Genomic DNA, 61,119 nt, shown 5'->3' on the forward strand with positions numbered 1-61,119 from the left:
CATCATCTGCTTCCAGCGTTACTCACCCAGAAACAGGACACGTTCCTCCCACTACAATCTGTCTGTCACCGAGCCGGCGCTGGGGAGGGGCTCCGCTCACTTTGCTCTCCCACTTGTCATTTGGTGCCCAGATGGAGCCGTAGCAGCGAAGGGAGCGCGAGCGGTGACCCGAGGTTTAGCGAAGACGGGGAGAAGAGACCAGCGGGCGCGGTCAGCGGAAAGAGTACGATAAAGTAGAGAACAGATCTGATTCCTAAACACAGCAAAGGGCGTTAAAAGCTCTAAAGCCGTGCATACGTCCATCGCTCATGTGTGATCTGGTCTGAAACTCTCCCTGGACGCAAGGTTGTTGCTGTAAACGCCAGGACTAGGAATGCGCGCTCTCCTTTGAACAAAGGCACCTGGCTTGAAATGGATGGTGCTGTGGAGGAGGTCACACGCAGGGGAGGTGAAATGTGCCTCAGAAATGAAAACAGCACAGGCCGGCGAGGGAATCCCATCAGGGAGGAAGCAGGGAGCCTGGGTTAGATTACAGGTCGCTTTCTAAACAGACCCTCCCTCTCTCTGTGTACAGGCTTCGGCTGCACTTTGGGGGCTTTCGGGGGAAAACTAGAGCTCTATGACTTTTTCCTCTTGACGTGCAGGCTTAGAGCAAGGCCAAACATCTGGCGAGTACAGTTCTATCAACTCCCAGAGTTTCCTCAGGGCTTCCAGACTATTTCATCTGCAATATGTATTTCTTCAAGAGAAGAAATTGTACTATTGGGAAATGTGAGCGCAGTGTAAGAACTATAGAAATCATGGAAATGAAAGTATGAATGTGCTGTTAACAGCTTCAAGTGCATAGTTATACCCAGGAAAACAGATCCATAGGTTTTATCGTCTCAAAACAAACTTACAGCTTCGTATTTCTCACTTCAGGTTGACAGGTAGTTTGCTGAACACGCTCATCCTAATGTTGGAGTCCTCTGGAGGAACGGTCTGTTAAAATAAAGCCTGTTACACTACAGATGTTGACGCAGGCCTAGTCATTGTTAGCACAGGAACCAAGAAGATGAAACCAGCCCAACCAAAGGTTCCACCAGGCAGGAAACGCGGCAGAGCCCCTGTTTTAGCCCAGTCACCGTCAACTTGTCATGAAGATGAAGTGGAAAATACGGACACAATTGGGGAAAATTTCCTGGTAACAACAGTCTCTCCCATGAGTGAGCTCGCTGGCAGGATAATAGAGTGGACGTGTGACCCAGATCTGTAGATAGGGGCCAGCACACTGAGCCGTCTCTATTAGTGAGGAGGCTTGTAGCTTACGAAGAAGAATCGTTTCCAAAGCAATAACAAGGAGCATTGTTCAAGAAAAGCAAACACTTTGGCTGTAGTGGCATGTAAAACGATCAGTTCCTTGCTTGTTTCTCCAAACCAGTGACAGATGGCGTCTTTTTATAGCCACCACGGACCAAACATAAAGCCACGGAGGGTGTCCAAGAGCCTAACTGTCGCACATCTACACAATGAGAGCAGAAAACCTCCCCTGCTCCGCCCCGAAGACGAGGATCCTCATCGTCAGCGCGTTGGTCCTGCAGAGAAACCTACAGCGCCACGCGTTGGGAATTCATCACTTGCTCGTGACAACATGGGCGCCTGCCAATCCGCTCCAGCAAAATTATGAGTTAAACGCTGGATCCAATGGACCCCAAAACCGCTAACTACGGTTCTTAAATAGCGCTCATCGGAAAATATTGCATTAGGAGGCGCTAATTCCAGAGGTTCTATTATTTTTATCACGCCTTGAGGCGAAACGCTTGCGCCGGCGAGCGGAACTGTCGCTGCTGCTTGTGCATCGCTTGATTGGGGAAACTTTTATAATGACACTGCACCTACTGTACAGGAGCAATAATAACAATAAAGCTAATCTTCATACTCAGAGAAGACTTATGAAGCCGCAGTGGAGTGACATGAACGCCCCATTGTTTGCATGGTTTGCCCCAGGCAGACGAGAGGGAAAGCACCTAATCATCATCAGTAAAAACTTTATACCTTCCAGAAACGCTACTTATTAAAGGACATGAGGGTTTTATAGAGTCAGAGGATATTGTGGCATAAAAGTCCTGCTGCTTTGATGGCCCCAGGGGAGTGTTTTTATGTCCAAACCCTGCAAAACCTTGACAAATTGGACACACTGGGGGGTTATGGGTGTTATCAAGCCCAGACGCTCTGCTGGAGATTGTCAGAATAGTCCCATCTTCCTCGGGTCCTCGCAGCCCCGCAGCACTGGGCGATTTCACCGAGGTCACCATGCACTTACAGGAGAAAGTAATTGAGTAGAATGTGATTCAACAAGCGCGGCACTCGACGGGTAGGAAATGCCACTCTGCGTCCCAGAGGGCGGTCGGCCGAGGCGGTTTAGCTCAGTCAACGCGCTGAGCACGGGGTCTATGAGGGATCTGGTTTGAGCGCAGCTGGAAGCGGCCGACTGGTTTCAGAGCCGTGAGGCTCAAGGACGAACCAGCTGTAAACCCGTCGCCAGCACCGGACCCTGATGAGGTTCCCATGGAACATCATCTCCCACTTCCTGTTTGCTGCTCGTCTCGTGGACACGTTAACTCGAGCGAAGCCGTGATTAAGGTCAAAGCCTCTTGATTCAACCTGGTTGCTCCGTCACCACTGATAACTGGTGACTCTTCTCCATGTGAGTGATTGGCCCAGAGCTGTAATTTAGGTCTAGAAATATTCACTTTCTTTGATCTAGGTTTAGAAATAAACCTTCCAAAATCTCGTTGATATACTAATTTATCACTAAAATGCCATAGAGCTCCTCAGTAGACACATTTAACTCAGTGTAGGTGTAAAGAGGAGCGACATGTTCTATTTATCCAGCGGTGGGCTGAAGGATTCTCGTCATCTCCCAAACGTCTCTATTTTGCCTGTAAATGAGGTCCCGCTACCTGTGGGCAAAGCGGATGTTTCCAGTGCACGGCTCAGCCCTGCTCCTCTCTGTCGCAGGAGATGTCCATGCTTCTCTGCAGAAGCATGGAGTTGAAATGAATTGGGGGTTTTGCTCTGGGCAGACGTTTGGCCTCAGACAGAAGACAACTGTGAACACGTCGTGCCTTTAAAGAGGATTCCGGAGCTGCCGGCGAAGAACAGGTCCACATTCCCAAAGCGTGGGATGAGGAGACAGCTGTCGAATAACAGATATTCCCAAATATCCAGAGTCTAATTGAACCTTGTTGGTTCAGATGTTACATTATTACCAGCTACTGACTAGAGCAGCTGCTCGCTGCTGCGTGTGGGCACCGAGGCAGGTCTCACCCTCATAAAGACCATCAGGGCGTTTCCGACTCATCTCACCTCACATGCAGCTTTTAAGACCAGGCTTTCATGATCACACATTAAATCATGCCTTTAAAGTGATTCCCTGCTCTCGTTGTAATTGCTTTATGACTTCCTTCATACATTGCTTAGCACATTATGATCTTCTGAAGTGCTTGGTTATAATTGGTGAGGAGATTTAGTGTCTATTGGTAAAAGGAAGCTAAAAGCGTCCAAACATCCTGCGACTTGGACCAAAGCCGGTCCAAAAGGTTTGGTTTTATCCATCTGGGAGTCGGGGCCCAAATGGTTGCTGACGATGCTGCAGCCAAAGACTCCTACGTGGGAGCTGAAGGCTCGGTGCACATCACCAAAAGCAGAGCGTCCGACCCAAAGCGGAGCTGACACACACCTGCTAGTTATCGGTGATGAGAGACAACATATGTGCTGCGCGGTTTGAGGAACGTGAGTTCTTCCTCCGTTTCTGGCCTGTGTGCAGTCATTCAGTGGGATTTGCCTTTTACCATAGAAATCTGTGCATTGAATCAACACCACATTCCAGACACTGAGCTTCCACACATTCCTTTGACTGATGTGTGTTCGGCTGAATACATTTACACAATATATTCAAGGCTACCGCAGCTTCACTGACGGTGAAGCTGCAGCAACACAACAGAGGAGCGAACCAAGGGTCCACCTCCCCTCTCATCCTGCCCGCTGTGTTCGCAGTCGGACCCTCGCGGCCTCTCTGACTGGACATGTGTATGTGTCTGTACGTGGCTAAAGCTCCTGCCGGGCCAAGCATCCAGCTATCGTTCCTCTTCAGGCTGCGTTGTCAGTCTTGTTTTCTGTCTGAGCTCCAGTAGTAAGGACCTGGCTCAGCAGTTGTGGGTTATGTAAGCTTGTTGTGTGCCCACGTCTCTCTGTTCTGCGAGCGTGGCCTTGAAATAGAGGCTCCCGTTCAGCACAGGCGCGTCGCTGTGAATTTGTCCGGAGGCTTTACTCCGTGGAACATTTGTGCCGGCCGAGCCGGGCCACGTGTCAATGGGCCCCGCGGGGCGACCGGGGCCCTTTTATGACAGGCCCGCGTCCAAATCGCTTTGCATGAAAGACGAAGTTCAGTAATGACCCCGGTCGCCGTGGCTCGACAGCCCGACCGGGCCGCTCCGAGCAGGTGTTTCAACTTAAAGCTCATGAACAATGGCGATGATGTCGAACACAGCCGCGGAGCATCTCGCCTCCAGAATGGCATTTCCTCTTTGCGTATGGATCTGGAAGCAATTTAAGCCAAGTCAGTTTGCCAACTCTGTCTGCATCCCCGTGCTCACGGTCATATCTTATATCACAGGAGAAGCACACGCACGGAACAAGAGCTACAGCACACGCAGCGCAGCGCGGGCTAATGAAACACACCTGGTGCCGAGTGTGTGCACGTGGTCCCACACAGACGCACACACGGCTTTCTGGGAAAGTGTCTGCTTGCTTCCATGGGATTCTTAGTATCGATGCTTGATGTTGCAGTTCCACCAACTCCTCGTGAAAAAAGGATCACAGATATTATGGAGCAGTGTGGGATTTTCATGTTGAATACCGCTGAAGGATGATGCTTGTTTACCAACTGCTCCGTCTGTCTGTCCATCGTCACCGTTTGCTGGAGGAAAGCAAGCAGTTTTAAGCGTATGTTCCATACATTTTTTTCCTGTATTGATATATGCAACATGGCTGATGATCGGTCATCCTCCTTGATCCAGTAGAGTTGTTCCACCCACTCCTGCCTAATTGAAGATGGGCTGTGGGGACCCACTCTGCACCCTCCTCCTAACTAAGTCCACTTCTGCTGCCAGCATGAGGCACGGCCTGCAGGTGGACTCCTCCTCCTCCTCGTTCACCTCCCTGAGAGGTGCTGCAGTAAATGTTGTTTATGACAGTAATAACGCACACTACCGCGGTAAAGAGAAGCCGTATTACAGGTGGTTAACCTTTAGAGGCTCCTGGACGTGGCAACATATCTAATCCACACGACCCACAACAAGCCTGTCTAAGTTCACCTCTTATTTCATCGCAGGCCCCTTTTTCCTGTTTTTTTATTGTGAGTGAAAACATTCTGCTTCTTTCATGCTGCTACTTTCACTTTTTTCGCTGGCAGACAGCACCCAGAGGCTACTGCAGCAATCTGTGCCTCCAAGGGTCAATAATCTCTTAACTATTAAACTATTAGACAACCTCGTGTGAAGGAGACGACGCCAGCAGGTCACATGTCTCCATCAGTCGTCAGGATGAGACTGAAACTGTATATTGTTTTGCTGCTTTTTTATTGATTTTTTTGTGACATACTGTTCAGTTACTGCATGAGTTCAGCCTTGAGACCATATCTAAAATATAGAAGACTTAAAACATGAACACAAGAGCATCTCAAGTACGAGAATATTAACAAAGAAAACAACGACATGGATGCTTAGTGTATAGACTAATGGAAACAAATATGTACTGTACCATGTGGCCCTGGAAGCCTGGAGTGACAGACTGGTCAGTTTGAGAGAAGCCATGTTTGAGCCACTGAGACACGGGGACCACGGGGATCTCCATATTTATTTAAGGTGAAACCATCTCTCCATCCACATTCCTGCCCACGCTGGTCCTGAATGAACAACTAGGACTGATTTATTTTTACAGCCAGAGCTGAGTCGGCTGTAAAACCTTTACGGGGGTAGAGAGTAGATCATCATATCGTCTGCTCTGTTCGGGAAAGAGAACTCACAGTAGGACAGTTCTTAGAGGAGGTGGATGTGTGGTAGTTACTAAGAAGCAGAGTTATTTACGCCCCAGGGTGACTGCAACCTAGAAAATCAACAGCGCTTGATTTAGATCAGCTCCACGGAGTTTTGAGCCTGTTGCAAGGAGGGAGAAAATGTGCATTGTGCAAGTTTGTGTTAAAAAAAAAAAAAAGGTCCGCTGGGCTCCAGAGTAAAGCACCGAGCTCAAGCAGGAAACACACTCGCTGTGCTCCTCAGTTGCCCTCACGCATGTGCAGAATGTGCACACAATGGGTTATATGAAAAGCTAGAAATTGGAGCGAGGACCTTCTGCAGCCTCTGTCCGGCTCCGCTCTCTGTCCCCTCATCAGTCTTTTAATATCTATAACCACATTGTGTGTCGAAGGAAGGAGAGTGTGTGGGTGACACAGTTTGGTCCAGTGCTTCTAGGCCTCTACAGATGACAGACTGGTTGAGTATAGACCGAAGGCTTCTCACGGTGCAGGTCTGCTCAGCGGCTCAGCCCCTGCTTCGAAATGCAAACCTAAACTCAAACCACGATTGTATTGACTCGTTTCCTGTTGGTGAAAACGGAGCTGAGGGCTCCTGCGTGGGCCGACCTTGCCCTGAGCTCAGTGCCTTGCTCCGAGGCACGCTGGACCGCTCACCGTGCTGGGCTCAGTATCACTGCCCCGGGGCTCCTGCCATCTGCAGCCTGGCATCAGAGGCCTCGCTGTGTGATTGTATTACAGAACAGGGTCATGCCTCACTCGTAACGTCTCCTTGTTACTTAGTTGTGGTCTTCATACGTTCTGTTCTCATACAGCAGAGACTCCTTTGCAGGTTCTACAGAATTACCTTACGCATGTTGATTTGCTTTAACACGTCCTTGTCTTATTTTGAGGTTTCAGCTCGGGGGGGGATTGGCCGGAGATCCTCCTTGCTCAGGATGCTGATCCTTGGTACAAAGTGCATTATCCTCCCTAAGATGTATTGAGGGCTTATTTCAGTAAGACACTTGTGCTCTCTAAATCAGAAGCCAGTGCGCTTGCAAGCGTTCTCCACCATCTTTATTCTATAAAGTGCACACTAAAGCCAAGAATGTTTTGGCAGAGCATGCAGGGTTTCTGTTGCATTATTCTAATTGGCGCAGGGAACCCAAAGGGATGGAGGACTAAGCGTTTCTCTCTCTTTTCTCTTGCCTGTGATTTGATTAAGGAGGACCGCAGCCAGAGTTAGAATGTGCTTCCAGGATCTGACTCCAGCCGTGTATTTATCAGACGATCCAGTGTTAATTAATCAAACTAGCTTTTCAAATGTCAGAGAATGCCAGAGGTCTGAGGTTGGTGCAGAGCAGAGCGGTTCACTGTGACTGTGATTCAATCCTCAGTCAACTCAGTTTGTGTCAAGTGAAGTTTTGATTACCTTAAGCTCGTCCTAGCAAAACCAGCTAAGAACAGAGACACGGGGATAAAGGCCAACATGTGGAACTTGAACGCACAGCAAACACTGCAGTCACCTCTCAACTCATAGGTAACTCATGGGATGTCATTAGATCACAGTATCAAACAAGCCATGGCCGGTGGGTAAACGGCACAGTAGGAAGATGTGGTGGTCGGTGCTTCCCCACATGAACGTGGAGCTTAGACTGCACAATTTAAAAGATTAGCCAAGAAGCTGTGGAACTGTCCACACCAGCGGGTGAAAGCATCATCAAAACTCATCACAGCTTATAAACCATACGCTGGTTAAGACCTACATAAAAACTAGAAAACCATTACATTTGGGAGCAGCATGGGAAAAAAGTCATGATGTAGAAAAACTGCCAAGGGTCATTTAAACTGGCAAAGGAATTAAAACTGGACACTCAGGTTCTTCTAGCTCAGTTCCAGAACCCACGTGTGTGTTTGCAGTCTGCACATCATCCACTCAGTTCCAGCCAGAGTCTTGATCTTTTAGGGACTTCACTGCACACTGTATTCATACAACACTGTGGGTTTGTAGTAGTCAGGAAGGTCTGGACTTGAAGAAATGAAAGAAATTTGATTAACCTCAAAATGCAAAACACAACTGAACCTGGGACTGTTATTGTTAGAATTGAGATAATTTGAGACAGAAATGAATGTTTAAACATCCTTTTCCAAAAACTCCATCAACTTATCATCTCAGTTCCAAGACATCTGCAGTCTGTTGTTAAGATGAGAGGGTGCTGCTCAACCACCATGGAAACGTTGGGAGACACGTCAGACTGATTCAATTTAAAAGCACAGAGCAGAATCGAGACCCTTCTTCACTGCATTAATACTTATTCATCTGCTGATCACCTCAAAAAGAGCATGAGCTCGAAGAAGAGGCAATAAAGCTCAATAAACACCACACAAGGGAGACCAGTGGAAAACCAGGTAAAACCACCACCAAGTCAACATGCTGCTCGCTGAGTGACTGGTGAGCAGCCATCGCTTGGTTTGGACCAGGCCTAAACCAGGTGCAGCTGAGCTGTACCCAAACCTGCAGGATGGAATGATTCCAGCCATCTCAAGGTCTATCCATGTCAGACAGCTCAAATCCTGAATGTCCTACCTAACCAATATCTGTATACGAACCCAGCCCAGTGCAGCTCACAGGGCTTTTCACAGTGTCATTCTCCTTTCACCCAAAGGGCATCAATGAGGCCGATATCACACGATGAGGCGCCGATAAACCCCTCACCCTGAACTCCACCAGTTTATAGAGTCAAAGTGGAGAATTTTGAAATTAATTCTTTCAATTGGAGCATTTGCTTTAAATAAAATAAAAACGCATTTTCACAAAACATCAAATCAGTATGTCTGTATCTACATACAGACACTCTGGTGAATGACTTCATTTTGTCATAGGAGCTTCTTCCTGCAAGGCCGGTTATCACAGACCCAGGGTGTGACGACTTTTGATCCAGAAGCTCACGAGTCAAAGGGAACTGTCACAAAATGCTCAGCTCTCTGAGACTCGAGCTGTTTCCTCGGCGCTCCGTCAGTCCTCTGCAAAATGAAAGCGCCTGCAATCAGAGAACATATGAACAGATCAGACAGAGAAGAAGAGAAGTGAAACGGGGGATTGTCAGGGACGGGAGAGGAAAAAGGGTGGATGAAGGACAGGAAGCGGTGGGGAAGCATCTCTCCAGAGTGTGAAAGGCCAGCAGCCCACGCTGAGACTCCATCTGGCCTCCTCCTTCAGCACGTGTGCGTCTGAGCAAGTGGAAACGCGCCAGAGCGACAAGCGACCCCGTGTACGCTTTGTGTACGTACGCATCATATGCGTGTGCGTTGGAGAAACACGCCTGCTCCTTGAAGCCTCGTGAATATTATTCCTGAACGCAACCTCCGCTCGTCTCTTCTTACAACTTTGCCGATAAACCCCCTTTGTGTCTTACGCCGCTGGAAAACACACGACTCTCTGTCGTGCAGCTTCCTGCTGAAGTCACTGTAGAACTCTTTAGCGGCTCCTTGTAGACGGCGCTCACTGATCGCAGCGACTTTAACTCAGCTGCTTCCTTCTCCAGCTCAGTCTGATGATCCGAGGCCCAGAAGGAAAATAAAACTCAGTTTACTGGTACAAACAGGCAAACACAAACTAGGTGTCATCACTATGAGCGGGAGGAAACGGCTTCCACAGGCCGAACAAACTAAGTGGTAAAAACTGTTTTAATATTAAAAAGGTAAGAACATAAACTGTGGGGAACACTGAAAACTCTGGAGGCTGCACATGAAACAAAGAGGAAACTGAGGGTCACTGCACAAGCAGGGGAACAAATACTAACAAACAGCTGAAGCTGAAACGAACAAACCACCATGAACTCACCAACAGACACCAACAATAGCAGCAAACAGACAAAGGACATACACACAACTAAAAACGGGTGAAACTAGTTCCACAGTTCCAGCAGGTCGGAGGGACAAACGGTCACGTTTACAGCTTCTCTCCTCTCTCAAATGTCAAGGACTAACAATTAATATGACTGATAAATAAATACAGTCAGTGGTAATAACTAAGTTTATGGGTTCTTGTCTGACCACCTTCTCTCAGTCCTGAGGCTGAAGAGCTGTCAGGGTTGAGGTTGGGCAATCGACCTGCTTCTGAAATCTGTACAAAGTGTGTACGGAGCTTTTATGCATTAGAAATTCATAGTTATTTTCAACAGTATAAACAAATTTGTTCACAACCAAAAGCTTAGTTTAGTTCAGACTGACTCAATTTCCACATTCTATCACAAACTACACCAAAAGCATTTACTTATGGATTTACAGTGTGTTTGTGCCGGAGCAGCACATTTTTACTCAACACGCCAGAACCAAGCCTGCGAACGCCAACTATCCAGGGAGCTCATTATGTAAATAGCCTACACTAAGTTGACAACCTTAAACAATCTTGTGCCTTTTACAGCGTGTTCCCCTTTCAGCTTAATTTAGCATAATGCTGAAAACAGTGACAAACACAAACCTAGTAACATAATCCGTCTGCTTCAATAGCAAACAGCTCCTCAAATCCCCGCGAATCCTTCTCCGCTCTCCAAACACTTGTGTTGTCCCCAGATGTCCCCTGGACCCATTCTGGCTTTGACTGCAGACGCTGAAATGAAGCTCGGTTAGTCAAGACAACAAGTGAAATGGTGCTGTCAGATGCAAACAATAGACGTCACGTGTGCAGATTTATTTGATGAAAGTAAAAGCAGCTCAAGTCAGACTCAAACTCCTCAACGCAGTCTATCATATTAAATGTGTTTCATGCGGGTCTCATCAAGTTTGATGATCATTGTTATGAGCTATTGTGTTCAGCCATGAGTTCTGTAAACATTCAGACACTATAAAAAGTTGACAGATATTAAAGTGGCTCAGTGTCTCTGATCCTTCCTCTAAGCCCCAGTCGGTCGTCTGCTTATTAACAGCATTGGTTCCTGTGTGTTGTGTAAAGTGACCTTCCTGTCAATGATCGGGGAAATTTACAGGACAGCGAATAAGGATAAATAAAGACAGGCTCTCAGCTGCCATTTTAAAAATGATGAGTACATCTTTAATAAAACGACTGAATTCGGTGAAACCTGAAGTGATTCAACAAGCAGATTTATACAGATGCTGCCGGGGGAGATTTCTGGTGGATCCAGACAGAGCGGCCTTTTTACTGGGCGGCCGTAAAGAACGCCGGCCTCCTCCAGCTATTCATTATCTTAAGTGTGTCTGCAGCAGACTGTGAGCAGGCGCGCTTCCAATGCATGATGGGAAGGACTGCTGAAGCGAGCTTTTCCGAAGCGGAGGATCTTGCAGGACAGTGTTAATCAAGGCGAGGATGTGAGACGGTGGATTAGGACGAGCGAAACGTATGAGCGCGCAAATGCAGAGCAGTGGATGGGACAAATAATATTGGAAGAGTCCCACCAAGCTGAGTGGTTGGACTGGGAAAAGCTCGCTTTTCACCATGTGCCACTGCATCCGGAACCTTTTAGGAACTGACTGGTCAGATTCTCCCCAACATTTTACACACCCGTTGTTTTGTTTATTTGTTTGTGGCCTGAAAATCAGGATGAAGCGGCGACGAAGTAACACACTCCAAATGTCAAGTGCTCGATTCGCAAAATATTTGAATATAACCATTACATCCTTTGCTCTTGTTTGTTGAAGCTAAGGTTAAAAACATCCAGATGAATCAGATCAACACCTCCTGATGTGATCCAGTGAGCTCGAGGCACCGGTCCACGGCCTCCAGGAGCCTGTGATTGTGACTCAGACCGTACATTAGTGTTTCTGTGCGGGGTTCGATTGGCAGCACAGCAGGAGGTGATGCACAGAAAAGCCAGTGAAATACAGTGAACAGCAGAAGGACTAGATTTCTGCTTAATCAGCTTTTACCTCTAGAAGTGAGGTAAACGTGTTCATGTCTTTAAAACTGCTTGTTCGGCGTGTCTCCTGTACCCAGATCAGGTGTGGAGCACAAGATCAGCCCGAGAGCAGAGCCTCTGATGAAGGCTTTCGTTAGCATTAGGAGGTGATGGTAGCAGGCAGAGAGTCTGAGGGGGGGTGTCGGGTAAATCGGAATTGATGACTCACTGAGGCTCAGCAGCTGGAAGGAGGGCAGAAAACTCAACGTGGAGGTGGACGCGAGGAACGAAGAGAAGAGCAAGAAGACGGACGAGGAAGTGGTAACGTGAACAGTGAACACATGCCTGACAGGCGGACGGCTTCATACACCACTGAACAAATACGGTCTGGCCCCGCCCTCTTGACACCTGGCCCCGCCCTCACTAAGCTCCGCCCCCTCTCAGCCTGACCGTTGCTGGGTCAGGTACAGAGGAAACCAGGAAGCACTCGTTGTAGTTTTTGAGCCTAAGGCAAACCATCTGCCGAGGCATTTTACGGGAGGAATACATGATAACTTCTCTGCATAGAACTCATGGCGCAATGATTGAGTGTCCCTTCATTCTTAAATGTTCCCTGAGGTTGTTTTGGTCAACACCCATTGAAAATCGGTGAAGTTTTCCATTAATAACTCTTCTTATCCCCATCCATCTGAACTGAACTTTACCGTAAAACAATTCTAATTTATGTGAACATAAACATGTGGCTTCACCTGTTGACGCACCTCCTGATACAGTGCACCGGGCGTTGGCGTCGGAGCCGTAATGAGGCAGGAAGAGCGGCAGGATGAGGCTGATTAAACCTGCTCCTAACTTCCTTCATCCTCTGCTAATTAAACACTGCAAATGCCAAGTGGGAGAAAAACTCTCCTGTGTTTGTCTCACAGGTAAACTTCAGGACGCGGTGAGTATAAATGTAGAGTTTGATGGAGCTCGTCTTTTCAATCGCACGTTTCGTTTCAGATTCCTGACGCTACGTGTTCAAAGTGAGACGGATGCTGCTGGTCTGGAGGCACCGAGTCTGCACATGGACACGCGTGCTTGTGGTGAACATGCAGTTTGTTCCAGCGACGGAGCAGGACTGAGACTAGCTCACGTAAATGTGTCATTCACATGTTGAACCTGGTTCCGTTATCGCTAATTATCACTGTGACAACAGTCGGCTGGAAGCAGGAGCTGCTCTGCAATTAAAGTCACCATTGTTCCGTTCACATCAGTCATTCCCTCCCAATCCAAGCAAACAAAGAGGCTATTTAGAAATATAATGAAATACGTTGAGATAAACCGTCGCTTTTTGGTTTGAAATAAAACTAGAATTTCCTCTAAAACGCCTGATTTTCAATTTCCATAATGGTTCAAAAGATCAGAGAAATTCAATTACAATCAGGAACGAGGCAACATTTGCCTCCTGTCACATCTTCTTCCCGTTCTTCACATTTAAGAGTCGCATAAAGCCCAGCGTGAAATCCTCTCAAACACAGCTGCTTATCTGCGCCTGTCAGTAATAAAGCACATTCAATACATTTTATTTCTCATATACCGGACGTTCTAATTTGTAAAACGAGGCCACGTCAGTCTCACGCATCTACAGTTGGTGAAGACGGAGATGACAAAACGTAGAATCTCCTTTGTGAGTCAGAGAAGCAGGACTGGAGCTCCGAGCTGCCAGGCTGCTGCTCTGAGAACAGCCTGACGCTGCCTCTTTCTGCTCCGCTTCACTCACTTTGTAGATGAGGCTGGCAGCGACGGCCTGCTCTGTATTTCACACTAATTTATGACCTCTGCAGAGGAGGCTGCATTAGGAAGATCAGCCGCGCTGCAACAACCGGCCGAGGGAAGGCAGAGGAAACGCACTGCCGTGAGCACGTGCGCTGGGCCTCGCTGCGGTCCAGTAACGGCCCGCTTCGCTCTGTCCGTCTGTAAACGGTGTATGACGCTGACTTCAGCCAGAGACGAAGGCTGGGCTCGTTGGACCAGTTTAGAGTTAGGATTAAACACACAGAGTATAATTCACCTAATAAAGTAGAGGTAGAAATGAATTCATTTTGACAGATTTTGTCATGATACTAAAAACTGAATAACGCGAGTAACAAGTGAATGATTATGTTATAGGTTCAGACTTAGATTCTTTTGTTCTTGTTTTAGGGTGGCTCCCAGGTCCATCCAACAGTGTCTTGGACAGTGTTTGCACATAAATCAGGACAGATGATCAGACGGTCAGTGTGACCCCAGGTTTTTTGTTTCATAGGTTGTCCAGATCAGACGGAACCTGAAGCTGCTTGTTAACTGACAAAACTCATTTATGGGATTGGTTTTGCAGTTTGCCTAATGTTAGCATCAACCCATGAGCCAAGTTCAAACATCGATGAATGAATTCTGTCTGGTTCTGACCGTCAGGCGTCAGTTCTGTTGATATCCAACTGTCTACAGAAATCATTTCTTCTGTTGTCGCTGTTCACAGAGGTTCACTCCATCCTAAGTAGAGGGATTCAGGGGCTCCCGTGGTGGATCTACACTGTTTTGAATTCACAGCCTCTCCTCTGACTGGCTCCCTCCCCATGGCAACAGCAGCTCATGGAGAACTTATCCACCAAAGCAGGAGACAAACTAATAACACCAACCCTTCGCCAGTGCATTTAATGCTGCTAGTACTGAACCTATAATAAATATGATATACTTAATAAAGGAATTGAATCAGTTAGCAGTAAGTTGAATTGCACCCAGAGAGCCGTCCTTCGGCTCCTCCTTTCCCACGGCCCTCACGGAGGGGAGGGCAGCTGTGTGATGAACAGGACCCAGCTTCGCCTCTGGCTCTGACCTCCTCCGATGACAACCATATGCTGCTAAATTAAATATGTATGGCTGTGGAAATATCCTACAATCCTAAAGAAGTCAGATGGTGCAGCCTCATGCTCTGTTTGGCTTCATATTAACATGCAGACTGAGTTAAAACCGCTGGTTACAAGCAGTAAGTGGATTTTTGCCTAAATATCCTCACACAGTGTGATGATAATAGGTCTTATTTATCAAGTTATTTATACTTCAGATTAGATTCCTTCCAGGTCAAGGACGGCCACTTATTGTAGTGGTGAGCGAAGCCGCAGACATGTGTGAGACGTTTAAATGCAAGGCTTTAAGATGTGTCATGTGCAAAGCAACAAATGATTTCCTCATGTCGAACCACGAGTGTTTATGTTGCAGATGTGGAACGGCCGACGGCTCCAACCGGCCCCAAACATAACAAACACGCTAAATGACTGTTCGCAGGTCAGCGCAGGGACACGCACTCGCACCCCACACACAGTTCAGCGACGTGCTGATCCCACCTGTGCAGCGCTCGGGTCAAGGTCAGGGCTCAGAGACCAAATGATTCTCCCCCAGACTGGATCCATTAAGTAACCGGCTTTAAAGTGGCTGCGCTGTTATTATAGGTCGTCCTTTTTATTGTTACCTGAAGCACTTTGCATCATTGCTGCGCATTCAGCCGTTAACACGCGCTCATGACTGATGCAACTATGTCTGACCCACTGGGAGTAACTTGAAGCTCCGTGTCTTGCTCAAGGACACGTGGACATATGGACCCGTGTGATCCACCATCATTATACAAGCTCTGCTGCTTTACCCTGCTCCCACTTCAAGGCCACTTCATACACTGACATATACTGTGTATTTACACGGAGATACAGATGTTTCATTATGTTTAACACTTAATCATTGCTCTTATTGGAAGTAACAGAAAATTGAGTGTTTCATTATTCATTTAGAATATTTTTAAAAAGATGCAGGAGGGCATTTGGTTTCTTTGCAGGCTCCGACTGGGATTCGTTGTCTTATTGTTCATCTTTGTGAAAAATAAATTAAAACTAAGCTTTACGAGAATCTGAAGGGGCTGAATGAAATAAAGTAAAACTAAGCTAGAATCTGAAGGGGCTGAATGATTCTTTTCTACTACATAGATGGTTGAAAGTGTCTAGCAGCCTAATGAATTCAGCGTTAGATGGGTATTCACTGGATCAATAAATCATCAGCAGATGTCCTGAAAGCTTCAGTCATGGCCTTTCGCTTTGTGTTTGGAGTCTTTTTAAATAAACATGTTCAACCATTGTGTATAAAATGTATTTTTATAAATGAAATTACTGTACTGTCACAAGTTTTACCTTGAAGAGACGAAAACAAAAAAACAGATGTCTTTGAAAGAAGAAGCCAAAGTACTAAGATATGAAATTAATTTGAGGTTTTAGGACTCAGCGCTAAACACTACTGTCTTTACCATTAAGTGAACTGAAGGGGTTTCAGGGGAGCAGGTAACAGCAGCAGGTGAGGAGAGATGTCCAGGGGAAGCTGTACGGATGCAGAAGGCAGGTGAGGGATGCGTAAAATAACACGGAGAGGAAGAGACTAATCAGCTAATAAAGTCAAAAAACATCCCACAACAGAAGCTGAAGGAGGAGAGAGGCGAGCGTCCACAAACCGAGTGCAGCCGTTGTTCATGTTAGAACTGTGGCTGTGTATCAAGTCTCCACCAGAACAGTGCTGACCAAGCAACTATACAATAATAGGAAACATGTCATGGCGTCGAGTGAGAGTGTCAGCAGTCAAATGCTTATGGTGAAGTAGAGGAACTTTCTGAGTGTGCTGAGGCTCAGCTGGGGCCTGGACGGGGCTGTTTGACTTGCTTTGCAGGAACAGGATGAGTTGTTTGAATCGTTTGATCAGGACGTCGCGCTTTGTTCTCTGAGATAAAAAGCAGCTTCATTTGACAGTAACAGTCTACGAGCCCACCCTGAGTGCTTGGCCTCGTCTGCCTCTCTAATCCCCAAAACCGTCCCATTATTTTCAGTTTTACATCCCGGATTTTCAGACACGATCAAGAACACTTCAGAGAACAGAGCGGTGAAGCCCTGAGCCTTCGCTGCGTGGACGACCGCTTTACTAAAACGTGGGCTCCAACCCATGACCCTGGTGTCATTAGTACCACTCTGTGGCCCCTGGGCCACCCTGCAAAATGAAATGAATGGTACAACAGCTGCTCAAACCACAGGTTGGCTGATGATAAGGATGTCAAATCATGTGCGGCATAAAGAGCTTAACATTTATGACTACAGCTGAGAAAAGCAACCTTTTTCCTTCAGAACAAAATGATTTTGATGTCTTCCGCCGCTCGATTCCTCAAGTGGAGCTGTTGTTGTCTCACTGGACAGGATGTGATATTTGGAGCCATCAATGGTGATTGTCTGCTGACTCACCACAGCAGGAGCGCAGAAAGAGGAGTGTGATTCATCAGCAAAAAAGGTCAGTTCAACTGGACATTTACTGCAGATGTAATGCACTGAGGAGCAGAGGGGAAAGTAAGCCAGACAGACAGCACCACACCAGTCCAGACCAGACCACACCAGACCAGACAACACCAGACCAGTCCAGACCAGACCACACCAGACCAGTCCAGTCCACACCACACCAGACCAGACCACACCAGACCAGACCAGACCACACCAGTCAAGACCACACCAGTCCACACCACACCAGACCAGACCACACCAGACCAGTCCAGTCCACACCACACCAGACCAGACCACACCAGACCAGTCCACACCACACCAGACCACACCACACCAGTCAAGACCACACCAGTCCACACCACACCAGATCACACCACACCAGTCAAGACCACACCAGTCCACACCACACCAGACCACACCACACCAGTCAAGACCACACCAGTCCACACCACACCAGACCAGACCACACCAGACCAGTCCAGTCCACACCACACCACACCAGACCAGTCCACACCACACCACACCAGACCACACCACACCAGTCAAGACCACACCAGTCCACACCAGACCAGACCACACCACACCAGTCAAGACCACACCAGTCCACACCACACCACACCAGTCTAGTCTAGATGAATCGAGTCTAGACTAGACTTGTCTTGGTCTAGGTCTAGACTAGGTCTAATCCGATGGTTCTCGTGCTCCAAAGTACTGACCCGAGTGTATGAGCTGCGGGAGGAACATGTTTCTGACAAATGAGAGGCCCGATTAAAGTGATGAGTGTTGTGCTAGGCTGGCATAAGAGGCAGATAGCTTTTAATATGTGACAAACAAAGCTATTCTGCCATTCCTGCAATTTTCCACGACATATGTGTGTGAGCTGAGCTTCTCAATTCTGACTATTCTATTCTGCTTTTAAAACTAAAAACAGAGAGACAAAGATCTTAGTGGGTTCGTCCAAACAGACCCCGGGTTCATACTAACTACTGTAGGTAGAAATAAAGAAATATCATAAAACACTCATTTCTTTGGGTTTGTTTAATTTTACCATTTTTGGTTGGTGGTGTGCCTTGTGAATTTTTTCAATGAAAAAATGTACAAAAAAGGTGGGACACTGGACTGAACAGCACCACACCACACCAGACTAGTAGTTTAGACCAGACCAAACCACACTAGAACAGACTAGTCTAGACTAGACCAGACCAGTTCATTGAGCAGGATCTTATAGGACCCAATGAAAATGTCTCACAGCTCCGTAATGAAAGGATTGTTGTCATCTGTAATTATTATTGATGGGATTAGCTGCGTATCTGCAGAGGCTAACGTGGCTAAGTTTAAGCCTGAGTCACTTTCTCACACCAAACACCGATCGCTCACACATCTCGCCACTTTTGTGCTCTGTTCATTTGTTTTATGGTGTTGTTTGTTTGGTGTATATGTTGATTTTACGATGCTGTTTACTTCGGTTAAGTGGATGCCCAACAGCTCCCAGCCATCCCCTCCTCGTTCCTTATGGGAAAAGACTTTTCGTTCTTTTAAAATATGTCTAATACCTCCAGGGCCCTAAAAGCGGCTCTGCCTCCTGTGGCCTGTCTGTTACGTTTACCTGCAGCAGCATCTCCGGGTTTTTATAGTCTTTGATCTGTTTATGCCTGACTGGGCCCCACACTTTGGAAATAATGAAGGAGAGCACAGAGTGTTTGTTGAGGCGATCTTTTATTTGTATGATGTTGTTTTTACGGTTATTGTTTCCATTTGTTATCAGCTCGCAGCAGTTGGACAGAGATGTGTGATGAGAATTAGAAGAGCAGTGACAAATTAAGTGGGTCCGACTTGTTTGTTTGCTGACATCATTCTGAATGAACAACCAAAGTGTTCATGAAAGAAGATGAGGTGCAGCTGGAAGAGGAGCCCTGACACGTAGAAAGTATAGATAATAACAGAATGAAACCGTTTGAAGAAAAGGCTTCAAACAGTTAAACTGGAAAAATTATGACTTTCATTTCAGAGACTTTCCAAAAAAGTTGGAAATAAAAATCTGGAAAGGTTGAGTTATGCCTGAAATAAACAAAGCTAGTGGAATATCTCACAACACGCGAGGTCAAGAGACAACAAAATGAATCAGAGGTAAGAAGAAGGTTCACGCAGTGGGAAGAGAAACAAATGACCTGACACTGCATGTAAAAATGAAATCACATCATCTACTGCGTTCTCTTTAAGCGCCTCCTATTGATGAAGACTGAGTATATTTGTGAGACGTGTTTATGGTTGACGTGTGTCTGCAGTCTGCAGGATGTGAGCTTCAGGTTCACCTTGGCTCAGCATTGGGGGACCACAGATGAGCAGATGTCCCACTGTGACAGACGATGGTCTAATCTCAGGTTTAAATGGATTTTAATCCCTGTCTCGTTTTCTCAGATCTATTCATGACGACTCTTTTTCAGCCTTTTTCCCCTTGCTGCTGTTGCTAATATGCTGATGGTAATTTGAAGAGTGAGGACTTAGGTTTCATCGAACCTTCTGGGGGAGATTAAGAATAACACTTTGGGGGTTACCAGCTGACCCCTGAACAGCCTGTGGAAGCCTGCATCCCTGCAATCTGTGTCATTAGGACAACCACTCTCCTGGAGAAGCTCAGATTTCAGATGAAAGGCAGTACAGATGCGATTAGGGTCATCCTTTCTCAGTGTGATGGTCGAAAAATGATTCCATGCATTTGTTCCTTCTGTAACAACTTGCTTTAAGCTTGAACGGTTGTTCTCAGAGACTTGTGTTGTGAATTGATGCTACATAAATAAACCATGAACCAAAATACAGTACAGTATGTACAGTTTGTAGAGCTCATGGCAGCTTCTACTGAAGCTTTGTGTTGAGCCCTGTATTGTCTTGGTCTCTGCACAATCAAGGACTGTGAAGTGTTGCTACTGCCAACCCTGGAACATAAAATGTACCGTAATCTAATCTATAATGAAGTTACCTTCCTCAAACAAAAGATTTCTAAGCCGATACAAGCACAAGCAAACACCTGAACAGGATCTTTGTTGTGTTTATTGAACAAACCTGTGATGATACAGGGTAACTACTGAACGTCACTAAACAGACTGTCAGGTGTCTGCAAACTGGCATAAAGCAGCATATTGCTTCAAATCATTTAGAGGTGCTGGTGCCAGAATGACATCACTGTGGGTCCATAGAGGCACTGATATTTAGAGATGACATCACACGTCCTGCTGTGAAAAACACATGTCCCTCACGTGCTGTTAAACAGTCAGATCCTTGTGTACTGACCAGATGAAAACAACTTGAAACCGCTGTCACATCACAGCAGGAGTCCAGGCTGTTGGTGACCAGACGACTCACTTCATGTTCTTCATCTTCCTCATCTTCATCTAAAGCAGACTAACCTGCAGCTTCGTCCGCACGTTGGTTCCTTCCGCTTAAACAAACTTCTTCTTCAGGCAGAAAACACAGAAATGGTGAACGGAAACGTAACAAGCCCAGATAGAGCTTGAGGAAGACTGACATCCGTTTGCAGCGTGGGGACAAGTGATGTGTCCTGTAATTGAATTCCTGTCAGAGTTGCTTAATGTGCTGGCTGTCAACTTGTCAAGACATTTTCCAAAACCTTCATTATGCGTGTTAGCGCACCCACACAGCTGTGCCCACACGCACACACACACACACACACACACACACACACACACACACACACACACACACACACGCACGCCCCTTTGTCTCAGCTGTGGTTCCAGCCCCAGACATACATCTCCTACCACGGTGGTCTTCATTCAGAGCCGGCTTGATGTTTGTTCACAGAGTGAAGCGGCCCGGGCTTTTTCTAGTTGCCTTCACAATTTGCCTATTCAATACCATCAAGACGTTTAAATAAGATCCCGCCTTAAGAGGACGAGGGAAATGCTCTAAGAAGTACCACCAGGTTTGATTTTTGCTGTCGGCAGCACTGGGGCCAAGGAGACTGACTGAGTTTGCATCTGCAGGGGCTGTGATGTCTGCCAAGCGGAAAACACAAGTCGTTAGAGGATCCAGGGAAAAAGCATCAACGCAACCAAGCTGACGTTTTAGGAACGAAGAACAACATCCTGTCGCCTCTTTCCTTGATGTGTGGTGCGTCTCGTCTCTCCACATGAATTATTACCACGTATAACGCAACAACGTGCTACGTTGCTTCAAGAGACAAATACTGAACTTTGTGTGAGGCTGTTTGTCAAACACACTCATGTTGCTGGAGGTTCCTCTGGCTGATGGAGCTGCAGGAGGAGAGAAACACAACACGCTACCTGCCACAGCGTCACATCTAAGGGAAAGGTTAAAGAGACACAAAAGGGTCATTAGACTTAGTGTAGCAGACGCCAGTCGTACTGTAGGAGTCAAGCTGGACTTCCAATGTAAAACTCTAAAGCAGGGATCAGCGACTCCTCAGTACACGATATGTCTAGTTTACAGACTATTAACGCATTCATTACACCCCCCCACAAAGAAAGAATGGATCCATCCAGCAGCTGATGGCCCAGTACCAATACAAGCACCTATGAACGGTTACACACTCCTACTCTCAATCCTACACAAAAGGGGGAAACTACAAATCCTTAGACCAAACTAGACAGGAGGGAGGACCCAAATGCACGACTCAGGACAGACCTGAACTTAAGGAGCAATTTAAATCAACACAAGACAATACAAAAACACCGGTGACAAGATACGAACAAACTCAAAACCACTACGCAGGACATCATACTGAAACCTATAGATTAATTTTTTAGATTAGTATTCTAGCAAAACATGGTGACACTAAAAACGGATTCACAGCACAAGACACCAAAACCAACAAATCTTGACCAAAACCAGACAGAAGCACGGGGCAGCGGTGTACAGTAACATGCATAACATCCAGGATGAACCAAGTCAGACTTAAATCAACTAATTAACTAATTAATTAAAGGTGTAACAGGTTACACTAATTACAGGAAGTTAAACAGGAAGTCACATCATTTCAGAGCAAGACACGACCCAGAACAAAAGGCTCCTCCAGCCGGCCGAAGGGCTGAATCACAACATGAACGAGCTCTGGACATGAGGAGATGTGTTTCTGGCTCACAGCAGAACCAGAATGAACAGAGACCCTCCTTCCTGTCGCCCAGCTTCCCTGTTCTGCAAAGCTCCCTGCCAGGATCAGGTCCAGGCACCAGCAGCAACGCCTGAGTCTCCTCCAAAGCATGATTATTACAGTATGTTGGTCTCATATTCTTGTTGTTTCTTCTAGTTGACCTGAAATAATGATTTGGAAAACACTGCAGCTGTGTCTTCTGCGACAGAATATCAATTTCTTGTGAAAGATCTCATCTTTAATTAAAGCAGGATTATTAGCTACAGATGTAGTCACGGTTCAAAGCTGTGAATCTAATATTCCACCATGTTAAATTCTGACTTTTCTGAGGATGATGGATTTCTGACTAAGACTTGATGTAATCACATCAAACCTGTGCTTACGACCATGATGGCATTTCTAGTGCTGGCTCATCTCTGTCCCCTTTGCATTGAGCTGCTTTATTTCCAGCTCAGCCAAATTACACCTTCTGATACACTCACTCAGAATGTTGCTACTGACGTCTTTGATGAGTTAATTACACGTTTCCGTGAAGGTCAAGGCAGCAGCGGATGTGAATCACAAGCGCACAGTGGGGGGTCTGTGCCCCCCTCCCTCCCATGCACACACCTCTCCTCCTCAGGCAGCAGGCGACACCTTGTTTCCATAGGTCACATCATCAGAAACAGCTAATTCTTCGCCTCAGTGGCTGTTGATGTTGATGTTGATAAAGCGTTGGTGACATTAAAACTAGTGAATTGAAGTCAGTGTGTTTTGTTTGCTGCCTGTGTTCACCTCTAGCTTCTTTAAGCTTAACAGGAGCTTGATGATGATGACTTTTTCGGACACCTTTCACCTCTCTACTGTGCTATTGTGTTATTCTGACATTTTGCATACTCACCCTGGGTGGCACTGACCAGTTAATCATACTGTGACCCCACTGCTGCTAGGTTTCAATGGTCCTGCTATAACCCAAAGGGGAAACACTAAGCCTGACTGAGAGGAGCTGCAATGCCAGGGTGGAGTTTTATCACTCTCTAGTGGACAAACTACACACTAACAACACTGGAAGAATGGCATGTGGCCCTTCAGACTGTGACTGTACGGCTGCATGTGTGTTACTGTGAGTGCCTCTTTGAGTCCCACTGAAAGTACAGAGGAGCAACAGGAAGACATGATGTGAGGCCCTGGGATCACAGAGCAATGCATTGTTTGTAAATGGTGATGGAGGGGCTGTTCCCAGTCCCAGTTATGTGCAAATGATGATGAAGGAGCTAATGAAGGGAAATATCAGATCTGTCCGCGGTCTGCTGCAGTAAAGGTGCAGCTGACATCATGTGGGGAAGACTTATATCCAATAAAGAATAATAATAAACATTCAGTGTCCCTGCAGTGTGTTCAGCTGGTGTGCACATTGCTTTGCATGGTCTCTTCTAGTATCATGTATGAGTATGTCTTTTTCCACACTCCCTGATTTCATCACCTCCATCTCTCAGGTGGAGAGATCACCTAAAGCGAAGTGAACTCGCTTTCCCATCTCATTTAAAAGGCAGCATATGATGGGGACCGGAACACCCAGTGCCAGAGATACACGACGGGTGATTAATTTCCTATATTAGACTAAAAAAAAAGATGAGCCACAGTTTTGGTGAATTCAATTTGGTCATTAAGGTCATAAGATTTCTAACACATGGCTTAACCACCACACTGCTTGTTTGGATGGAAAAAGAGGCTTCATCCATATTGACTTTGGCTTTTGGATCTATCTAACATGCAAAAACTGGTAAATATGACAAATGTCAATATTTATTCTTGAAACATATTTTGTTAGAATAATCCATGTACATTCCTGAAAACTGATATCAGACACAAATTGTTACATAAACAAATAATTATAGAGGATTTATTCAAATACAAGTTATTTATTCTATTCTGTTTTATGTTTGGCAGCTTTACGGCTGCAGGAAAGTTTAGCAAGTGTAGATCGCCGCGTCTTGTCTTCTGCTGCAGATAAGGTTCATCTCAAACAAACAAGCCTATAGCAACCGGCTGGACAAACGAGAGTTTGACAACCAGTTTGTGGCGTGTTACAGTTTTTCTCGGTCGTTTTAGTACAATTCCCAGATCAATTATGATCTGGGAAATTGCAAATATTTGCAAATATGTGTGTGCATTTCTCAAAACAACTTGTGCAAACAGCAAAACACAATGGATTTCTTGCAAAAGCCTGTAACTTGCTCAAAATCTTTAGTTCATCTCTCAAATCTAAGTTTTTATGTCATTGAACATGTCAGTGCCATCAGAATGTCAAGTCCTTGTGTCATTGTCTACGAACAAGACAGTCAAATTACTTAGTCTTGTTGTCAATAAAACTGTGTACTTTAGATGGAGGTTCTGATACAAACTATGGCTAAAGTTTTAATGACAATTACTGTAAAGAACGTCAGCAGTGCCCCCTGCAGGATAAGGCCGAGAATTGTCCTAACTCCCGTCATGACATTTATCTGCCGGATTTTCACAATCAGTAAAATTATGCCACACACACACATCGAATAAATAACTATTATCCACAGCCACTATTATCAGGGGTATTGAGAATTTACTTACACTGATAACTATTCAAATTTTATTTATGGAGAGAGCGAAAGAAAAAATAAATAAATAACAGCCCAGGCAGCATGGTTGGACCAGGGACTGGACCCAGGCAGCATGGTTGGACCAGGGACTGGACCCAGGCAGCATGGTTGGACCAGGGACTGGACCCAGGCAGCATGGTTGGACCAGGGACTGGACCCAGGCAGCATGGTTGGACCAGGGACTGGACCCAGGCAGGATGGTTGGAGCCGCAGCTGCCCATCACAGACATATAGCTGAGTCCGATAATACCTGTATGTTACCCAACAATTCACATAATACAGACTCACTTACATCCATTTGTAATCAATGGAGCCATAAGGCCTTAACCACCGACAGTGTGCAAGAATTTTATTCTGTGCAGGCTGGACAGAAATAATCATCTTGTGTGTTGGGCCTTCCAACACAGAGCCAATGAAACCATTTGGAGCAGGTCGTGCATTCAATCTAAAGATGGAAAAGAAATAGATAATACAATTTTCAAAAGCAAGCACATTCCACAGGAACAGCATTTTGATAGCTTTTTCTTTTTTTACCCAATTGTCCACAACAGCGTCAGAGGTGTGTCTTTCCCCACAGGCATGGCAGAGATCCATGAGGTCGTCGAAGCACAAGTAATTAAAAGTAAAGTAAGAGTAGCTCAAGTTAAACCAACAAGTTTAGTAAGTATTACATACAGCACTCATACGGAATTCCTACCTGAGCTCTCACATTTCCAGTTGCAGCTGATCGACAGCATATTTATTGACTTCAAAGTCAATCTGCTGACCCAACAGCAATTGCTCTGCAATCTTAAAGTCAAACGTCACTGCAATCACGTTTCAGTTTACAATAGAGCATATAGAAAAGCTTACTATCTTACTTTGCACACAAACACTCCACACGATGATTCTTGCTGACGTGGATGGGAGACGGTGTCACATGTCCATCTTGATATGTCGAGGGGTTTTTTTTTTTGTAAAAAGGCCCTAAAACATTGTTTTACAGTGTTTATTTATTTTACAATGTCAGAAGTTATTAACAGATAAAAGAAATTAGTCCTACCTTGTTTTGTCTTTGCAGTTTTTTATTTATGTTTCTGTGGCTCCAAAGGGATCAACAAACACAGCTTGGCTTTGACTTGGATACATGGCCTTTTATAGATTACATGCTTAAAATGAACATGCTTAATAGCAAATATATATGACTGAACTGCATTAAAATACATTACTTACCATGAGTCCAGTGTCTGTCCTTGCAGACAGCCCCAATCAGATACGTCAAGCTGCAGATGAATATTTAATTGTAGCAAAGTGTAACTTCTGTACAAACAACCTTTGACAAAAATCCGTACCTTCCCCATTTCTGTTGAGGTGTCATTCCAAATGTGTCAATGACCTTTACTTTCTTGTGGACCACCAACCAAAAGGTAAGCATTGACAATCTAGAAAACAAACTCACATTAATAAAAGCTATTAAAACGTACATTGTAATTTAAAAAAAAAAAAAAAAAAAAGTCAAGGTCCAACCAAACTTACCTCACTCTCCAATTCATTATGTGGTGCCAGGCTATGGAGATTTTATAGGGTCCCAGCTTAGCCCACATAATCTCCTATGCTATATTCGTTAGCATGTTCGCTGTAAGCTAGCATACCAAACCACAATAGTCATGTGACAAGCCGACATGGTTTATAAAACCCTTTGGACCAAGTGAGGTCTACATCCACCGTGCTTTAAGCATTACGGACCTGTAAAACAGTTTGTACAAAAGGTGAGACGGGCAACGATGCTGCTTCATCTGTGCTCGCGTTTATCAGTCTGACAAAAACGAGCTCCGACAGCACCGTAACGTCTCACCTGAGGGGAGCTGCCCCCTTGTGGTCGTAACTAGGAACGTTCCTCTATGCACCCCATCTGTCTCTTACAAAACAGAAAATACGCTCAATGACCTCCATGTGGCCACATTGGTGCGTCACAACTACGTATGCAATCCAGCAGTATTACTTACCCTGCAGGACAAAATTGGTGGATCTTCTTCTGATGCTATAACGCTGATGCTTCGTCAAGCCCTCAGGAAGCCGGTTGTTTATCTTGAAATCCAAGATTTCCTTTACACGTTCAGGATCCATTTTGACTTTCTGTTTTTGATCTAAATCTAAATCTATTTATCTATCTCTAGGTCGGCCGGTCAATTGCAAATACTCTCCTTATCTCTACCACAATGTAAGCTGCTTCTGGTGAATTTTATATAGTCTTGGGGCCCTAATGGGCAAACGATCCACAGATGGTGATTCTCCAGCATTGAGCCGCAAGTGGTGGACATAATTTTGTAAAGGAGTTTCACCTGTGTTAAAGGTGGTTCATTTGTGTCCTGCATGCGAGCATTTCAGTTGATTAGCCACCAGTACACCTAAACTCACCTAAAAGGGGGCTGTATAAATAACATTCCTTATTGAAAACTTGACCTTCTTGCACACTGTCGGTGGTTAAGGCCTTATGGCTCCATTGATTACAAATGGATGTGAATAGAACAAATGGAATTGTTGGGCAACATACAGGTATCATCGGACTCTGCTATGTGTTTGTGATGGGCAGCTGCGGATCCAACCATCCTGCCTGGGTCCAGTCCCTGGTCCAACCATGCTGCCTGGGTCCAGTCCCTGGTCCAACCATGCTGCCTGACCTATGGTCACTTATGGAAACAAGGTGTCGCCTGCTGCTTGAGGAGGAGAGGTTGTCGTGTCTTGTGTTTTCTTTTGCATGTTTTTAAAATCCTTTTTGTTTCAGGTGCCCCAACCAACCTTTTCATCAAGCCTCTCTTCCACCGCTACCACCTCTTAGCAAGCCTCTGGTGGGACAGGTTCATCCTCTGGCTCTGTCTGTGCTGAGACTTAATTATGATACACCGCAGCTCCAAGTATTGGCTGAGGTGGAGTCAACTTTAGCAGCAGTGATGCAGCATCATAATGCACCCTACGTAAGTCTTGTTTGTATGTACTTATGTATGACTTTAAAGGTAGTGGTGGTGGATGTTTAGCTGCCCTGTCATGTTGATTTCTGTCATAAAGGCCTTCACAAGATTTACCTCTGGCTTTAAAAAATGAAGAATTCATCCCCTGATGCTTAAACAGAGCGGGTTAACTGGAGTTACTCCAAAACTTAGTCATTCTTATGTGTGTTTGTATATTTTACACAAATGTTTGGTTGGTAAAAAGTTCTAATTCATTTCCTCTTTACTTTTTTTGTCACACTCTGATCTCTTAAGTGTTTTCCTTTTTTAATAGTATTTTCTCTGAGGAGCTACAAATTCTTTTCGAAAATTAGATCACTAGGTTCACCAGGCATCTCACCTAACTCACTAAATGAAACAAGAAAGATTTGTAGCCAGTCTAAGTATCCAAGGTGTCACATTTCCTTCTACTTAGGATATAACGCCTGTATTTTATGACATGCTTAATAACGTACAGATCAGAACAGTGTTGTAACAGGATGTTCATTTGTTCCTATTTACTTTATTTCATCAAATTACTGAATACACAATTTGTCTGTTGTTTAATTCAGCAATATGCCCTGAAGGTCAGTAGAAATCGCAACAATCTCTTACAAGGAAACAGGTTCACTAAGGCAGGATGTAATAAGTGGTCACAGAGGACAAAAGTCCAAGCCTCATAGGCGTTAACAGCTACAAGATTAACAGTCACATTTTATATGCTGGTCCTGGTAGTGAGTCAGTGGGAGAGCTGACCTGTGACATGTGTCAGCTCACACTGGGTCACAACATCTATCTTCAGTTCCTGGGTTCATCTTTGGGAAAGGAGCCACACTAATCTAGGATCAGTGGAAAAAACAACAACAACAGTATGTCCAGAAGTGAATATGAGTCAGAAATTAATCTGGACCACTTCAAACCAGAAATGATTCGCTAGGCAAAATAAAGTTAAAGAGTCTTGTGAGAGAATAAAACCAGGAATAACCTGGTTATTAACCTTTACAGTTGTAAAACTCGGCAGCAAGTTCAGCGTAACAGCGTGCTCTGAAACAAGGCTGACGTTTCTGACCAAGGGCTTCTCGGGTGAGGAGGTGGTCTAACGTGTTTAGAGCTCACTTTCAGACTCGATCCATGTGGATGTTTCAATCTAAACCAAACTGTGTCTTGATTGACAGTGTCCTTAAGGAAACAGACAGATGGTTCCCACCAACATGATGTGAAACATCCTGAGAAGAACCAAAGCACACACTCACGATGAACATGTTCTGTGTGACACACGACAGAAATGTGCTTTTTGAACAAGCTCCACAAAGGAACATTGTGAGTGTGTTGAAAGTGACTTGGATCTGCTCTGTGTGCTCTGGAATCAAAGGCTTCACTCACGACTAATAAACAAATACGACAGAGGTTAAAACAGGTTAAATCAGAGATGATCAGCTGCTTCCTTTTATGTCAGCACCTTATTTGTATAGGAGCAGCCCCTGAGACCCTCTAGTCAAACTGAGATCTACATACAAAGTATTTTAGTTGTATTCCTTTTCATTATTGAATAGTTGCCTTTTAGTTGCAGCTCAGCTCCAGTCAGAACAGTAGGTAGGAAAACCTTCTTCCTCCCATGAGGCACGGACATCAACACAAACCACAATGTTTTGTGCAGCCATACAAGGAACAAAGGCATTTAAATGATTGAAATCGGTGATTGAGCTGCAGTCCCGGATGTGCTGGGTCACCATCACCACTTAGTGGACAAACACAACGTCTGACTGGTCATTGCCTTCTATGACCCGAACACCAACAACACCAACAACCAACTCTCACGTGCTGCTCCAGGAGTCATTACTGACGTGTCCCATCAGTATGCATCACCCCTGAAGCTCTGAAGACGCCAACTCACTGGAGTCTGGGCCATTTTCCTAAGAGTCACTGGTGCTGTAAACAAGCATCCCCCAGTGTGGTGTACTGTACTTGTGAAGTTAGGATGAGGAAGGAGGAGGCTGGAGCCTCCAGCTAAATGCCATCAGCTCACTGGGTGTGGTGGTGGGGGGCAACTGGCAGTCATTTTTTCTGTATGTACATTCTATTTCATTTTCTGCATTAGATTGCCACTATGGCCGTATGTATGGTACATGGAATTTAGTAACTTTAGTAGTTTATATTTTAGATGCAGCTGACACCAAAGCAAGTTCCTGGTAATGTAAAGTGTTACTGTACCTGGCAATGAACACTTTGCTGATTCTGATTCTGATTCCTCATGAATGTGGTAAACAGCCTCTACAATATTTGACCTTATGATCAAAGTTACTGGTCCTCCACTGGACCTCTTATAGAAGTTATACAGGTCATTCGTGGGCTATCCCACAATTGAGCCACTGTGCCCCAACCCAGGATCATTAGATTATTACCCTGTAGATTGTAGAACAAATGCATCCACAGCAAAGAGTCAGAACTTATTCTCCACTCTGACAGGCACATGTTTGGGCCATACTTCTTCCATTGACCCTGCGGTCTGACCTGGTGACTATGTCTATTTTTCAACCTGTTCACCCATCTGTGAACTCACAGTTTAATTAGATGAATACTTTAAAGCATATACAAACATGAATTCATAGTGTAATGTGTAGAACTATGTTTATGAACAAGGTCTGACAGTTTTTAGAACTGGAGGAGCTGTCTAAGAGACTCTTATTTTGAAACGGAGTGTAACGACGTCAGGAAGCCCATGCTAACCTGCAAGTAATGGATTTATATTTTCCTTATCTGACAATATCGATGGACATCAAGCAGTCCTCTGGTTAATTTGTCCAGAAGATAAAGTAAAAAAACACATGAGGCAAACGGAATTTATTCACAGCACCGTTTTAGGGCGGATTAAATGCTGCCTTTCTAGTGTGTATTCCCAGCATGCTTTGCGGTCCGCAGTATTTTTGTAATTTCGAAATATCTGGCGTTATAAAATCACTTAGACACAATATGGATGAACTTTCTATAAATATTATGTCGGCAATTCCTTACAATTTGTATAGATAAGTAATTTGACTTTGAGCACCATATGTCAAACATATTAGAAAATCGATCCTCCTTAAATACGAGTACCGAGATCATGTATGAGTGGTTGGTCCGAAGGTGGTGAGATTTCAATTGATTGCTACAGTGAGTTACAGAACCTCTACGTTTCTTCTCTCCCCTCCCTCACCACCGCACTTGACTAGCCTTTTAAATTTTGAGCGTGTTTTGAAACCATATGCTTTTTTTAGCTGAACGTATACCACGACATCCCTCTGAATATATTATAATGTAATTATTCCGAAACTGTTTGACTTTAGTTTTATTTGAAATAACAACTGTAACTGTTGTTCATCACTACAAACTTTTTCCAATTACCTTTGGGACACAACTTGTTTTTTTTGTGTGCTTGAGTGACATGATGGCCAGACATTCCCATGGTGTTCAGATGTGAATATATTTGTTTAGACAGGTACCTTCAAATGTTGGACCAAAGATGAGCCCAACTTCACACAAGGAAGCTGTGTGTTTAAGCTCTGCTTCAAATTAATTCAGACTTGACCAATTAACTTATTAGAAGGGTTCAAAGTCATGACATCATCATCGGGACTCTACAAATTTGTGAACTTTAGTAATTACAGCTTCCTACATCTTGTTCATCACACTGACTATAATCACCGGCAAACAGCTCCAAGTACCTCTTGATGTGTTATCAGGTTTCTATAGACCAATTTTAGCTCTGCCACTCAGAGCTAAAATTGGTTAGCTTTACTGTTGATGACTACATATTTACAAAAAGATTATCCATTTTTTTTTCATGCCCCTTAATGACAAAACAACTTTAATGTGATAATGTGAGTACAGGTTAAACCCACAACAGCTGAGAAAGGTGAAGTTTATTAGAATTGCCAACCAGACTGAAATCAGCTCCAAATCATCTACAGGTTCACCACCAAACTCCTCCCTTCAGCATCTTTCACAGAACATGACCGACTCAAACGCTCTCCACAACCTTGTTTATGAATGTATGCCTCAAGACAAAAATTAAATCTATGTGCGGATCTATGTTTCTCTTCTTTCACAACAGTCCCAGTTTATATTCCACCATCATGTGAGGCTCCCCCATGATTTCACTCTGAGCTGGATCTGAAAGACAGCAGAAACAAACAAGGTGCATGTGGTTAGAGTTTATGTGCAGACTGTCAGGGAAAGTGTAGAAGGGGAAAGTTACCCACCATTGAGGATGTCTTCAAAGCCAATTGAGTCGTCACTGCCTCGCAGCGTGTCCACAGCCAGGTTTGAGCTTTGTAGGAATGGCAGTCGCTGGATCTGAAAGGATGGCCGAAAGATCAGTTCAGTGGACTCTGTAAAATCAAGTGAAAGGGAATAGGGACATCAGGAATATGGATATGAATCTGAGACATTACCTGTCTGGCTGCCCTGTATTCCATCTGCAGCTTGAGAGGCGCGTGAAGCCCTTGGATGTTTCGGAGGGTCGAGAAATTCATTTTGTCCTGGTTCAGCTGAAACTACAAACACAGAAACCAAATGGATTGAAAAAAAACAACAACTACTGTATATGTTTTATATATATTTATTTATATATATATATATATATATATATATATATATATATATATATATATATATATATATATATATATATATATATATATATATATATATATATATATATATATATATATGAGAGAGAGAGAGAGAGAGAGAGAGAGAGAGAGATTATAATTTTTTTTGTAATATTTGTCAGACATTTTGACACAACAGCAGGAAATTCAAAAGTTTCTTACATTCTTTTCAGACAGCTCCAATGGGTGACTGGGAAGGAGCTCATTCTTGACACTAGTAAATCTGCAGCAAAATTAGAAATACAACCAGCAGGTTGTAATCAGAACCACATTTCATCTGTACAAGGAGACTGGATTATGATTAGATATTGGTGCCACCATCTATTGGGTTAATGAGTAAATATTTAATTCTTTATTGTAGCACATAGTAGGATTTATCTGAATGAGAAACTATGTTGTTGTGTATGAATGGTGATGCACATTTAATTTGACTTCAGCGTCCTATCACTGACTGACCCGCTCCGCAGGGTGTCCTGGACGCCGTACGCTCCCTGTGGACATAGACCCGCCACAGGGACACTGTCTTTCAGCTGCGAACGAAGTCCTCGGGTATTCTGTGAAAAACATCACAAACCGACTGTTAGTAGAAACGCATTAATTTGGAATGTTAACAGTCGACAGCCAAAGCATTTGATACGGACAGCACATAGCTAGGTGCTAGCTAGCGTTAGCTCGAGTGACTTGTCAATTTCACAATTACTGGTCCCACAGCCGTTACAGACAACACACAGTTACAAACATTTGATGGTAACATGCCTACAGCAGCAGACAATAATCTTAAACCTTAGCGGAGATTATGAAAACCTAAAATATTAACCCATCCCTAAAATATTAACCCATCCGTACCATTGTAATGCCGTTCCTTACACTTTCTTTTCTCTAACTCTAGCATCCGGTTATGTCGCGTTTTCAATACGTCACATCCGCTGCCAGTGGGTAGTTGCGATAAGTGGTTGTACTGTAAAACAAAAGAAATAAGACATAGATCAGCATTATCTACACCATTAAGATCCACTAAAACACCTAGTATCCGATTTTTGCAACAGAACCAGTATCAAATCTGGCTATATTGTCTTTAAAAAGAGTATAGTCTGAAATGTGTTTAAAGGGGGTATAGCTCAGTGGTAGAGCATTTGACTGCAGATCAAGAGGTCCCCGGTTCAAATCCGGGTGCCCCCTCTTTTCTAAACTGACACAGCTTTTCTGAATATGCTTCATGAACACAAAGAAAACCTCACCGCAGAGCAATGACAGAGCACTTTCTTCTAATAAATGTAACAAGGTAGTTAAAATCAGTCCTGGGTTTGTTAAAAATGTGAAATAAAATTGTCTGCTTTGGAAAATATAACATTAGTGTTAAGTAGAGTGTATTTTCATTGTGGTTGAATTCTACTGTGTAGTACCAATTTACATTCTTTTTACTATATATTACTACTATATATTTTCACCTTTAGATTTTTTTCTGCAAATGTGACATTAACAGCAACAAAATCAACTGATAAAAAGACTGCATTGTGAGTGTAATTTTTCTGTAGTTTTGTAATAAGACTCTGTCCAGGAGGCTTTCAATTAGCTCAGCTCATTAAACAGTGGAAGCACAGAAGGATGTCACTCAGCAAAAGTCAGATGAATCCTCAACTGCTCCTGCTACTCCTTCATCTGCTGTTCAACTGCTCTGTGATCACAGTAATTGTTAAACACCCAAGAGGTGTTGATGTTAAAAACCTCTACATCCTTCCCTGTGCTGCAGATTCATATAAAATTAGTACAGACTACATTTGTTCTTCGACATCAGATTGTTACTGACTTGTGTAAGCTCCTACTTGTAATAAATGCAAACAGGGTCTCAGCTATAAATAGCTCTGCATCAGCATACAGTATGGTTTCTATTTTCTAGTTTGTCGGCTCAGCTTTAATTTCTAAAAAAACATGTTTTATTTAGTGTGTAAAGAGTTTTATTTTTTTTCAGTATAAATGAACACCACTTACTGCATTAAAAGAAACTTTATTCATTGCACTGTAACAAAAACCTTTGCACACTTTCAAAGAATGCTTCATAATCACATTGTCCTCTATTGGTCCAACGTTTCACATGTTGTGTAAAGCCCTAGATCACCTGAAATCACCCAGTTCAATCAAACATCATGTATATAGATGTAGATGTGGTCTTCTGCTTCACTGAAAACCTGCACCAAAGTATCGGACTGTAGGCAAACAGAGACTCAGCCAATAATAAATCAGCTCTAGTCTTTTCAAAAGGGTAAAAAATGCTTTAACGCCACCTAAATGAGATCTTTGGGTTTAGTTTGTAAACATAACCAGTCTGGTTTACAGAACAGCTACATGTCTAAAAAGGCACTGCTCGGCTCTGCTGATCACACTGCAGAAATCTAACCTTCACGTTTACAGTCGTACCTCCACTCTGCTTATGGTCAGTTAAGGCATGAGTCTGACGTACCGTAGTGTCTATAAAATACATACTGCATTATTTTTTTCCCCATTACTTAAGCCTGAGATGAATCCATGACTGATTTGTTTTCATGAAAGAGTCAGAATGTTAGAAACCTCTCTGGATGTTGGTCCATCTGCAAAACGCCTTGTCAAACAAACACAATGCAGAGCGTAATGTACTGAATGAAGGTGTCTCATTAAATTTCCTTACATGACATGTACTGAAAACCTGAGAAGAGAACTAAGATGAAAGCTGTGTAGTGTACAAATCAGTGGTGTATAGAGCCCAGTAGTTGTTTAAAATGTATCAAACCAACACTTTTGAGTCAAAGAGGTCTGTACCATGAAGCCGGGTCAAGTGGGTCTGCCCCGAGTCCATACAGGTACCAGAGTTATTCACCTGCTGCTTCTGTCAACTGGGCTACAAATTAAAAAAAAAAAAAGTATCGGACAGGACAGATTTTATTTTTTTGTTCTCTGTCAACATCACATAAATAGGATACATTTTAAATAATGATAATTCTAAGTTTGAGTATTTTGTTTGTTTCCCTGATGATTTAAAAACCCAACCATAAAGTGATGTTCATAAAATGTTGCAGTAATATTTGACTGTTGTTTTTTGTCAGAGGAGAAAAGTAGCAAAAGCCAGATCAAAGTCACCAGGTGAATATACTGTATTTAACAGTGCAGCAGAGGTTACCATAGAGACCACAAAGCTGACAACCCACCACTCTGGCTTGATGGTACATGTCTCCAATTCATAACTTCATTTTGTGTACGTAAACCCTGTCAGTGACTTCCATGCTAATGATCTGATCGTAGGTTTTTACTTGTGAACTCTGTCCTCCAGTGCCTTCAGCTCAGCCTCCACCTGAGCTGGCAGATCGGCTCCAACCTGCTGGCTGAAGTAGGCTCTCAACTCCTTGGTCTCCTTCTGCCAGAAAGGCGCCGGCACGTCAAACAGGGCGCCCATATCCACCTTGCTGCCGAGGCCTTTAGTGTCGATGCCACCTTCTTGTGGCAGCCAGCCGATGATGCTCTTTCTGGCCGCCTCGTCCTCTCTCTCCCGGCCACAGCGCTTGAAGATCCACTCAAGCACGCGAGCGTTTTCACCGAAGCCGGGCCACAGGAAGGCTCCGGAGCTGGGATCCTTCCTGAACCAGTTGACATGGAAGATCTTGGGCAGGTGAGTGGGAGCCTTTCGCTTCTCCATGCTCAGCCAGTGAGTGAGGTAGTCGCCGAAGTTGTAGCCAAAGAAGGGTCGCATGGCAAAAGGGTCATGCATGACCACTTTACCTGAGGACAAATGTTTAAATGAATGTCTGCTGGTTCTGACCGTTTTGAGATTGATGTGTTTGTAGGATAAGTTTATACCTTTATGTTCAGCAGCTGCCGTGGCCTCAGACCTCATCGCAGCCCCGACAAAGACACCATGTTGCCAGCTGAAGGATTCATAAACCAAAGGAACTCCTGGCAACATCAACATTACAGCATTAGTATAGATGAGTTGCTTGTGTTACTATACAACACTTAGGTAGAAACATTGTGTTGTGCTGAGTCCACTATATTTAATGGGCTTATGTTAATGAATGTCAGATGCTCTGTAACATTTATAGAAATAGATTTATAAATAAGATATTAAAGAAAACTGGAACATCACAAATAAATATTTTGCCTTTCATCCTCTATAATACTTTTTAATGTCATATTTCAAAATAGAAAGCCCCTCCACCAACAACATACTGGCTGCACCAACCTTCTGGTCTTCTGCCACCAAAGATGATGGCGTCGATGGGAACGCCCTCCTCGCTCTCCCACTGGGGGTCAATGATAGGGCACTGACCTGCTGGGGCACAGAAGCGGGAGTTGGGATGCGCACAGGGGGTCGAGCTTCCTGTTGACAGGGAGGAAACAACAGTTTGGTATTTAATGTCTTTGAACATTATGTTTCGTTTGGATTCGATGAAGCGTGTCTGAACATTGTGACAGCCACTCAGCTGTACGTTACCGTGCTTCCAGGTTTTGCCGTGCCAGTCTGTGAGGGAGACGCCGGATGCAGGAGGGTCGAGTCCTTCCCACCACACGCCCCCATCGCTGGTCTCACCAACATTGGTGAACATGGTGTTTTGGGAGATGGTGGCCATGGCATGGGGATTGGTTTTGTCTGAGGTGCCTGGGGCAACGCCGAAAAATCCATTTTCTGGGTTGATGGCCCTGAGTTTTCCTAAAAAGCATGACCGAGGCGACATTAAACAACTTGGGCTGCGTGACACATGGGTCGATGGAGCGTGAGCGCTACTCACCTTGGCTGTCGAACTTCATCCAAGCGATGTCATCTCCCACACACTCAACCTTCCACCCTGGCAGAGCTGGCTTCATCATAGCCAAGTTGGTTTTACCACAGGCACTGGGGAAAGCAGCCGCTACATAACGCTTCACTCCCTGAGGGTTAGTGATACCCAGGATCTGAGGAGATGTGTTACAAATGTCTTTACTTGACCTTTAAGGGACATTTTCCTTATTATTCAAATGTGAAGTTTCTCAAACGCCGAGTTAAAAAATGAAAAGGATTTTTCTTTGTTCTCACCAGCATGTGCTCTGCTAGCCATCCCTCATCCTTGGCGATGCGGGAGGCGATGCGGAGGGCAAAGCACTTCTTTCCCAGCAGAGAGTTCCCTCCATAGCCGCTGCCAAAGGACAGGATTTGTCTGGTGTCTGGCAGGTGAGATATTAGCACCTTGTCTGGGTTACAGGGCCATGAGTTGACTAGAGGGGCTGAAAAACAAAGTTAGGAAACAAGAACTTGTAAAATCTTCTATAAAGGTTACAAATGATAAATGCATCCTGTTTAAGGCCCACGTACCTCTGAGAGGAAAAGGGCGACCCACAGAGTGCTGACAGCGGACGAACTCCACTCCTTCAGCCAGTTTATTTAGAACAGGTGTCCCCATTCGTGTCATTATTCCCATGCTGGCCACAACGTACGGCGAGTCGGTCACCTTGAAAGAAAACAAATATTTGAATTCATACCTTAAGGACCAATCTGCATAAAATGCTATATGAATATTTATGTAATAAATAACGAGTTGGAAGAACAATCCAGATACAAGGCAAGTGATAAAAAAGCACAGTCAGTACCTGGACACCATATTTACTTAGAGGCGAGCCGACCGGACCCATGCTAAAAGGAATCACATACATAGTCCGACCTGCAGAGAGGAGAGAAAAGCATAAATAATTTAACACTGCATTTCCTCACTCACTAAAATTACCACAAGGACATAGGTGGCACCCACTGACAATCTATCATAGATAAAATGCCCAACCTATTGATAGGGTGGAAACCATCAAAGGCTACTGAACACAGGCATTTTGTGTACCTGCCATGCAGCCAGGGAACCGCTCCTCTCTGGCTTTCTGCCAGTCTGATTCACTCATCCAGTTGCCAAGCTGGCTCTTCACTCCTCCAGCTGGGACTGGGATGGTATCCCTCTGGTTCTTGGTCACAATCACAGTCTTGCTCTCCACTCGTGCCACATCTTTTGGGTCTGTACGTGCCAACCAGCTGCAAAACACAAGTTAACCTCAGTATGATGCAGAAAGGATACGAGTCCCCTTCATGCATGTGTGTGCAGTGTGTAAAGCTCTTACCAGTTCTTGTACTTGGGAAGCTTCTTGACCATCCCATCCCTCTCCAGGCCTGCTAGGATGTTGGCTGCTTCATCTGCTGTCCCCGTCACCACATGCACCCCGGAGGGTTTACATTCCTCCACGGCTCCCTTCACAAAGTCTGCCACTGCCGAGGGCAATGAGGGGACGGAGGCCAGAGACCGGACCCCGACACCTGCCCCGACACCTCCACGCCTGGGAGTAAGCAGATAAACAACCCATTAACTTTTTATCTTTATTAGTGAACGCTAGACACACTGAAATGCAAAGAGAGAGAGACGCCCCTGGACAAACAGGAGATGATTGGTTCTGTGGTTTAAAAGCATTAACACTGCAAAATGTTTTCAACTCCACATAAATAGGGGAGCACACAAACAAGCATGGTCAATGTCTATGCCAGCTTGTGTGTTTCTGGCTATGAAGCCGGAGTGCGTCATCTTTGGAAAAGCATGAAATGTATATACGACGTCTCCCCAGTGAGGATTCGACATAAGCTGTAATGAAACACCCTTGCTCTAATTAACAGACAGATAATTAGACTGGGATTATAAACCACACACTCCTGTTGCGTCTGTAGTTTCAGAACGAGCTACTGTACATAATCATCTTTGTTAAGTTCACATGCATCACCTGTGTTACGTTAATTACACGAACACACCTAATCATTCATGCAGCTGAGCACGTAAAACTGGTTGGTTTGTGCAAAGGGCACGTGGAACATGCACGGTAAGAGGAAACCGCCGGTTCTAAAACTCAACCAGAGGAGCCAAAACAGGATGATGCCAGTCTCAGAGTTCAAACTACCACACGAGAACGCAATCACAGCACAACGTCCTGCTGAGTAACCACACAGTGGCAGATAAACACTGGCAGGTGATTTCATCATTGTCAAAGTGCAATCTTGGGAACGTGAGAGGTCTCCGAGCCGAGCTAGTGCTGTACCACCTTCTCCTAGGCCTGAAGACAAAACACGTCTCTAGTGGAGTCAGTAAATAATTCACTAAATGTTACTGCACAACACAACCCAAAGCTCCATCAATTGCTCCTCAGACCTTTTCCACTGAATTTGAGGAAATAGAATATTAATGAACTCAAGGGCAGCAGTTTCTGTATCAACACTCAGAACCAGTCTTGTTGACTCCTCTGCCCTTTAAAAAGGTTGGTTTCCATTTGAAGTTCTTGGTACTTTTCTTTTCCAGGAACTGGAGAATAGAAAGTTTCCTGGGTGAGCAGTAACTTATCAAAAGGAGTGATTGTTTCTTTTCAGATTAGTATACACTCAATTAGTCCCTAGGGACGTTGCTCCATTCTGGATTTCATGGTAATTAAGCAAAACTTGTGTGAAATGCTGCACAGTATTTAACCAATCAGACCAACATCTAGCGCAGAAAGCACTACAACCTTATCAGGGGGTTTCAGAGGCTTTTTGGGGCTGCGTACACTACTACTGCCTTTAGTTAAAGAAAGTTATTTCTGTCACACTGAGGTTGGCTCCGAAAAATCCTGCTGAGAATTTGTAAAAAACAAGACAGAACCAAAGCTTTGAATGGCGTCATCTGATTACATGTGCGTTGTAAATTCTCTCGTTTATAGACCTTTATTTCCCTCACGTTTGTGGAGCACTGAGGATGTTAGCTGCCAGAGCGGTTATGTAACAAACAATCAAAGACATGGACTCTTCTGTCACAGCAAGTGCAGCTACAGCCAAAGTCCACAGTACGGGATCCTCTTCCTGTATTTACTTTGTTGTTCCCATTGACATAAATCTGACCAACAAGTGTGAAGCTCAGGCCTAGAGGACCTGAGACTGAGGATGAAAGCAATGTCAATAAGTTAAAATTGTCACAGATTTTGTTCTTTTCATTCATGAAGACAGAACTTTTAAACTGCAGACTTCAGTGACCTTTAGCCAACATCCCCGAAGTCATTCATTGCCTCATGGTTTTCTGTCATTCCTCACCCCATCCCCCCATACATGCAACCACACAAGCATTACTACATTTGACAAACACTCAGACACAAAGATCCAGAAAAGAAGCGTCAATAAACAAAGAACCCTAGAATTCATTCCAGCATCACGACAAGGAGACGCCGCCGTCCCTTAAACACGTATCGAACCAGCAAACCAATCCTCACGCACCTCATGCAGACACACCTACAGCCATCACTCCTCCCCTGCCCACCCCGATAGATCCTGGTCAATAGCCTGTTTAGGGCAGAGTCTACACACGGAGCAAAGACGTGCGACATTATCATGTAGGACATAGACACGTGTTGCATGCGTTAGCTTTACACACAGTAGGGTGAGTACAGGTGAAAACACACAGAACATGATCCAGGACACTCAGGTAAATAGAGCAGTGATGACTCGAGCCAATAACAATCTCTCATGCAGAAACACAAACAAAAGGCACAGGGCCTTCTGTCACTAACACACATGCGACCGACTATGGTGGCAGTCACTCATCACGCCAAGATAAAACACCACACGTACGCCGTGGGGAGCTCACGGGCGCCAGGCTTCCTGTGTGACGTGGTGGGATCACAACATCTGGAGCAAGATGTCCTCTCAAATCTCACACTACTTTGGCCTGCTGTTTGATCTATAAAGACACCTTCAGGCCTTCGTTCTGTCGCCTGCCCTGCAGCCTGTCACTGAGATCGAGTCTGACAAGTTTGTGGCTGAAGCGAGGACAGCGGCTGAAAAATAATCCAGATTCCACAATAACGTCAGGGTTTATATAGTTACAAAGAAAGACAGTAAATTAGGGACTGTAACATGTAGACGAACAATGGATGTAATGTTCTGCGTGATCACTTAGCCTGAAAAAGGTTCCTCTTCAGAAAAAGTGGCATTGCCAGTTGGTGGATTAAGTACTACTCCACTAACTGGGGTATTCCTGCAGTACATATGTTCTAATTACAAATGTAATTTAATATTAGGAAATATTTTATTGTTTACTCTATAGTGCATATACAGTAATTTAAAAAATATATACATTAATAAAGCCAGGGCTCCTTTTCACACCTTATAGGCTTCATTGCTGATCACATTTGAATCAAACAGTCTGACTTTGAACCAAACTACACATTGTGCATGTTACTCTGACACTAGGAATAAGTTACATAATGGGGTTATATTATAAATCTCAATCTGAAAATTATCTACATTTAGCAATTAGATGGAATGCTGAATTACAAAAGTAGAACTTCCTCAAAGTTCTACCCAAGTCCTCACTGGTTCTGTCCATCACCGACGTGTTCTAATTAAGCATAAATCTGTGCAGCTTCACATTAATGCGTTTCTAGCCTTTTTAAGTAGGAACTTCAAACTAATTTAAGTTCCAAAGCTTTGCCAGCAAGTCCAGGTCTCTGCATATGAGATACGCGAATGAATCAACGATACGTGCACGCGGCCCAATTACTGACGACCTGTTAGCATTAGCTTCTTTAAAGTGAAATAACGTGACACTGGGTATAAAGTCATTGGAGACGCTCACGAGCCCGAGTTCACGAGGCTACACACTATTTCAAACGCAAAAGCAGTTGTAAAGTAACTCACCTTCGTACGACTCCCAGTAAAAGACACGACATGTTCGCTGCAAAGTAAAAGTGGCTCGTAAAAAGGGGGGCTGACAGTTTAACAAGGCACGGGCTGGACGTGCTGAGGTGACGTGGGGAGCGTCTGCGGCTCACTCACGCCCGGTGCGCGGACCTTGCACTTTGCTGATACACTTGGACGTGACCGGCGTGCTGGACGCTGCCCACGGCTGCTTTATATAGTCACGCGCGTGTCGCCGTCAGGAGGAGGAGGAGGACTGCTCGTCGTCGGCCTCCATCCACATGTTTGTGTTTGGTCTCCTCCGCTGCACGTAGCCACGGGATGATGCAAGTTCCCGAAGATCCTGCACAAACCGAAAAGCAGCGCGGAGACACAACCCGGAAACGAATCCGAACCGCCGACACACGCACGCACGCGCTCGACCCCGCCCCTAAAACTGCCAACACTACTAAAGTTGGACACAAACATGTTGTTTTGTTAGAAACGTGATGCCATTGTCATGTTTTGTAGGGTTTTATGTGGTGGACTAGTGCATTCTGCCTTGTTGGTTGACTCCTCGAATGGTTTGCAGAAACATAAAGATCCAGGGATTTTCTTCTGACCGTGCAGGAGGTTTCTACCTGCTATTAAACGTGCAGTCTGGCTTTTAAATAACACATTTTCTGCAAGCGCTTGAGTCCAGCACCTGGAGGAGGAGAGGAACTGAGGTTGGACTAAGAGATATGCAACAGTCCAACCTCTCTGGTCAAACTCCAGCGCTGCAGCCCCACAGTCTGTGAGAGGCCCTGCACAGTCAGCAGACTGCCAGTGCACATGAATAGCGCACACACACACACACACACACACACACACACACACACACACACACACACACACACACACACACACGCACACTATGAATGAATTCATACATTCATCCATGGCTGACTGAAATGAAAATGAAACCCTATGAAATCTCTGACATCTTGGCTGATCACCCGTCTGCAACCACTGGATTTTCAGGTTCATGCTTTCAAAGCCTTCACTAAGAGTCAGCACCGAACCAATTGGACACAGTAACATGACTGGAAACATGTATAGAGTTGATACTAGTTAGTATTGTTAGAGGTCAAGGTTTGTTGATTGTGTTGGCTTACCTATTCACAATTTTTACAATTATACACTAATAGTCGCTGTGTTCAAATCTTCACCAGTCAGAAAATACACACTTAAAAATACCCAAAATGATTATTTTTGGGAGTTTGTCTGGTTCTTTAATGCTCAGATTTAAAGCACTGACTAATAGACATCAGTCTAGACATCAGAATATTAATAATCAGGAGTCAGGCTCTTCATTTTCAAAGATGATCTCTTCTTTCAACAGGAGCATCAGTGTTCACAGTCAGTATCCAGGAAAAAGAGGGTTAGATTCCTCCTTTTGCTGTATTGAAATACCTGTTGTTTTCCTTTGCAAACCAGTTTCACTACAGTTTATGTCAGTCAAATTCAGGTTTTTCCAGACGGAATAATGTTCTAGTTAGACTGTGACCTTGGTCTGTAACCTTTGATCAATAAAATGTACTCAGTTTGACTTTAAGTCCTTAGATATCACATTCACAGGAACAGGACAGATGTGCCTACACGCTGACCTTTGAACACCAAATCTAATCCACTTATCTTGTGTCCAAGTGACGCCGTGTGTAATTTAAAAGTTCCCTAAAGGTGTTCTTGAAATATTCCATTTGTGAAATTGAGACAGATACAAAACAGTGACTCCATTGTGTTTGTTTTACACACACACAATGTATAAACTCAATGAAAATGTACGTCTATAGAAATCCTAGTAGCATCCTAGTAGTAGCTGTGATTTCAGTCAGCTGGTGGGTGTGCTCAAACCCTGTGACACAGGAGCGCCGTCCAATCAGGTCATCTCCTAAGCGCTTCTCCCTCCCTCTCTCCCTCCCACCGTTTCTGCGCATACGTGACCTTTGTCCCTATTATTTCTCAACTGCCTCTGTGAAATGAATAACACACACAGAGTTTTAATCACTCACTCAATCAAATCACACAATCAATAACTAATGGTGCTTACACAGGAAACACGTGCCGCCTTTGCCCTTTGGATCCAGCCTTGAATACGACCTCATGCCTGGCTGGTGATATAGTACTGAGGTCCTTCATTATGAGGCAATGTACGCAAAACAACTATTAATGTACCAAACCGGTTGTAGAGGGAAGAATCTAATATCAAGTCACACATTTATCAGCCAGTGATTACACTGAGGTGGACTCTGTCCATCCTCTGATGTCATGCAGTCAGATTGTCTGCTTCAGAACCATTAACTTTGAATGTGTTGTCTTCAAGCTTGATTCACTTTATAATTGTATTCAGTTGTTTGGCTCCTTGTGACAGCCTGTACAGCACAGACCATGCTGAACCCGTCTGCACATCTTTACAGAGCTTGTATTAATCATTATCTCCTTCCTGTCTTTTGCTAATGCTAATTTAATTGACTGCACTGAGAGCAGCAGCATCATCTAGTGGAAGCTGTCACACAGTTAGAGAACAGTAAATGTCATGAGATTAGTTTACATTTCATGGGATAACTAATGAAATTTATACCATTTCTAGACAGTTATTGTGTTACTGTGAGGGTGCTAATAAGCAAATACACAGTTTGGATCACATTTATTTGTCATGTTACTTCGTTGCTTTTATCATTTTCCAAACGTGCCACAACTAAAGTGGTTATTCACCACAAGCAGTGACTTTACTCATTATATGTATGTATTAAAGTATTAAGTTAAAGAAAACAGTGGATTTTAAACAATAGGAGCTCATTATATCACTCTTTATTTAACTCAAAGCAGAGAGACTGTCCAGATTAAAGTAACCATTGCCAAACTGAAAAGTGAGTTCAGGTCTTTCCTGAACATCCAGTTGTGAGTTTCAGTGTCCACCCATGAAGACAAGCTGCTAATATTATAGTTAACTAATATTATAAATTCAATTCAATAGTAGAGCTTGCAGTAACACTAAATTATAGTTAAAAAGCGATATACATTATTTTTATTGCGTTTATCTAAAACTTAAATAAAATTTTGAAAAATAATTTTGGTTTAAAAGTCTGTAGTTTCAATTATTATACGATCGATTATTGTTTTGCAATATAGTTTAGCAAAGTATGAAACAATGTGCGAGCATATGTATTTGATTCGAACTATAGACTAGGATCAACAAGACGTTTGAAAACTACAAGTCCCATAATGCAACAGCGTCATAAGCCATTAGCCTGGGAAAGTACGGAACTGTCTGAAATGCGCCTTAGTTTCGTTTTCGGTTTTTATGCTGAGTAACTGTGAGTATTTTTCGGTGTCGTGCACCGCTTTCAGTCGCTCAGATAAAGAGCTTAGTCTCGCGAAAAAGGTGGAAAAGGCTTGAATCAAACTTTGTCCCAACTTCTCTCCACAGAGACGACATGGCTTCTATGGACATTTGCCTCGACTCCAAGAAACAGGTGAGTTCCGGTGTCCGCTAGCGTCGTCCCAACATACTGTAGATGTATGTCGTATAGGTCACAGCAGCGCACACCTGGACAGGTGTAGCGTGACGTTAGCAGGTGAGCTGGAGTCCAGGGGGTGATTGGACCAGCAGACGTCAATCTGAGCGCTCGCGGCGCCATTAGCTTCTCCACGGCCTGTCGGCCCAGTCACCAACTGGCACCGCTGCACTTGTGGAGTGGCCCGTGTTCATTTAGTCTCTCGCTCGCAGGTGGATGGCTTCTGTCAGAAGCTCACCAAGGAGGTAACGTATCCGTGCACAGGTCTGTTTTGGTTTTACATTCATGTGAGTTGTGTCACATGATCTACTATTTTAACCACAGGCAGAGGAGCTGGTTTCCAAATTTTTCCCCCAGAAGCTTGAGGAGCTTCAGATGCTGCTGAAGGTATTGGTTTGGGTGAAAGGTCGCTGCGGGTTCGCTCCAGGCCTACGTATGTGTTGTAAGAAGCATCTATCAGGAGCAACATCTCGTTTGTGACTGTGTTTCCCTGTCAGACGTCCTTCAGCTGTGAGGACCTGACGTCTCTGAAGGCTCCGCTGGACATCCCCATCCCCGACCCCGCTAAAGAGGAGGCCAAACGCAAGAAGAAGGAGGAGGTAGCGCCCACTCTAGGTTCAGGTGTTGTCTGGGAGTGTGACAGAGCCACGATCAAATAGATCAGTGGCTGCTGACTATAAACTAAGTGATTTTAGCCTCCGGAATCGTAAAATAGTTGGAAGAAACTTGTAGAAAGCTGTGCTTACCTGGTGCCTTTTGTGTGTTTGCAGAAGGAGGCGAAGGAGGGAAAGAAAGACAAGGACAAGGACAAGGAGGAGGAAGAGTCAGGTACTTAACAACAGAGCCCTGAGTTGCTCCAGTGTCACTTACAATAACAGCATTTACTTAAAACCTTAAATCTTAGGTTACAGGATTATTTCTCCCATTTGCACTTGCTGTGCTCAGTCACTCAATAGGTTTGTAAAACTATAGAATTTTTTCTTTTCGCACAATCCTTATTTCTTTACTAATTACTTCTCAGTAGAGAAAACAGACTAAATCCTGTAGGTGGCACCATCTGTGTGAAGAATTGCCGAATGGTTATGAACCCGTGCTGAAGCTTGTCGTTTTCCAGGGCCTCCCTGTGGTCCCATCTGCTGCAACGAGCGGATCGAGAGTCTGCTGCAGGAAGTGAAGCCTCAGATCCAGACTCTGAAGGAGAAGCTCAACACGGTCCGTCGTCCCTCCTCCTCTGAGCGTCTGGGGCTGGTTTAGACCAAGGAAACTCCTGTCTTACAGTAATGTTTTTTATTTATTTATCTGGTAGGTGTCAATGTGGGTGCAGCTCCAAATTCCCAGAATTGAGGATGGTAACAACTTTGGAGTGGCTGTGCAGGTATGTAACAGCTGATACTGTGTTACGGTGCCGCCGTTACGTCTCCTGACCTGATGCGATTGTCCATCAGGAGAAAGTGTTCGAGCTGCTGACCAACACGCGCACCAAGATCGAGGCGTTCCAAACTCAGATTTCAAAGTAAGAGCCCACAGCAAATACACTGTACTCGGAAGTATAATGAAGGTCTTTAATTGTTCTGGTGCAACACATAACAAAATATCAAAATATGCCACAGACTTGAACTAAGGCAGTTCACACAGGCCTGAAGCCTTGACAGTCTGCGTGACTCTGTGGAAAACATTTAGATAGTGGAACTTTAGAGACTAGTGATCTAGCTATGACTTTTAAAATGAAGGATGAAAAACATCTCTCTTCTCTTTGCTTCACCAGATACTACAGTGAGAGAGGTGATGCTGTGGCCAAAGCCTCCAAACAGCCACACGTGGTGAGTGTCTCCTGCACTTCACTTCATGTTTGTGTGCACGTGGTTCAGATCCTACGCCTGCATGTGTCAGGCTAACGCCCCGCTGTGTGTGTCTGCTCTGTGCTGCAGGGAGACTACAGACAGCTGGTTCACGAGCTCGACCAGTATCAGTACCGTGAGCTCCGCCTCGTGGTTCTGGACATCCGCAACACATATGTAAGGTCACAGCTGTCGTGTTTACAGCGATTAAACTGCCATTTAAAGGACGTTGGATATCTGTATTTGACTTTGTGTGTGTGTTATTTGCCCCCGCAGGCTGTGCTGTTTGATATCATTAACAAGAACTACGACAAGATTAAGAGACCCAGAGGAGACGGGAAAGCTCTCATCTACTGAGAGCGACGCCAGCAAACTCTCCCTCACTGGCTTTCTAGGATACAACCAGTGTTTTATGACACTGTCTTAAAGTAACGGGACTCCCCCTGTGGTAGAAACGGCTTCTTCTTACTGGGCTGCAGTTTGGTTTCACATGACAAAATAAAGCAACATGATTCTGGTACCGTTGGCTTCACTGATTTTTTTCTTTCCAGGTGGTTGTGATCTGAGTGGCGTCCAATGTGACCATGTATGTTTATCAACTGTCTTGACAAAACCTTGCTCGCATCTTCAGCTTCTTTCCACCACTGTCCCCAAAATGTCACCTACCCACTTCCATCTTATCTTGGCTCTTTGTTCGCGTCCGCGGAGGTGAAAAGTCCATCACTCGGCAAACCTGGACAGCCCCAGCTCGACCTGAACCTGTACCAGCCCTGATAGAGTCCTCTCCAGCCCAAGTAGCCAAGAGCTCCCCCCAACTGCTGGGCAGGGAACTTGGGAAAGTGTGCCAGCAAACAAAGCAGCAGGAACACCCACAGAGCCAGTAGGAGTGCACACAGGAGGAAGACCAGTCGTAACGGGAGCCCCTGGGATCCGTGTGGTGGCTTCACTTGGCCGAGGTGAGGGTGGAACACGGACAGCTCCTCCACCAGCAGCAGACAGCACAGGCAGAGGACGAGCACGTCCTGGGACACGTCGTATCCTCTCCACACCAGCTTGGCTCTGAGGCACGAGGCCTTGGTCCAGTCCTCGTGCAGGAGAAGGGGCAGCTGTCCGGCGGCGGCGGCGCCTTCGGCGTCCTGTGGGCTCAGAGGTTCGTAACAGGCCCCGGCTGCGTCCTCCAGCAGCGTCAGCAGGCGCTGGCCCCCCTGCCACAGCAGGCCCACCACCGCCACACGGGACAGGTGGCGCAGGGTGAGAGATGGCGGGTGACGTGCAGCCAGCGAACGGAGGAGGATGAAGGAGGCAGTGAGGACGCATGTCCAGCCCCACGTGGACCTGAGAAACTTCCTGTGAAAGGGTTGAATCAGCCAGTTATTGTGGGGAGTGGGAAGTAATAATCGCTATGCTTCAGAATAAACCTAGAATAAAATGCAGACCCTTTATTTCTTCACTCCACTTAGTACAGAGGACTATAAACGCATACAATCGATGGTAATTAAATCTCTCAATTTAGTCAAGTCCACGTGGATGCATTTTGTTTTATAAATCACATGGCAAACTATTAAGTCGACAGACAGAACAGACCCGCAGCCATGACGATTCATGCCCCAGCTCTCACCTGTACACGTAGTGGTTGCTGTTTGCAAAGACATTATACCTCGACACCCAGAAACTGAGCAGGGGTCCAAACAGAACCAAGGCAGACAGCAGCAGGTGGAAGTGCCGTCGGACCAGGCGGCTTCCTAACAGTCTAGCCAGTAGATCCGTTCCAAAGTCCAGAGCCGCGTCCAGCAGCCAGAGGACGGTCTTCCAAGGCTGGATCAGCCTGACCGACACCTTGTACAACTTCTCCATGTTGACGTCTGAACCGGAGAAGTTTTCCGTCCCCACTTTCATGGTTTCCTTCTTGAGAATGAGGAAAGTTGGAGCGAGCGTCCTTGGGTTTAGCTCGGTGCAGTTCGAGCCCAGTGCTCAACTCCGTGTGTGTGACCCGCTACTTTATCACTGTCAGACGTGCAGGAGAGCACATGCTTTATAAAAATACCCTTCAGTCCTCTCAGCCCTCCCCCTCCACAACAGTCTGAAAGCAGAGACACGCTGATGGCTGGTGCTGGAAACTACCCCATTCTTCCCAACAATGAGCAAACAGTTCAAGTGCAGGACTGGTGTGAAGTAAACTGCAATGCTGCAGGACCTAAACCAACACCACGTGGAGCAACTAAATCCTGCAGAAATAATAGATTCTGACATAAAACGGCTCACTGGCCGCTTCCTCGCTTCTCCATTACTCCTCCATTCTTAGAATCAGCTGCTGGAGCCAGAACTAATTGAAGTTAGAAACTGTTGCCAGTCTGCATTTGGCACATGAACAGCTGCGTTTCTCACAGTACATCCAGTGTTTGATTTGTTCCTTCCCAGGCCAAGTCTTCACATCAGAGCCATAATGAATAAATCTCATCTTTACATGTTGAGTAAAACACTCTGCTGCTTTTTTAATCTTTAAACTCCAGCTGGATGACGGTGCGTTTCTTGTGTCTTTCCCACACATCCTTACAATGCTAAGCTTTTAAGCATACTGACTACAGGCCACATGGCGTGTTTCCCTACTGTACTCCACGGATCCAGCTACAATGTGAATGCGAACACTCCAGAAGAATCCAGTCTAATTTTAGGGCTTTGCCTGCTCTGCTGTCCGTGCACTGACCTCCAGGCAGCTTTGTTCGCTTTTCTATCAGCTAATTTGCCAGTAGTCTGTTATGTGCTGCTGCTAAATGCAGATCTAGTGCTACCGGAGAAAGTAGGGAAGCCAAATGAAACCAATGACTGCAGCAAGGTTTCATGTGATTGTTTTTAATATTTTAGAGGGCTGCAAATGTACAACAAAGCTGTTTCTTTGTGATACATTTAAACAAAATGTATTTATTATTACTGTAAAATGGGGAAAGATGGGTTTGATATAAACACCTGAAAGTTGCATATACAGGTCAGTGTGTAAGTCTGAATCCACACACACACACACACACACACACACACACACACACACACACACACACACACACACACACACACACACACACACACACACACACACACACACACACACACAACCAAATCTGACTGATAGTTTCACATATAATCATCATTTTTGGAGCAGATCACAGATTTGCATTATCTAACCAATATTCTTTCTGAATTGACTCACTGATTTAATTTGTTAAGTGCTGAACCCTGAACAGCCAACCACGTAGTGACAGGTTTGGCAAATTAAATACTAGATTATTCCTCAAATGTTTCACAATCCCCTGAAACAGGACACACTCATGTTATTCGTAACAGCCCCGATGAGGAGGCTGACATCTACCTAAATTCACTCCCTGAATACACATACCATTAAAATACTTTACATTTATACACAATTTATCACCCTTGGTTTCTCCCTGGAAAATCCAACATTACATTAGAAGGAACTTACCATTTCATGCCAAAAGCTCTTTAAATAAGTGCTTAGTGGTTAGAACCTCAGCACATCAAGTGAAGTGATTCAGTCCTGCTTATTCTGGGCCAAAGGTGAGGAAAAATGGAAAAAGAAGAAGCAAAGATGCCCGTCTCAGTGTCTATTCTGACCTTGATAACATTGAGGCTACAATGCCTTCCAAATGAACACTTCACAATCACTCTATATAATTGTAATCATTAAATCCAGCATTGAATTGAAAAGATATTTAAGTCTTTGCCAGAGTTTATTTCTCAAGGGCCCATCGCAGCCCCTTTGTGTTGATGTCTCTTCCTCGGACATCTCACTTGCTGTCAGTCCCCCTGTCCCGCTCTCTCTCCTCCTCCAGAGGATGGGTCTGCCTGTGCTCCCACATTCGGACAGCTCCGTCCCACTGTGGGCAGACAACAGAAACACTATTATTTAATATAAATGGGTGTTGTTAAAGCAGGTACTCACGGTATAAAAAGGAGGGTTAGGAATTATCACTGAGACCACAGTTTCACCAGGATTTAAAATGTTCAGTTTTAACTCCACTATTCAGTCGCTTCACCCCCAACGGTCGACTCAGACCCTACCACACTGTTTCGTCACCACTTTGGCTTAGTGTTGCTCAAGTGGGCTTGTTAGATCTGCACAGACATATGTGAGTTTACTAAATCTTGGCTTACTGACTCGTATAGTAGCTGGAACTGCCTCCTGTTGCCGATGTATTAGACATTAGGAAACAAACACTATCTTACGCTTTCTTAATAGCTGAGGGTGAAACCTGCAACTATAATATTTATTTCTAACAAGAGCCAGAGAACATTCATATTTGTGCAAAGTCCTTTAACTGTCTGTTGTTAACATGACATCTTAATCCTTTGTATTTTATCACTACAGAAAGCAGTTTGCTCATTTAAAACTTTAACAGTGTAGATTTAAAAAAATGTTAAGGATCATTATTCAGATATTTATATTTTGACACAACTCACAGAACTGCTGATGATGTTGTCCTCATATGGATGCCAACTGACGTCCCTCACACAGGCGTCATGGCCGGACAGTCTGGAGACCACGGCACCCGTCAGGACATCATAGACTGCACACAAGAGTAATTCATAGATGCAGCTGGTTCAGTTATTCAAGGTCAACTGGGCATGAAGCATCTAAAAGCAATCAGACATATTCTGCTGCTGTACATGATGAGACTCACTAATGATTTTTCCAGTGGAGCAGCCAGAATAGATGAATCTCTGCCCAGTGCTGAACTCTGGAGAGAACCGGCAGCGAATGAGGGTGTGCAGAACGCCATGACCACGGTACGTCATCACCGAGGTGTCGCCTGTTAGCTTGTGTTTCTTTAGAGCTAAAAAACACAAAAGGGTCTGCTAGTAAACACATTATAATGTGAGAAGGAAACCTTCCCTCCCCCTCCACACCTCTCTGGGGAACTTGTTGCCAGCGGTAGTCCCAGTTTTGTTGAGTGACAGCCAGGCGGGAAGCTGCTAGTCCCTCTTTGGGTGAGAACTTCCTGACGTCCCAGAGCTTAATGGACTGATCCTTAGAGTTGCTGATCAGATAGCGAGCATCACCCTGAAAAACATGAGTGGATAAGACTGGGCTGAAGAAGTGCACCTCAACAGATCAGGTTAGGCTAAGGGATTGGACTGAGAAGACATGTACAAGTTAATATTGACATGTATACATCCCCCACCAATCAACAGTCAGATCTAAACCACGTGTAAGGGTTTGGGAAATAGGAGCTGGGTACTTCCCCCACCTTGCTGTGGATGAAAGTGATGCCATCTCTGTGGCCGGCCAGCTGTCCGACAGGCTGTGGTCTGTCCTCCCTCAGCGTCCGTCTGTCCCACACCTTGCACAGGGCATCGTCGCTGCCTGAGAAAAGCAGCTGAGATGAGAAGTCAGCGAATGCCACCGCATTCACGTCATCTTCATGGGCATCAATCTGGCGAGAAGAGACAAAGAAAGAGTCAGTGAGACAGAGGAAGAGTGAGATTTAAGTGTTACATCTTTACATCTTAAGCCCATTGGTTCTTACTGGTGAGCTCAGATATATGACTTTTATTTTAATAGTATAAACCTTTTACTAAATCAATGGCTAGATTTAAATCAAACACAAGGGACTATTGTATTTACATTGTCAGCTTTGAATTTATTTATGTTTGAGAACAAGCAACAAAAATAACCCTACAGCTCTTCAGGACATTAAATAACACTTACATTGATTCTTTTTTCAGTCTATGACACATTGTGTGGAAACTGTAGAGGTGTGATTTGATTATTAGGCCAAGGTACTTTATGTGAGCATTTTAATTAGCTGACAAACACTTACATACAGGAGGTGGACCTGACACACACACGCACACGCACACGCACACACACACACACACACACACACACACACACACACACACACACACACACACACACACACACACACACACACACACACACACACACACACACACACACACACACACAGAAGCATAGCAGACCACAAGCAGCTAATGTGAACAGACACTGACCTTCAACGTTCGTTTATTCTGCTCAAGGTCAAAAACATAAAGGCAGCCATCGTTGGCTCTGGAATGAAGAGGAAAGTGAATTAATTCAGAGCATCTTAAAATGACTGATGACTGCTTCCTATTATATTATATCATATCATAAGTAATGGGATGCTTTTAGGATGGCAGCACTCCCAGCACACACAGTTGTTTTACTTCCACCTTGGGGCAGACAAGGTAAGAAGAGCTGCTAAAATGTACATCTGACAACGACGAGATTCCAGTCACCACAGTCAACAGCAGAACATATGGTACTCACCCTCCCAGAATCTCTTTGCCATCTGTGGATGCAGCCAGTGAGAACACGCAGAACCTCCTCTCTTCTGGACTAAAAAACACACATGGTCACACACCCAAGTAGGCTGAAACTAGTAGCATGATTACTGACAGACAGTTACAGTGGACAGCTGTCAAACCATGCTACTGTTATAAAAACTAAGGAACAGAGCACTTAGTGAGAAAATGGATGGAATTTTATATGGTGAGATCTGGTAGCATCATTTATCCAGGTGGTAATGAATGAAGGGAATGAAAGATTACATCTTGTGCAATGTTACAAATAACTATAAGGGAAACACTAACTTGAGGTCCAAGGCGGTGTGATTCTCATTGTCTCCTTCTATACTGCACAAATGAACTGTGGACAAAACACACGCAGGAAAAGGTGGTTTTACACGTCTTACATGTGAAACTTTGCTTATTTTTAAATGTCTTAGATTTTGTCACAGGGCCATAACATTTACCTATTTTTTTTTTGATATTTCATAGAGCATGCAATCAAAATTAAATCTATATTACAAAATGAATATACTACCTCAAAATTGACAAATTACAGTAAAAGTATTTAGCCTCCAAACAAAGCCCACAAAGTAAACATCCTTTACCAGACGGAGCAGTCACAGCAACTCGGCTATCTGAGCACAGATTTACAATGTCTTTTTTCAAAATGTAATGACTATTGCTATGTAATAATTAACATGTTTTGATTCGTCATACATTCTATGCTAGCTTTTTATTGGCCCTAGTCTGTAGTGTAGCCTGTTAACTATAGTGACATTGATTACAGTACAGCAGGAATGAATGAATAGGTCATGAAAAAACTGTAATATGATCCTAATGTCACCACCAGCATCAGCATCCATTTGGTGGCGTGTGACATAAAGTTAACTTAAAGTTAACTTTAACCATTTTCAGGAACCCAAGTAACAAACAGGGCTATTAGGGCCCATTGCATCACATAGTAAGGGACTCCCAGACTTACTGTAGTCAGACCAGCTGGAGTAGAGCAAATGGTGAGTGTCAGGGGTGAAGCAGACGTCCAGCACACTCCAGCCCACATCTCGAGCCTTCACTGTTCGCCGTAAATTAAAGCGGCCTTTGGTGGTGTCGTACAGGCGGATGTTTTGGTCTGCAGGGCACAACGCACAGCGCAAATGTTACAAACTACTAATCTAAAATTACTTATTATTACTATTACTACTACGTGCAAGTTTAAAAGGCCATGTGGATGACCCTGCAACCAGTATTCAGCTCCTGCTAGCATAAAGGTTTTGATGACAGATACTCTCATAGGGTTGGAAAAGACAAAAAAAAATTAACTCAAAATTCAACCACTACTTCTACAACATTTGTTGCATGACAGTGTGTGAATAGTGCCAGTGATTTCTAAGCAGTTTTAAACTAGCACAATCAGCTATGAGTATGGTCCTGTGGGTCCTCATTCTGCATCTGGACTTATTTACCTTGGCAAGCAGAAAGGAACATGTTGCCATCGTCACTGTAAACGCCGCAAAAAGCTTTCTGCTGGTACGTATCCTTGTGGGACACATAGTTTGGCAAGAAACTGTGGACAAACACATGAGCCAATCTCAATAGACAGATAGCGGCCTGAGTTTTCTTGATGGATCAGTCAATGCACATAGGCATGTTAATACAAAAGGGGAACTTCCAATGTAGCAGTAGCTCAAGAAACACTAAACACACAGTTTAAGAATTATACACTGTGCATTTGTGTATAATCTACATAAATTATAATCTCTCTCTTCCATCAGAGAGGACCGATAAACAGCTATTATACATAACGTGTAACTGTGTGAATGAACAATATGCAATAAAAGGTGATAAGGCTCTGTTCTGTAGCAAGACATGTCTGAAAATCAGGCAAAAACAAAAGCTTTTGCTAAATCAACAGCGGGTTTGAATGGACTGAACTGATTTTAATGGCTTCTCTGAGTTCAAGTCTTAATACTGGAAATGGGCCTGAGCGTGAACAGCTTACTGTGTGCGGATCCGGCTGCACTCCCCGTGAGAAAAACTGGAGCCTCTACATCTGCCTTGCTCTCTCTTAACAGCCACAAGGTCATCACAAAAAAAACATCAAATTAGTCACAAGAAAACTAATCATCTTGACACTTTTTGGGCCAGTGGTCTGAACGCTAATACTACTGTTTGTGTGTGTGGACTGACCTCTGTTAACATGTGGGTGAAACTGTGTCGGCCTTTTAGAGCAGATGAGGCAGTCGCTAGCAGTATCTGAGTCCGAATCTCACTTCGATCCACTTCATGTGTGTCAGGCTGGGTGTCAACTAGCAAAACAACACAAACAAGTGTTAGTTAACATATGACAGAACAGTTGATAGGCATTCATTTGAAGAGAACAAAGTGGTGAAGCTTCAACAGCTGATGCACAACATTCAAAGCTCTATGTTCCAACAAGCACTGTGCTGAGTGAAAGTGGGGTTATAATGCAGGACTTTCTATCAGCTAGCTCAGGTAAACAGAGTTTGTTTTGCTTCCTTGAAAATTATATTATACCACTTTACCATTTACTTCATTTCCTCTTGTATATACATTTTTTACATCCTAATATGCATATACACACAGAGCTAAAGCATCATTCAAACACTCTCTGCATGTTTAATTGCAATCTCAAATGGTGCTGGCAGACATTCGTCCCATTGCTGTTACCAAGTACTGGCTGAATTCCAAATAAACTGAAAGCAAACTGTGTCGCAACACACTGTTCCATCCCAAAACATTGCTTTTCTAATACTGCAGGACATTTTTATTCTGTTAACTAAAACAGCATGCTTTAGAACACAATGCTGGTAAAGACAAACTTACAAGTTATTGTCCTACATTACTGCCTGAACAATGGAATATATTTGTAGTCTACCTGGTGGGTTGTAGCGGTCTCCCAGCCGACCCTCCCAGGCTCCATCGCTGTCTTCATCAGAGTCAGAGTATGACTGGACCAGCTGTAGCCCCGTGGCTCCACTACCATGGACCAGTCTGACCTGGCCCCTGGAAGACACAAATCCACAGTTCAACAACCGAACCAGATTTGATGTGGATAAGAACTAAAGGACTCTTAACAGAGAAAACAAAACATTACACAGTGTCTATGCATCAAGATACCAAATATTCATAAGCCAGGTGGTCTCTAATGACCAAAACAGGTCTCTAAGATAATGTCTGTGAGTGAAAGAACATTAAAGATAAAACAAGAGTGTTGAGCTCTTTTCCCCAGAGCAGTTCCACTGTAGCAGACAGAGGAACAGTTTGCTGCTCCAAAGTAGAGTAATCTTTATAAAATGATTAACAGCTACAGATAGAGTTACTTATTTGTTTAAATTCTTACTGATATTTGTGATGCTGTGCTGTTGCAGACTAACAGTCAAGCATTCAGCAAACAATTCCTCCAGACAAAAGAGCCTGAAGTTGTAATCGATCACTTTACCAAGATTGAGACATTTCCCAGCCTCTTTAATTATGTTAAAACATGGAAAAGGATTCCAAAGCCTCAATTAGCTTTAGCAGCACTGGAAGCAATGTGATTAATGTGCTCAGTTGGCAGACGAGCAAACTACACTCCTTCTACTTCATTCTATCTAAAGGCCATATGCAAGCTACCTCCAGGTCAATTATTTTAGTAAAATCAAACTCTCTTGCATTAATATAAAAACAGTGGCCTGGTAGCTCAGTAGAAAGAGCATTATCCTGAGAAGGTCCTAGGTTTGAGCTCTGCTTCTGGCATCAGGTGTGTCTTTGAGAGAGATCAATGGGGTTAATAAAAGTCAATTATTATTATTATTATTATTATTATTATAGATTTTTCCATCAATAAAGAATGTAAAATATGTTTGACTTTCTTAAAAAGCAGCAGTAAATATAAAACTAAGAAAATAAGAATAGGTCTCTCAAAATCAACATCTTATTGTTTACATTTAGCAGTCAGGGAGGCTGGAACAAGAGTAAACTAACACCCAAGTCCTCTATGGGTCCAGCTTGTCAAACTTGCCACTCACAACACTCGGCACTGGTCTGACCCATTACACACCTGTACTTCAACACAAAATCTTGGACCTGGCCTTACCCACTGTAACTGTATTAGTTGGACACAAAGTGTAGAGTCATTCACCTAAATTTCATATAGGCTGCTCCAGCAACACACTCACTCAACTCAGGCTGATTGTTGAGTACACACTGTGGACACTGAAACTCACAGCTGTTGTCAACAACATTATCTGTTACTGTTATTATCGCACACATTATCGTATGATTATTTATAAAACACATGTATATATATATATATATATATATATATGACTCTGTCTCAGCTTTGCTCTGAGGTCTGGAGGCTCTCAGCTGAGATCATGTGGTGTTGATTTAATGCTTTTGTTAATGTGCTAGACTAGCTAACAATAAAGTGTGTGTGGCCACGCTTTCTCTAGCTTTCTATCTCTTTGCAACACGCTGTGTGACGGTAGTAATCAGCAGCAAACAGAGGATTGTATATAAATATTTGGTTTAAAACAAATTTAAGGCAAATAATTTGAATAAAAGGATTTTTACTCATCAAACTACTCCAGGAATTATTTCTACCCTGTTTGTGAAAGTTTAGCTATGACAGGTGTCAAATACTGTTTTTTCTCTTTAAAAATCTCTTTTAAATAAATATACATATTAAAGTCAATCATATATATCAGATGACCAGAAATCTCTATTTGTGTAGGATATAATATCACATACATACATACATACATACATACAGCGCAAGTGTTGTCTCATACTAAATCATACAAGCAGGTTCTGGTTTCTCACCAGTGAGTAATTCTACTTCTGTAAATCATTTCCTGTTTTTCATTAGAATGACCGACATGCCCATATAATCATAAAAGTAAATATTGTCATACTGGCTCCTATTTATGAAAATTTGTCATATCGTGATATGATGCTAGATGATGTTTTTCATCTTGGGACAAGGTTCATCGTGGAAGATTAAGATTAAATTATTTTATATTATTTGGAATCAGTGATAAATCAGATGTAACATAACATTTGAATAAAGAAATGGTGGAAATATATCAAAACTATTCCATAACATAGTGACAAAGACATAAACAAGATTTCCCCAGCGTGGGACACATAAAAGTTTATATTAGTTTGTGAGGTTTCTCAGTTTATTAAGTACTATTTAAAATAATAATAATGTAACACATAAACCTTAGTGATAATTCTAACTGATGTCTTTAACTACTGATTTTGTTCAATGTTGTGTGTTTTTAGTAGTTTATTTGCTATTTCTTCCACATAGATCTTTATGCTATGGCTTCAAATCATGAAGACATTGTTGAAAGGAACTGTCATTTAGGCTCAACACTGTACAGAACTATGACATCTATAAAATGTAGTCCAACTTGTTGGTACCTTGGTTAATATCGTGCGTCATCTTCGACGCCTGGAACAGCTGGATATTTCTGTGGCCCTTTCAAACTTAAATGCTTGTGACGTCCACGTGTTTACCCAGACCATCACAAACAATTCGCAGTGACTGTGGTATTTGTGTAAATATTCGTTGTGGCAGACAATTCACCTCCTTAGTAGGTAAGCCAGTACTTCAGCTAAGTCGACGTCCTCCTCTGATGTTGACTGCCTGTCCGCCTGCTGCCTGTCTGCCGTCCTGCGGTTCCTGCTACTGCTCCGGTTCGGTTCTGCTGCTTCAGAGCGCTCAGCTGGGTTGTCACTGGAAGAGCTCCTTCCACCAGACATCCCAGAACTGGACTGAGAGCCCATAGACTGCAGATGGCCTAGCAGGGAGAATAAAGTGAGATGAATGGGCCGTTTTAGGGTCACCTGTGTTAAGGCAGGTGAACACAAAAACACGGAGGTAACGTAAAAACAAGTTAGGTGTTAATAGCTGCAAAAGACAAATGTGTATAATTCAAATTGTAAGCTACGAATTGAATACACGTTACTTTATTCGAACTGACAAACTGTGACATGGATTATAATTTTCAACGTCCCTTTCCAGCTCTATGCAGAAGCTGGCATTGTGGAGCTAACGTTAGCTACTAATGCTAACGCCTGAAGTACAGTGTTACCGTTCGGCTGCCAAACGGTCTGCTTGACAGCTCTTCGACCTCAGTTATATGTCGTTTCGCTCCGACCCAGTTACTTTTTTAGATAGTTAAATTCCACACGGACTAAAAGACAAGGCTGTAACACTAAAAGCTGAAGGCTTGACAGGTCAGTGTTTGATCAGTCCTCTAGTAAGACCAGTCCGTCAGTCGCCATGTTGTTTACAAAAGTCAGGAAAAAAAACTGCGCGTGCTCGCTCATCGTCACGTGACGCAGACTTCGAAATAACATTTGTGTTAATTATCCTTGTTGTAACCAATAACTAATAATTAGATCATAAACCAATGAACAGACAACAGACAAAACTATACATGCACACTGCTACAAGGCAAAGTGAAATGATTCCCCATGAAAAATAGCTCAGTACAATAATTAATTGCATTTTTTGCTCATTCATTATTAGTGACTGGCAATAGTTCTGTATTTTGTAATAATAACTAAAGATGATAATCTTCTTGAATATGCGTAAAGCTTACTCTTATAATGTGTGATGATGATGAGAAGCATCACTATTTTACTGGGATGTGTTTAGTGCCACTTTCACTGTGCTGAAATAACAGCCAAATGGATATTGGTGTGTTTCACAGGTGTGCATCTTTTAGTGGCGTTTAGCTCTTTAGCTCGTTTAGCATGCATAGCAGCATGCGTCATCCTCAGCTTGTTCCACAGATACACTGAACTCTCACCTTTTCTTACCTCTGCTGGTCACATGTGCTCACACCTCTGACCACTACAACCAGCCTGCTAACTCTGTTCCTGGCCACGGTTTTCACAGAATGGGAGGTACTTACTGAATTCATTATTATTGTTTATTATGAGTATTGTGTTTACTGGAGCAATAATATCAACAAGGGTGGACCCACTTTTCACAATCTTTACCTCAGAATTCAACTGGCATATTTAGTCTGTTATAGAGTATATGAAGTATAGCAGAAAAACAAACTAGAATTTTTTAGGTGACCCTATTTAATATTGATAAAATATCTTGCTGCAT

At 44.0% G+C, this 61,119-nt stretch overlaps 5 protein-coding genes, 1 long non-coding RNA gene and 1 other non-coding gene across 12 annotated transcripts; 2 read left to right on the forward strand and 5 right to left on the reverse strand.

Annotated features, from left to right (window-relative positions):
* Nucleotides 1-24,093: 24,093 nt before the first annotated feature.
* On the reverse strand, nucleotides 24,094-27,221 carry LOC114854819 (uncharacterized). Of its 6 annotated transcripts, XR_008694597.1 has the most exons (8): nucleotides 26,954-27,213; nucleotides 26,803-26,865; nucleotides 26,484-26,693; nucleotides 26,300-26,389; nucleotides 26,181-26,230; nucleotides 26,011-26,099; nucleotides 25,503-25,934; nucleotides 24,096-25,413 (listed from the first exon to the last, which is right to left on the reverse strand). It is a non-coding gene; the product is annotated as an uncharacterized LOC114854819 (long non-coding RNA). The 6 variants fall into 6 exon arrangements; XR_008694599.1 differs by lacking the exons at nucleotides 26,803-26,865; nucleotides 26,954-27,213 and having other exon boundaries at nucleotides 24,094-25,181; nucleotides 25,261-25,413; nucleotides 26,484-26,796; XR_003785823.3 differs by lacking the exons at nucleotides 26,803-26,865; nucleotides 26,954-27,213 and having other exon boundaries at nucleotides 25,503-25,757; nucleotides 25,829-25,934; nucleotides 26,484-26,796.
* A 4,597-nt stretch (nucleotides 27,222-31,818) lies between these two features.
* On the reverse strand, nucleotides 31,819-33,580 carry pomp (proteasome maturation protein). The gene is made up of 6 exons (XM_029149278.3): nucleotides 33,430-33,580; nucleotides 33,040-33,137; nucleotides 32,746-32,806; nucleotides 32,365-32,466; nucleotides 32,173-32,266; nucleotides 31,819-32,083 (listed from the first exon to the last, which is right to left on the reverse strand). The coding sequence occupies exons 1-6, from the start codon at nucleotides 33,430-33,432 to the stop codon at nucleotides 32,016-32,018; spliced, it is 426 nt and encodes a 141-aa protein (XP_029005111.1). The 5' UTR covers nucleotides 33,433-33,580; the 3' UTR covers nucleotides 31,819-32,015.
* Nucleotides 33,581-33,690: 110 nt separating this feature from the next.
* Nucleotides 33,691-33,762, forward strand: trnac-gca (transfer RNA cysteine (anticodon GCA)). The gene has a single exon. It is a non-coding gene; the product is annotated as a tRNA-Cys (tRNA).
* Nucleotides 33,763-34,572: 810 nt separating this feature from the next.
* On the reverse strand, nucleotides 34,573-42,650 carry pck2 (phosphoenolpyruvate carboxykinase 2 (mitochondrial)). The gene is made up of 11 exons (XM_029148448.3): nucleotides 42,266-42,650; nucleotides 38,686-38,898; nucleotides 38,415-38,599; nucleotides 38,173-38,243; nucleotides 37,898-38,033; nucleotides 37,622-37,809; nucleotides 37,338-37,500; nucleotides 37,043-37,258; nucleotides 36,791-36,928; nucleotides 36,409-36,504; nucleotides 34,573-36,330 (listed from the first exon to the last, which is right to left on the reverse strand). Exons 1-11 carry the CDS (start codon nucleotides 42,295-42,297, stop codon nucleotides 35,861-35,863), a joined length of 1,908 nt encoding a protein of 635 aa, XP_029004281.1. The 5' UTR covers nucleotides 42,298-42,650; the 3' UTR covers nucleotides 34,573-35,860.
* Nucleotides 42,651-45,507: 2,857 nt separating this feature from the next.
* Nucleotides 45,508-48,162, forward strand: psme1 (proteasome activator subunit 1). Its single transcript, XM_029147964.2, has 12 exons — nucleotides 45,508-45,603; nucleotides 45,717-45,762; nucleotides 46,017-46,049; nucleotides 46,129-46,191; nucleotides 46,302-46,403; nucleotides 46,575-46,632; nucleotides 46,919-47,016; nucleotides 47,111-47,179; nucleotides 47,250-47,317; nucleotides 47,570-47,624; nucleotides 47,733-47,819; nucleotides 47,919-48,162. Exons 2-12 carry the CDS (start codon nucleotides 45,724-45,726, stop codon nucleotides 47,997-47,999), a joined length of 753 nt encoding a protein of 250 aa, XP_029003797.1. The 5' UTR covers nucleotides 45,508-45,603; nucleotides 45,717-45,723; the 3' UTR covers nucleotides 48,000-48,162.
* On the reverse strand, nucleotides 47,353-50,207 carry LOC114853991 (fat storage-inducing transmembrane protein 1). The gene is made up of 2 exons (XM_029147963.3): nucleotides 49,261-50,207; nucleotides 47,353-48,989 (listed from the first exon to the last, which is right to left on the reverse strand). The coding sequence occupies exons 1-2, from the start codon at nucleotides 49,536-49,538 to the stop codon at nucleotides 48,320-48,322; spliced, it is 948 nt and encodes a 315-aa protein (XP_029003796.1). The 5' UTR covers nucleotides 49,539-50,207; the 3' UTR covers nucleotides 47,353-48,319.
* Nucleotides 50,208-50,476: 269 nt separating this feature from the next.
* Nucleotides 50,477-60,305, reverse strand: dcaf11 (ddb1 and cul4 associated factor 11). Its single transcript, XM_029147962.3, has 15 exons — nucleotides 60,089-60,305; nucleotides 59,581-59,794; nucleotides 56,881-57,008; nucleotides 56,172-56,290; nucleotides 55,984-56,048; nucleotides 55,448-55,548; nucleotides 54,967-55,113; nucleotides 54,288-54,342; nucleotides 53,965-54,033; nucleotides 53,667-53,724; nucleotides 52,901-53,086; nucleotides 52,560-52,713; nucleotides 52,334-52,486; nucleotides 52,113-52,219; nucleotides 50,477-51,529 (listed from the first exon to the last, which is right to left on the reverse strand). The coding sequence occupies exons 2-15, from the start codon at nucleotides 59,778-59,780 to the stop codon at nucleotides 51,440-51,442; spliced, it is 1,632 nt and encodes a 543-aa protein (XP_029003795.1). The 5' UTR covers nucleotides 59,781-59,794; nucleotides 60,089-60,305; the 3' UTR covers nucleotides 50,477-51,439.
* Between the last annotated feature and the right edge of the window lie 814 nt (nucleotides 60,306-61,119).

The sequence above is a fragment of the Betta splendens genome, chromosome 4, assembly GCF_900634795.4.
Source record: "Betta splendens chromosome 4, fBetSpl5.4, whole genome shotgun sequence".
Classification (NCBI taxonomy): Eukaryota; Metazoa; Chordata; class Actinopteri; order Anabantiformes; family Osphronemidae; genus Betta; species Betta splendens.

What these genes read in the sequence shown, in the direction of transcription:
- dcaf11 (XM_029147962.3), bottom strand. Translation starts at nt 59,780, where the DNA reads ATGGGCTCTCAGTCCAGTTCTGGGATGTCTGGTGGAAGGAGCTCTTCC. An exon ending in AGACCGCTACAACCCACCAG is followed by an intron (nt 56,291 to 56,880) that starts GTAGACTACAAA and finishes TTGTTTTGCTAG; the next exon opens with TTGACACCCAGCCTGACACA. An exon ending in ACAACATCATCAGCAGTTCT is followed by an intron (nt 51,530 to 52,112) that starts GTGAGTTGTGTC and finishes GTCTGCCCACAG; the next exon opens with TGGGACGGAGCTGTCCGAAT.
- LOC114853991 (XM_029147963.3), bottom strand. Translation starts at nt 49,538, where the DNA reads ATGAAAGTGGGGACGGAAAACTTCTCCGGTTCAGACGTCAACATGGAG. An exon ending in AGCAACCACTACGTGTACAG is followed by an intron (nt 48,990 to 49,260) that starts GTGAGAGCTGGG and finishes ACCCTTTCACAG; the next exon opens with GAAGTTTCTCAGGTCCACGT.
- pomp (XM_029149278.3), bottom strand. An exon ending in TGGAGCTGTCTGAAAAGAAT is followed by an intron (nt 32,467 to 32,745) that starts GTAAGAAACTTT and finishes CTGTGTTTGTAG; the next exon opens with TTTCAGCTGAACCAGGACAA. An exon ending in AATACAGGGCAGCCAGACAG is followed by an intron (nt 32,267 to 32,364) that starts GTAATGTCTCAG and finishes CCATCCTTTCAG; the next exon opens with ATCCAGCGACTGCCATTCCT.
- psme1 (XM_029147964.2), top strand. Translation starts at nt 45,724, where the DNA reads ATGGCTTCTATGGACATTTGCCTCGACTCCAAGAAACAG. An exon ending in GTCAGAAGCTCACCAAGGAG is followed by an intron (nt 46,050 to 46,128) that starts GTAACGTATCCG and finishes TTTTAACCACAG; the next exon opens with GCAGAGGAGCTGGTTTCCAA. An exon ending in TGGACATCCGCAACACATAT is followed by an intron (nt 47,820 to 47,918) that starts GTAAGGTCACAG and finishes TTGCCCCCGCAG; the next exon opens with GCTGTGCTGTTTGATATCAT.
- pck2 (XM_029148448.3), bottom strand. Translation starts at nt 42,297, where the DNA reads ATGTCGTGTCTTTTACTGGGAGTCGTACGAAG. An exon ending in GTTCCCTGGCTGCATGGCAG is followed by an intron (nt 38,244 to 38,414) that starts GTACACAAAATG and finishes TCCTCTCTGCAG; the next exon opens with GTCGGACTATGTATGTGATT. An exon ending in CGGCAAAACCTGGAAGCACG is followed by an intron (nt 36,929 to 37,042) that starts GTAACGTACAGC and finishes CCCTGTCAACAG; the next exon opens with GAAGCTCGACCCCCTGTGCG.